The sequence below is a fragment of the Pyrus communis genome, chromosome 15, assembly GCF_041283825.1.
Source record: "Pyrus communis isolate YQ-2024b chromosome 15, ASM4128382v1, whole genome shotgun sequence".
NCBI lineage: Eukaryota > Viridiplantae > Streptophyta > Magnoliopsida > Rosales > Rosaceae > Pyrus > Pyrus communis.
This window is the reverse complement of record NC_142579.1, coordinates 31,738,490-31,789,331: the sequence shown is the minus strand read 5'-3', so window position 1 is coordinate 31,789,331 and position 50,842 is coordinate 31,738,490. Positions and strand designations below refer to the sequence as shown.

Sequence of the window (50,842 nt, the reverse complement as noted above, 5' to 3'; positions counted from 1 at the left end):
CTGTTGTTTGTATAAAAAAAAAAGGGGGAAAAAAGGAAGGAAAAAAAAAAGAGAAACAATCATGAGCAGTTATGGAGAAAAAGAAAGAGGGAAGGTGGGATTAGGAGTAAAGTACATATGGGTTGCCAGATTGGTCTGGAGTCTGACCAATTCGTGGTCCCTTGTGGCTGGCTTTTTTTTGTTGAACACGTCTTAAAGCAGAAGAATATATACCGGGGCGGTCAGGTTCTTCGGTTGCGGCTGCTGATTGCTAATTTCTTAATTAATTTGGCTTCTTCTGTTTGGCCAAGCATATAAATAAGGAAAGCTGATGAAAAGAGTTTGAAAATTTTAAGTTTTAACGATAAGGATAAAATAAAGAGTAAAATGAATAATACCATAATTAACTTTTTAATGTAAAAATATAACTTTTCGTAAAAATGAACATTACGCTTTTCGTTAAAGTTATCTATAAATAATAGGTGAGACTATGATTAATCAGTTTTAATTATTATCCTTAAGCTTTTAAATATACTGGAATTAGGAAACTATGCTTGTTTTGGAGTGTATGGAAACAGAAACCCCGCAATTTTATATATATGAACATATGCAATTACGAGCCAACGATGAAGTCACGGAAGGTCTTTCCGGAAACGCATAATTTCCTTTTGATTCGGACTGCTAAACAAATCAAATACAATAATTAAAATTCGAGGAATGCTAACAATTTTTTAAATTCGATTTCTTATTATATCTTTTCTGTCTCTTCGTTTTATCTTGCAATATTCAGTGATAATTAAATCGTTTATTTTATAGGTTGCCTTAAACCCTTGATCTTATTGTAATCAGTTGTAACTACCTTACTGATATTTGATATGACTATTTAGAGGCAGATTTAAGGGCGAGTGGTGGAGTTTGTTACTCTTGCTTGCCCCTTTTGCTACACATAATGTAGAACTTTCATGGAAGTTAAGCTCCAGCATGGTTGTTTTGGAACAAGGAGAATTTTCTATCCTCCTATTTCCACCCTCTTCCATCCATTCCTCTCACATATTGTTTTTTGTCTTGTTATCTCTATAAAAAAAATCAATATAAGATGTTAACGTGGTTTAACCGTAACCGTTCAAATAGGAGGGGATGAAAGGGTAGAAAGATTAGGAGGATAGAGAATCCCCTCCTTGAAACAAACTGTTTGACAGAAGTCATTTTCCACTAAAAAATTCTGAACCCGCCACTAACAATTTCATTTTTTTTTAAACAAAAAAGATAAAGAGAGTCATTTTTGTTTATGTACTCTACAATCTTCAGAAGAAAAAAATTCATACGCTCACATGGTGTGGATCCTTAACAAGTCAACAATGAAGAAAATCGTGAATAAATAGTATTTAAAAGGTCAAAAATGATTGTTGTGAGGAAGTTAAGTGCAGGAAAATGTTATTGTCAAAGAGAAAGGATTCTCACCGAATCCTCCTTGTAAGGATTTCAAGAATCCTCCAATCATATACGTTCATCGTATATTGTGATGTCAGTTTTTATCAGGTACTGTTTATATTCAATTTTAAATAAAAAAATTACAATAATTTATTACCGTTTGATGTACGACAAACGGATATGATTGGAGGATCTTTAGGATTCTCACAGAGAATCCGGCGAGCATCCTCCTGGATTGTCAAAATCCAATAGCAGTGACCTAACCCTAACCCTAGTTGATTATTATTATTATTATTTTTCGTCAAAAAACCTAATTAAAGCAAGCCAAATTGTCAATAGAAAATTGGATTAGAAGATGAATTAGCTGATAGTTTATTAGCTGTCAACTTTGCCACACAATTTTGTTTTAATTAATTATTGTTATTGGGTTCAAACTCCATCACTGGCTAATCTAACATTTAATCTAATAAAATTCAACGTTTGAGAAAAAAAATAATTGTTATTGGGACCTACCAAAATAAATTGTAACTTCTTCACAACTAGTCCTATTTATTTGAATATTCTCACATTATTTTTTGGCGATTTAGTCAAAATGGTCATTGAGATTGGTATAACTCCTCACTATGGTTCATATGATTTAAAATCGATAGGATTTAGTCCAATCTCAACGATTATTTTGGCTAAAATGCCTTATCATTTTTATTTTCTGGTTGTTATAACAAAAATGTTCCCTTATACCGTTGGGCAAAAATTGCTGAGCTCTAATTGGTACTAGAACTGACTTTTGGTCTTCCTTGTTTGAAGTATTTTTGTTTTAATATCTCGTCACATCCTGACCCAGGCTCCACCACATCCCGAGCTCGATTTTGCCGTAGCACAATATTGTCTTCTTTGGGCTCCGACCACGCTTTCACGATTTTGTTTCTAGAAACTCACACGAGAACTTCCCAATGGGTCATCCATCATGGGATTGCTCTCGCACGAACTCGCCACTTCGGCGTTCCGATGAAATCAAAAGTCAGTGAGTTCCCAAAATGTCTCGTGCTATATGGAGGTGTGCATGTACATTTAAGACATAGAGGATTCTCTCCCCTCCTGGGCGATGTGGGATTTAACATCTCTCATTTTAAAAGTGTAAAAGAAAAAAAAACGATGCAATCCATACGAGCTCACATACACTGAATATTTATAAAAACGTAAAACTAACCGAGTTTATGTAAGAGTAATACTAAGAGACTGAAAACTCTCGAGTATTAAAAGGAAAAAAAAATCATTAGATGATGAACAATTAATTTTGAACTATTGCGTATCTTAATGAACTAGCATTTATATATACAGATGTACAAATGTTTGTTTGAAAAGTAAGTAACGAATAAGCTTGTTCGACATCTCTTCATTTACAACATGTTTTTCAATTAAAAAAAACAGTGAATCCGCCTGAAATGTCCTCATGTTACATCCATTTCTTGTTCTCTTGCACTTGGCAAATATAATAACGTTGGAAACTTGGGGGAGTGCACGTTAGTGTCAAGGATTACTTTCATTGTGGTATATTCTTAAACAAAATTAAAATAGAACTCTTAAAGGAAATTGTTATTAGTACTCCAAAAATCTCATTTGACACTTCAAATTTTCTACAATTAGAAAGAAAAATACAATTGTGAGGAGTGTAAAATAAAATTTTTGGAGTGCTAATAACAATTCTTCTTTCAAAAGTAAAGACAACAAATAGTAGAATGATATAATGACCGACGCTTAATTTTCAAAAGACAATAATTATTAGAAAATGATTAGAATTTAACAAAAGTTGCTAATTGCTACTTACCAAACACCAACTAAACGGAATTGGATCCATTCAAGACCTTAATAATCAACTAATCTGGGCTGCACAAATTAAATTTAACGGTCTCCTTTAACTTATTTTCTTAGCCCACCATACAAACTAACATTTCTGATTTTTTTAACACACTAATCAACGGTTTAGATAAATTAATCCTTAAGCTCCAAACAATAAAGTCCGGAGCAGATTCAGTTCTCAACTAAACACAACAATTTTCAGACATTATATTATATTAATATAAAAAAGTAGTTAATTTGATATGCTTGCTAGCTGCTACCGCGTGGCTGCATTATGCAATGCGCTGTCCTCCAAGAGGGCAATATTGTAAAAAGATCCTACAATTTTATTTCTTATTTCTTATCTCACATCGAAAACACCAAAAACTTTTATGAAAAAGGATTTGGATTCTCTCCAAGCTAATGGAGAGGATCTTCCTGATCAATTATCGTGAGTCGTTTGATTTTTATCCAACGGCTACAATTCTTATAATTTTAAAGGAATCTTCTGTTTGTAGCCGTTGGATAAAAATCCAACGGTCCACAATAATTGGTTAGGAGGATCCTCTCCATTAGCTCAAGAGATGATCCAAATCGTATGAAAAAGGGATTAATGTTAAATAGATTAAGTTTGTAGACGAATTTTGTAACTAACTAATGTGACACTAATAAGAAACTAATAAAAAATAAATACGTTAATCAATATTTAAATAATAATCTAATTATCAGCTTCTATATCATTTAATTTATAAAATTTAGTTATAAATTTGATGTTCCCTTCATTAACCATGAAAAAAATGCCCGTAGTTGAATAGATCAAATTTCCGGCTCCCACTTTCTTTGAATCTGCTGAGGTGATTAGTTAGCGGATTCAGGTTTTATCGAAACGCCATTTTATCTAGTTGCTCTTTGGTCACATGGTGTTCCGTATCTAATAATATATTGTTAAATGCAGTATTTTTTTTCACATGACAATGTATATGAAATTAGGAATACGGCGGTACATCTATTTCATTTAAAATGTTCTGAAATATCTTTTTTGAGACATTTTTATCAAGCATTTTGCCTATATCGTGCTTAAAAATATCAAAGAAATATTCGTATAATTTCACGTATAACAATTGTATACGCCAGCTCCTATGCGAACCCGTCAACTATATTCTCTGATCATGAATACGAATGGTAATATTTGAATTATAGAGTAAGCGGATTATAGCATTTGAATTATAATTCCAATTGGCAACCATTTTATTTTGTCTATCAAATTATCAATACGTGACAAAAATTCGAACTCAGAACATCTTCAAACAATAAAAAATTAAGAGCATTCGAACTTGGAACATCTTCAAATCCTAAGAAACAAAGAGCTTGTTGGTAATTAAGATTGGTAAACAAGAACACAACATGCAAATTATCAGGTGAGAGAATCACACAAACAACGCTAAGCTTAATTAGTAATTAACTTCAGAATATGCATAATTTCGGAAAACCTAGTGACACTCCAAAAGTGAACACAAAAACTTCCCCAGGAACTAAAAACCAATTAAGAAAAATTAGAACATAATTAAGAATTCTAAGTGGATATTATTGTAGCTCGCCAGACACACCAAAAGTATTTAATTATAATTTTTAACAAGATTACATTACAAATCACACCTTCATCCCCACAATTCTCTAATAAGATCAGAAAATTAAAAAAGAAAAACTGGGCATGCAGTTTTTTGTTCCAATTAAACCAAAAACAGCTAACAAATTTTAAGTACAAATTTGAATAATTAATTACTTCTACGACCTTCGCTTGTTCGATCTCGGCCGACGCGCCGACGCCGGCTTCGGTTTTCCAAAGGCGCCGCAGATCCCGCAGCCGGAGACTTTCGGGGAAGGCGGGTCCATCGCTTGCGGCGAAACCTTGACCGTCCGATACCCCTTTCCTCCGTTGGATCGGCTCCGCTCCATGGTAGGTCCTGCCGCGCCGCCGCCGCCGCCCTCAGCCTGCTGAGCTGCCTCCGCCTGCTTCTCCGCCTCCACTTGGTTCAGCGCCTGCTGTAGAAACTTGTCGTCCCAAATCAAGCCCGACGAGCCCTGCCTCCTAAACGTGCTCTCAGACCTCTGAAGCCCCTCAGCCATCGGATTGATCTCTGAAATTTTATGATAAATCTCTGAATCTACGATCTGGGTTTTGTTTCTGGAGTCTGGAGGGTTCGATTTATGTGGATTTGAAGGATGGGATTTGGAATTTGGGATTGAAAATTTGCAAGTCCAAGTTGCTATAATGGTATGAGTTTGTTTATTTATACGGTGTTGGACTTTTCTCGCTGCTATGGGGATGAGAGAGAGAGAGAGAGAGAGAGAGAGAGTGACAAATGAATGTTAGGAGGAAAGAGATTAGGAGGTGAAATCTAATCGCTAATTTGCGATTAATTCTTATTTTAGTGTTCATTTCTTCTCCCTAAATATTTTTGATAGTTTTGGTTTATCAGAAAATGTGAATAAGGATGAATGCAACAAATTTGAGCTAGGCAATTATATAGGCATCGAATCTAATTTGTATTAAATTCCAAGTCTTATTAGGAATTGGAAGATCTTATAAGGAAAGAATTAATGAAATCATAGTCAACTAGGAAAAACCAATAAATCTCTTGAGAGAAAGAAATATAAACTCACCCAATATCCTAATCTTTCTAAAAAGAATAAAGTTGAAAAGATTTTTTCAGAGCTCCTTTACTTTTAAATGACATGTTAAAATGTCTGAACTAGTATTAGCTGTTAAAAAAATGCAGTAACAATGTTTTTCAACTGAAAATTTTAATATGATATAACATGACATGAATTGACAGTCCTTACTCTTGTTGCCAAAATTGACAACAACTTAAAAAAAAAAAAAAAGATTAATTATTAAATGCATTTTATTAGTGATATTATTGTTTTTTGTTTTAAAATATTTATTGTAATAGTTTAATGTAATAAAATAATATTTTATTTAGACATAACGAATGCATAAAGAACCTTTAAAAGATATCAAGGTGTCACATAGATAATCAAATTTGAATTTTATATTTAAAATTAATATCTCCTTTAAATATACTATTCCGTCATTTTAATTATTGAATGAGCAAAATCATGTAAAAGTAAAATGTACTTAACAACTTGGAGCTACAATTTAAGAAGAAGGAAAATCAATTATAGCAAAAATTATAGATACAAAATTAATCGATATTATTCATTCTAACTTAAATAATTAATTTCTCACTCTCTCTCTCTTTTTCTAAATAGAAGACAAAAAAACGTTCCTAAACGAAGTTGAGATCGTCAAAGCTAGCAAGAAAATCTTCCAATGGCATGGCGACTTCTGTGTTCACAATGCTCCAATTCCACACCGGTTGTTGGACATTTGTTGCTCCCCCATTCTGCATACAAGTTCGGGACATCAACCGAAAGGAAATTAAATCATTTGGTAACATTTTTTTCCATATTTTCCGATGTCGGCCAACTTCCGTGTTAGCTCTGGTCTAAATATATAATTCTTTTATTTTTGGTCTGAAAAGTATATAAATTGGATCAACGGTCAATCACTGCTGTGTACAAGCCGTGTGGACCTTCAGATGAATGCGGGTCGGGTCCCAAAACAATCCAACATGGGTCACCACTTGGTCAATATTGTTGTTCGAACTCGTAATTTCCTAAACCACTGTGTTTGACTCAGCCAAAAGGAATTCTAATATCTACAACGAGACATCGGGCAACAATAAACGCCCGTGACCGCTTGAGCTACGTAAGTATGTACTGTACAAATTGAAGCGAAAATAGAAACCAAATATCAACGAGAAACGACAATGACTAAGATGAGAGGATATGTGGCTGTGTTCAAAAATCATAACAAAAGCAAATGAAGTTGCCAAAAAAAGATGCCAAGGCCTTGCAACCAACTCTGTCAAGCTTCCGAATCAGTTACTATCATATTCGAGAGTAAATGCAGACTCTAAAACGGGTCTTTGAACAAGGCCTGTAAGCTTCTGCACCACCAGCCATGCAAGCTTCATCTAGTAACATGAAGGAAAATGTGTTTCTATGATTCTATTTCTATCTAGCAACGGTAAACAACACACAACTTTTTGTCGTCATCACCTGAAAATCGCTCTTCATCAAGTACTTCAGTTGCTACCAGCAGCACTTCCTTCCCTCTAGTCAGGTATCTTCCCTTTCTCTTTTAGAATTTCGTTCAAGGGTTTTGGACCCTGGAAATCCACTGTAGTTCTTCTCGCACGTTTTGGTATCCCAATGCTACCCCCATTTTCTTCTGCTTTCCTCTTCTCTTCTCTGATCTGGGCAAGGCTCTTGGGTCCTGTAAAGCTAGTTGGCTGCCCCGCACATCTCTTCTCCCTTGGAAATGGTTTCTTCGAGATTTCGGACCAAGGAAACTGCTGCTTAGCCGGCCTTCTCTCCTTGTGATGCTTCCTGGATCTATATTCCTGTGCATGCCTAAGCGAACCACGTTGAATTCCACCATTGGAGAAAGCTCCATTCCCCCTAAGTGATTCATAAGTGTTATTTCCCATTACTGATGCCAATCTTCTATGCAACCGCCTACCTAGTCCATGTCTTTGAGGCCTGCCAAACAATCCAAGTGATTCGTGCCTTCTTGATAAGCCATTAATTGAACGACCATCAGTCACTCTTCGCCTTCTCAGGCGGTCTCGGAGATCCAAAAAATCCTCGTCACCATCGAACAGTTCCCTTGGCATATGTTTCCTCTTGCTGGAGAACATCAAATCCGACATTCTCTCCTTCGTGTAGACAGGATTTGGTCCATGATTACCAAAAATAATCCTGGTATCCAGACAATCATTGTACATATCTCTGTCATGTAGAAGTTTAGCATCAGGATATTTGGGAACATACTCGTCTGGATTTTCAAAATCATGGCCCAAGAAGCGGCTATTCAGCTCCCTGTGCTCCCCGTGAAGTGTTGGAAAGTACTCCTGATCATCGTCACAACCCAAATTGTCTGATTTTCCATCAACAAGAACATCAAATCCTGGTGAGGATTCCCAGCGTTCCTCTAGCACAAGGTCATCATCTTCATCCTCAGAACTCTGATCTGTCCATGAATGAGATTTGGTACGAATAGAGCTATCTTCTGGAGGCGAGTCTGACCTAATTTCACCAGCCTCTTCACCTCCAGACATAGAAATCTGAGTGTAGACACTTTTCTGTGTAACATCTCTTTGTACCCGCTGCTCAAAATAACTAAGATTCTCTTTGTGCTGGAATCTTGTACCAACTGTTGCCTTCGAGGCAGTTTCAGAAGGGTTGAGATGTGTGATTCTTGGCGCTGACATTGTGTCATTTCCTACAGATGCCTTGGTTTCTGAATTAAGTGCAAGTGCTTCGTTTCCTGCAGGTGCCTTGCTTTCTGAGATGCGTGCAAGTGCTCCATTCCCTGCAGCTGCCTCGTTTTCTGAAGTAAGTGCAAGTGCTTCATTACATGCAGAGGCTGTCTTTGAAGATTTCCCATTTGATGCGTTACCATCAGTATCATGCAAGAAAGAACATTTATCACCTTTGTTGCAGAAGCCATTGGAGTAAAAGTAACAAGGAACACTGGTCTTGTTTGAAGTTACAGAAGGCGGGGAAGACTCTGATGGTGTTCCGCCATGCCCATCCAACGGCTATCAAAACAGAAAAGTGTCAATTGGCATTGTCAAATGACCAGGGGATGGCAAAGATCATTAAAACAGTCATGAATCGATAAACGTTACATAAAACCATCTGAAAAGAAAAAGGTGGGTGTAAGCAAATCCTCAAGATATGATAGGGTATCAAATTTAGAATACAAATTAAATGTCAATTACTAGCACTAACTTAAATGTGCGTAAGTCGTCAACACATCAAGAGTTTCTGTCGCCCTAATGACATGTGATATGGAACTTAAAAAGGACAAACAATCAATGAAAAGATAACACACATGGAACCAGAAACATATATAAATTATTAAGAATATCGTTTTGACGAAAACATGTATTTTATTGTGAAACTGTAAGATCATCTTAAACATATCATGTTCTAGGTCCCAACCTACACATAACCTAGAAAGGAGAATCTGTAAACCGAGGATAAAGAAATCAAGCACAGCACAATGATGTCGAGCACAGCACAATGATGCAGTTGAAAAAAAGAGAACAAGAGCGTACAGGGTGTCGAAAAGCACAGGTCGGATTGAGACAATTCCCAGCCAACCAGTACCAGCATTCCTTCGGGTTGAGCCTCGCAATCTTGCTGTGTCGAAACTCGCAATCAATTCCCTGAAAAAGAACACCACCACCAATGTCACTACTCAAACAAATATCACACTAAAATGTAGTAAAATTCAAAATAAATTCACTGCATACAGAACCCAGTTAAGAATGAACACTCGAAATCGATACATCAAACAATTGTAACCCTAGATCCTGCTCTTCTTTCAGAAACACTAAAACCCAAAAATCCTTCAAATGTAGGGCAAATCGTAACAATTGGAAACAAAGAAAGAACCCCAACTCGCAGCACTGGACAAAATCAAACACAAAAGTAAAATCAAATTCAAATAAAAAAGCGAAACGGGTTATTGTTTTTGTCGACGAACCTTCTTGCATGTGAGAGGAGAAGCCAAGAAATAGACGCAATCGGTGTTTCTCTTCACCAACTCTTCCTCCATTTTTCGAAGCGGAAATCAGAAGAAAATGGTGAGAGGAAAAAAAAAACTTGAAGAGAAATGTCAGAGTCGGAGGGTGCTAACAAATGTGCATGGCCGATACTGCGGCGATGGCGGATGAGAGTGAGGGAACGAAGAGAGTGAGGGAGGTTTGTGCTGTGCTTTCTGTGTGTCGTTCGGGTTTTGCTGTTTGTGGCGTTTCGGATCCTTTGGCGCGGCGACTCCTCGTTTCGGTTTATATAGGCCCTGCTCTTTTACTCGCTCTTTTTTAATAATTTTTTCAGGTAACCGTACACATATTAGATTTTCCTTTATAGTAAAAAATTAAGAGTGTCACGGTTTGCCGGTGGGGCAACCGTCCAGTCCGACGGTCAACTTCCTTACGCCTAATGAGTTTAATGACTTGTTTACTTGCAAGGTATATAAGTAATGTAATTTTCAACACATGGTTGCCCATGCAGAATCAAACGATATGTAAGTTTCGTTTTACAATCTGTGATTCAATACTCGAACATAATAGATCGCGTTGCATCAAGTTTGATACTCGTTTTCAAAATGGGAAATCATTTCCGCACACTTTCTTTTTCTCCCTGCACACCTTATTTATTTCTGGCATTCCGTAAATGAATTCAATGAGAATCAATTTTGAAAATCAACGGCCAACTCAAATGGGCAATGCAAAAAATTTCATAACACTATATCCTATTCAGTATTCTTCCCAAATTTATTGAATAAAAGATTTCGAATTTGAGTTCGAGTTAGGTATGCTTCCTAAGAACGCATTTTATTGTACAAAACTTGAATCAAAGCCTAGTGATTGCTTCTTCAAAGCTAAATCGTCGTCGATGAATCAAAATTTGTAAACCATTTCTTCAGTGTATCCAAGTTCTTTTAGTATGCCAGTGAGCTGCAACAAAACAGACAGAAACTTATGAGCAAACACAGAAGAAAAATAAGAGAAATGGTATTGGTTTTACACCAAAATTAAAAACCAGGACAGCGCATTTTTTTACCTCTCCTTGAGACCAGTCTTTAGCCTTGTCACCAGATATATGTTTCATCATCCCAGGAGGACCACACACCTGCACAAGCAAATGAAGGTCGATCGATGAGTTAATTGAAGTAAAAGTGACATCGACTAGTACATGGCGCCTCTCCAGTATGTGGTCCTCTGATATCAACAAGTACACTTACCAGGACGAGAGTATCTTCACCAGGAGCAGGTAAGCCTTTAACTGCAATGTCCTTTGATATGTAACCTTTTCCCCCTTTCCAACTCTTTGTTGGATTATCTACCGTGTAAAATACCTGCATTTTTATTTTCAGAAAATAAAGCCTCATTTCATGAGATAAATACCCGAATTTGGAGTGATGCAGAGATAGTATCTTCCAATGAGACAAATTGTACCTTTAGATTTGGGTGGCTAGCTGCAAGTATGTCAAGTTTCTGTTTAAGCAGTATGTCATCTGGGGAGACGTTTGCATAAAGAAGTGACACCTAGGCATCATAAACCGTCAATTTTACACATATATATTTAAGGACAGTGTCATACAGTGATTAATCACATGGAATTGACTTTGTTGAATATCACAAATATATTTACACTGTTAGTATCATGTATATAGGTACACATATATTGATGAAACTGCAGTTATGATCTTGTGATGTGACTGAAGACTAATGATATAGGCTATTGCTTACCTGAGTCGTGTCATCAGGATTTTTCAGTATGGCCTCAATAACCTGAAGCATTGGAGTAATACCCGAACCACCAGCAATCTGTAATACGGAATGAAATCGCACTTCAGACAAAGTGACTACACAGATTTATCATACACCGATGGTCTTAACTTTTGTAACTATTCACGTGATTAAACAGACAATGCAAAAAAGAACTGAACACCGCTACTGTAAATGCTAAAGTTAAAACAATGCAAATGCATGGAACCCACGAGAAATTTGTATAAAAGGTGGAGCAAATTTGTAAGTCTTAAACATAGAATTCTATACAAGTCGCTCATACCATGCCTATATGTTTCTTCATGTTGGGAGTATATCTAAGTTTTTCAATAGGCCTGCAAGGAACAGATACACCTGATTAGAAGATGATTTAGAGCATATCCACTACTATTACTTGTGAATGTGGACAAATTACCCCTTCACTTCAACTACATCGCCTGGTTTTAAGCTTGCAAAATGTTGACTCATTTTTCCTTCTGGATACACCTGCGTAGAGTTTCAACAAAATGAAAGAAGCTTGAATTACATGATTTACATCTAAGGATCCATAAATCCTCAAAAACTTAACCAAAGCAGGAGAATAGGTGTATATAATTGACAGCATACCTTAATTAACAAGTCAAAGTATCCCTTGGAATCTGGATCTGAAATAGGAGTATACCTGAGCATAAAGGTAAGCCAAAATAAAATCAATCACTCGTACAAATGGATGCAAGTAGAGAAATATTGAATTCAAGGACTTATATTCAAGTCCCGAAATCGGGAGAAAATAAGATCAGCATTTGACATGCGGACAGAAAGAGACTTACGGGCGTATGACATATTTTGGTTTCCCTTCAGCATCTTGTCCTAATGGAGCCCTAGAGTACATGATCACAGGGACAAAAAAGTCAATCAATGTAGTGACAGACTCCTATCAGTAGGGAATCTCAAGACAAAGCAGAGTAGCTATAAACAGAATACCTCGTAATGAGACATGAAGCAACATCTAAACCCAACTTAGCAGTTGGATCAAATGTAAACCTGCCAATTTTGGAGAAAACTAAGAAAAATCAGTCACATTGATGTTTAAACATTCTACGAGAACATAAATCAGGACACCTTACAAACTTTTGTTTATAGTGCTTCTGATCAATATAGAATTTCTTTCAAATAATAGTTCCAAGGCTTCTGGAGAGAGCCTAGAGGACAATACCTGAATAATTGCGTATTGTGGCTAACCCTTGCAGTATCTTGCAACTTAAATTCAATCCACTTGTCTGGATTAAGTGCTGAAAACACAGTAAACACATCTATTGAGCATGTTTCCATAAATTAAGCTTCAAACCATAAGTATTAGATACTTAAAAACAAAACTATGTTCATGATGTAAACAAAAGCCTTTCATTTAACTATTAGTCTTATCGAAAATTCCAACCAACTTTCTTTTCGTAATGGTCATGTTCTCCGAGTGTTGCATGGGATGTGGAGTGAGAGAGACTCACCAACTTTTGGGCCAGCTTGTTCTTTGACTTCGTCTAGATAAGCCTGTGAAAAATACGAGTGTTAGTTTTTAATAAAGAAAAATGACTTCGAGACCTAAACTCTTAATGACAAATGAGTTGCTAGTATGGGCAGATCATCTCATATAACCTATACCAAAATGAGCAGGAAAACAACGAACAACCTTTCATCTCATTAGTAAGCTCAAATCCCAAAATGTTACGAAAATTGTAGTTATCAAATGTATCACATGCAGTTTCACTTAGAAAGGAACATACATGCCTAAAATGAAACACCATCAACTCCGATATTCACATCCCATAACCTTTAGCCTTAAAAAACCACATGATCAAATTTCAACGATAAGAAAGAAAGATAATCCAACGATAAGGTATACGATCACAGGGATAGATTATCCTGGGGTTTTTTACGTTTACAAAGCTATAAGATGCAGGCATGTACTTTGTCTCAAAACACGAACCACCTTAAGCTTGAACAATCCCCTTGCTTTTCTTTCGTGAAAGTAGGAAAGACAAGAGAAAGCTGAATACCAACCCATTGGCCAACAAATATATAACTAATAAACCAACATAAAAAATCCAAATTAGATATACAGAAGCACACAGACAACCACAAACCCAGCCCTCTAATTTATAAATTATGAATAAATAAGTCAAATGTTGAAAACATGAATAAAATCATCACAAATAAACCCATTTCTTCAAATGCTTAATACCATCAAAAGAAATGAAATATTCGAGAAACCCAATTGGGAGCACCACTAAAATAACATCAGTATCACCGTAATTCAGAAAAATAATTACTGAGATAAACCACATTGCTTCACAGATAAATGCACGATCTGATCAAAACCCAGATGAAATGAGCAGGAGAAATTACCAAATCCGGCGAGGAATAGTAGCAGAGGTAGGAGATTCCGCCGGAGACGGCTGCGACAGCTCCGAAGGGAATACGAAAGCTGGACTTCGATTGGCCTCGGAACGAGCTGCTGAAGGCGATCGGGGCCGCCTTGGAGAGCCTCTGGAAGAAGGTAGCCATTTTTCAGCGAGGAAGAGAAGAAAATAGCTGCTTTCTTTCTACTCTGGCTCCTCTTTCGTCGGTAAATTCTACGTCTATGGCGTGGAAGTCAGTGGTTGGCGGGGCGGAACATCCCAACGGCCCAAGTTATGGATCGGATACTTATCACTGGGTGGGCCGTGAATTCAAATATGGGCCTGGTCTATTGAAGTGGAATCCAAATGGCTCATTAGTCGAACCTTAAGGCCAGACGTACTAAACCCATGTGGTTTATGGGTCCATGAGATGATATGAAAATATAGTACAAGAACATAGTATGAATAGCATTACTGCACTTGAAATACCACATTTGTTGGGTCCTCAGGGCCACTTGAGTTGTGTAGTAAAGTAAACGCTTTGATCTGTTGAAGAATATCGGTGTAGAGTAGTAGTGAATCATTTGACCGACTCTGAAATTTTGACGCTAAGCAGTTTGACGGATCTTCTCATGTGTTATTTGATGTTCATACAGTTCGCTGTGCAGTTCGCTGTGCTTCCTTCACGTCGATGAGTGTGTGGCCCGGGAGCTCAGGGAAGCAAAGTTGAAGCCACTGGAAAAAGGACGTGTAAGGATTGGAGTGCTTGCTGCAGATGCAACTTATGGCTGGTTTTCACCAAGAAAAGTTACAAAGTCAATTTCGTTAATTTATTGTTACTTTCTTGTTTACATATTTATCAAAAATATGTGAAAGCCTGGAAGATACCAATTCCGATTTTCTTCGAAAACTTCTCTTGCGTTTTAAGTCACCGGCGAAAACGTTTTTCTAGTCCCATGGCAATGAACGGGGGTTTGAGGTTGTGGTACCCTGACACACAAAACATGGAGCATGTGTTGATTCCGGCAATTGAAAGAGATAAAAATACGGGACATGGAGGGGGCACGAAACCCCGTCAAGAATTGCAGTCCAGGTCCTGCTGGTGAGGGCGGTGAACGCCGCGATCATTGTTTCAGAGGAGTTGCAGGGCGGTCTGCCTCCGGACAATCTTCTTCTTAAGAAATGTATCGATCCCATGGTTCGCTTTGGCTAGGTCAACGATAAAATGGGCAACGGTCACCGGCAACGGTGGATAAGAGATCGGAGCAAACATGGCTAAATAAAATGTACATAATCTGGGTGGCTTTGTGCCATATTTCTCTTCTTTTCTGAAGATATTAGCAATCTTTAAATCAACTCAGATGAAACCTCTTGTAAAATCAACTTCTGGTTTGAAATATATATACTCAGATTTATGAGTTACAAGTGGACAGCCAAAATGTCATCAAATAAAAATTGAACAATAAACTTTTACAATGATCGAATGATGTGAATCTTGAAGAAGAAGAAAATTCAAACATCCATAACCCTGCAGCATCCAAATCAACATATATCTGAGCTTATTTGATTATCGAAAGACTATTTGGAGTACGGATGAAAAGAATTGAACCATGCTACAAATTCGAAGTAGAACCACTAGATTGTTTTAGAGCTGCGGCACCATCGGTTCCATCCTGATAGGCCCATGAAGAGATAAGGTGATGGGCAATTGCAAATGGCCCGGGTATAAACATGGAGGCGAGTTCGCCACTTTCAACATTGAAGTCGGCAGACAAGCTCTGCTCTTTCTCTACTCCTTTGCACATCTGTTCTACCCTTGATGCCGCCGTTCTCTGTGCCTTCTTGTACTCGGCAAATGTCAAGGCTCTCTTCACATCTTCTCTGCTGTGCCACTGAGCATCTAGTTAAACAAAAATTTTCAGGAGAAAAAAATATTAGAAATTCATCTGATCGTATCAGATGCAATGCCTCGCATAAGTACTATATTCTTACAGTTTTTTCACGGGAAACGTAAATTTCAGGACAGAGCAAAGGGGAAACATGATCGAAGGTCCAATAAAATTGTAAATATAGGCTAATTTAGTGGGTACCTTCCAACTCTTCCTTGTCCACATTTATTTCAAGTGACTTTGCATATGCAAAAAACCCAACCATCAACTGGCACGGCATGCTACTTGGTCCAACTGGAAACAAACCAAAACAGGAACTCAATCAATCAACATAAAACAAAGAAAGAAATCCATATGGGATGTACAATAATCTGTAGACAACACACATACACAAAGTTAATACCAGGCCATGGCTGAGAGCTATGATAGACAACTTCTCCTACTTCAATTCCGGTCTCCTCCCACGTTTCTCTCCTCACTGCTTCTTCTAAGCTTTCTCCTGGCTAAGGACAACAAAAGGATCGAAACTAGTTAAACTGTTACGGAACTCCCGAAAGTGAGCATTGATACTGATATTAAAACTATTAAGTGTTAACAAAGAGTGATATATCCCATAAAGCTTACCTCTATAAAACCAGCTAAGCAGCTCCACATTCGAGGTACAAATCGAAACTGTCTACTTAATAGAGCACGGTCATTCTCTCTATCAATGACTAACATTATGACAACCTGTTCAAAAGGTAAAGGTATGGGAAAACTAAACAAGAGGTTGAACCAATGCTTGAAATGGAAACTCACTAGTACAACCATACCGGGTCAACACGAGGGTAGACCCGCTTTCTGCACTGCTCACTAGAACATTGCTTCCGCCTCCCAGCTTCCTTGGGGACTGTTTTTTCTCCACAATGTCCACAAAACTGTGATATACTATGCCATTCTAGCAAAGCCCTGGCCTGATCACACCAAAATCATTCAACATATCTTAAACCATTTCCAAAACCGATTGAGACCATCATACAACTGGTGCACGGCAATAAAAAACTTCAATAGGTTCATTCACTAAACATACCAAAGACATTCGCATTGCAATTCAAAGAACTTGATCTCACTAACATGTCAATTTTAAAATATTAGGCATTCTTAAGCACTTTTGAGCAGAAGCACTTACATGTCCAGCAATTGCCAACTCCCCCATAGCTCGAGCATCAGCCCAATCAGTAGCCACCATAAGCGTCCTCAGCTCAACAAAACACAATTGCTTGCTACCCAATTCAGTAACCAAGTTACTCTCAGCAGAAACATCAATTGCCCAATAAACGACATCGTCTTCGGGCCGAGAACCCAGATAAACCAGCGACTCTCCACTCAGCTGAACCCCACAATTGGCCAGGAAACCTTTACACTCAGACAAACTGATCCAACCCAGATGCCAATTTGGCGCGGAATCGCCGGCCCCAACGCTTGAGGAGGCTAAAGGCCTGCCCTTTCTGAAGGGCAGAACCTTGAAGCCGAGGGAAGAGGGCAATTGGGCCCCTTCCAAAAGTTGGGTCTTAAGGGTCTCGAGGGCTTGGGATGGTGAAAACGGGTCGCTGGGATTTGGGGTCTTGGATAGCAGAGGATTGCCAGCGAAGGCGTGGGACTGGAGGCTTATGGACATGGTGGCGGCGGCGGTGGAGGTGGAAGAAAGAGCTCGTCTGGTCAGGGTGTGGAGAGTGGATTTTCTACAGAAAGAAAGGAGGTGAGTGGAAGAAGAGAGGAGATAGAGCCTGACCATGCTTCCATTGCGTGGTGGCGGTTTTAGAGGAGAGAGAAGGAAAGCGAACGGAGGTAGGTGGTGACTAAGGAGGCTGGAGTGATGACAACTGTCACCGATTGAGACGCACAGCTGCCGGTGCCCGGTGCCGTGAGGCCACACACAAGTGCAATTTACAGACAGCCCAAGTGGTAAACAGAAGCCTTCAATATTTGGACCGGACCCCTTCTTCGGGCCCTCCCAGTAATTTGAAGAGAATGAGCTTATTTTTCGTAAATATGAGTTAAGTCGGTTACATTTTTCAGAAAGGTATTCGAATTTAAGTTGTCATTAAATTATTTTTTTAAATTAAATATCAAACCCGTCATTAAAACAAGTTAAATATGAGAGTTCACTGATAGGTGAATATAACAACACTAGATTGAATGCTAATAGTTGAGTCATCCTATTTAAAGTGGTATAAAATATTTACATTATCATAATAATATTTCATTTGCCTTTAGCAACTTATGGCACGTGATATGCTATTTTTGGTCACATGAGAACTTGATAACTCCTTTTCTTCATAAGTGAGATTGGGAGAAGGGAAATTGAACATAAGAGTTATAAATTTATAGTTTTCTTTCGGGGGTCGAGGCCTTCAGGCTTGTTGTCCATTGGGAGTTCACTTCTGGGTGCACAAACTTAGAGTTTTCTTTATAACATGTCATTATAATCTAGTGGTATTCATCTTCACTTGTAAGTAAAAGGTTTTAAGTTCAATTCTCGCCAAAGGCGAATTTGAGCCATATTATTGTTAGCCCATTATGAGTTTGAGCCCACCCATCTCCTCTCAGTGTAGATAATATCGATTGTTAAAAAAAAAAAAAAAAAAAAAAAAAAAAACTAGGAAAATGGAAATTGAACATAAAAGCTTTATTCACGGTCATTAATGTCTTTTTATAATTAAATAAAAACAATAGTGTCGTAGGCCTATTTAATTGAGCTATCTAAGGAATAGAGAGAAAGGAGGCCGGTGGCAACAAGAGAGAATGAGAGAGTTTAATTCTGAGGTGTGTGTTGTATCACCCCCTTATGCCTTTATTTATAGTAGTAGGATGGGTAGAATCCTTACCTTTTAGGATTACATCTCTTAATAGATAATCAACTCCTAATAGGAATAAACTAGATACTCCTAGATATACCAGGATTTACACAATCACATTCATTATCCGATAGGACTGTAACATTCCCCCTTGAGTGTGTAAATACTCAAACAAAACATTGCATTAGATCTTCAGCAGATGAGGTAGAACAATTGATGAAGTCTTCAGCATAATGGGTGAACACGAGTCTCAAAGACAAGTAAGTACGTATGCATTGGTAGTAAAACTCACAAAACCTCGCTATGGTAAAACCCAAGGCATGTGGAAAACCCATAGACTAAGGAGAAAAGTGAGAAGTATGCATAATGTCTAAAACAAACGTTAAACAGGACGAAAGTAGTGAACTCAATGGAGTATGATCATCCTAAGATGGGTGCCTCGTTAAAACCTCGTTAGGTAACAAAAACTCAGTGGAAAAAATGCTCATAATCGTAGGAAAAAGAGTACATTAAGTTTAAATGAGTATGCTTCAGGATACTCCTCATGAGTTAGACATAACTTATGAATAAGAGAACTATAAGCAATTCAATTCAGATAATGTACGCATACCAATTCCTTGGACGAGCTTTTGAAAAATAGACTTCGGTAATGACTTCGTGAGGAGGTCGGCTAGGTTGTCCTGTGAACGGATTTGCTTGACTTAGATGTTCTGATGCTGGTGTTGCTGGTAAAAATAAAAGAATTTCGGTGCTATGTGCTTGGTGTTGCCTCCTTTGATGTATCCCTTCTTTAACAGCTCGATACATGTTGCATTGTCTTCAAAGATCGTCGTAAGAAGGTCAACAATGGAAAAAAGACCATTAGTGCTTCGAATATGTTCCATAACTGCTCTCAACCAAAAGCACTTTCGTGAGCCTTCATGCAGGGCGAGAATCTCAATATGGTTCGAAGAAGTCGCAACTAGTGTTTGCTTGGTAGACCTCTAAGATATAGCAGTGTCTCCAACGATAAAGACATAACCCGTTTGAGAACGTGCCCTATATGGATTAGATAGATAACCAACATATGCGTAACTAACAAGGCGTGAATCAACTCGATGATTGAGGGGGGCAGCGGCTCCTCTCGAGGATTTGTGGGTTGTAGAACAAGCCCAAATCCATTGTACCCTTAAGGTAGCGGAAAATGTCTTTAACACCATTCCAGTGTCTGTATGTAGGCGCATTGCTGTATCTATCCAAAAGATTAACAGCGAAGGAGATATCGGGTCTAGTGCATTGAGCCAAGTACAATAAAGCACCAATTGCACTTAGTTATGGAACTTTAGGCTCCAAAATCTCTTCATCATCATCATTCAGACGGAAGGGATCTCGTTTAGCATCTAGAGTCCGAACGACCATAGGAGTACTCGAAGGCTTCTTTTTATCCTCATTAAAACGTCGCAACACATTCTAGGTATAGTTCGATTAATGTACTAGTATTTCATCCGAACAATGCTCGATTTCCAGGCAAAGACAATATCAATTTTTCCCACGATCTTTCATCTCAAATTCCGATTTCAAGTACTTGGCAATTTCATCAAGCTTTGCAAGAGTTCCGATGAGGTTCATATCGTCGACATAAACTGTAATGATTGCAAATCCAGAATGTGACTTCTTAATGAATACGCATGGGCATAGTTCATTGTTCACATAACCTTGACTTGTCAAATGCTCACTCAGATAGTTATACCCATCCGCCCGGATTGTTTCAATCGGTAGAGTGACATTCTCAATCTAATTGAGAGAGTGTTCCGTGGTCTAGAACTATTTGAACCAATCAATGGAAGTCATTCTAGAACTTTCATATACATTTCTGTATCTAGATCCCCATAAAGATACGCGATTATCACGTCCATAAGCTGCATATTCAACTTTTCGGAAACTACCAAACTGATAAGGAAATGGAACGTTATGTCGTCCATTATAGGGGAATACATCTCCTTGTAATAAATCCCAGGGCGTTGAGAGAAACCTTGCGCTACGAGGCGTTCTTTGTATCACACTATTTCATTCTTCTCATTACACTTCATCTCGAAAACCCATTTGTAACCCACATGTTTCACATGTGATGGAGTAGGAGCTATAGGCCCAAACACCTTTCGTTTCACGAATGAATCAAGTTCGACCTACATTGTTTGTTTCCAATTTGATCAATCTGTTCTACGTCGACATTCATCAACGGAGCGTGGTTCAATGTCATCACTAAACATAATGTCAGAAGCAACGGTATACGCGAATGCATCATCGACTTTCATCTCATTTCGATTCCAAACCTCATCCAATATGGCACAATAGACTGAAATCTCACGATTCTCGGGAGGCCGGTATGTTTCATCTAAAACATCACCTTAATCTAGAATAACCTCATGCGTTGGAATGGATGAGTAAGCAATGATCAGATTCAGACTAGGGTCACTAATTTGTGTCGTTTTCCTCTTTCGGGGTTGTGAATCCTTTGAACGGTGAAGCCTGCCACGCTTCAGCGTAGGAGCAGGTGATTGGCTAGCCGCCATTATACATTCCCATGTAAGAGGTGTGGCCACCCCACCCTCGGGAACCATTCAGCCTTCCATGGTGGTGTTACGGCATACGATCAGTACATCCATCATTGCAAGTGCATTTGCAGCGGGTATATGTGATCTCATCACCTTCGCAAGATCAGTAAAAACATTTGGCATGCTTTGAGCAATGCTCTGAAGATCTAAAATGCGTCGTACTTCAGTTTCAGACTAAGGTGTGCGATGATCTAAATGAAACATAGTGGGAGTAATCAACAACAATTCACGGTGTTCTACAGAAACATTAGTAATTTTATCTCCCTCTAAGGATGGGAAAACTGTCTCATCGAAGTGACAATCTGCAAAGCGTGTGGTAAAGAGATCTCCTGTCATGGGCTCTAAGTAGCGTATAATTGATGGCGAATCATAACCGACATAGATTCCCATTTTTTTATAAGGACCTTTTTTGGTATGTAGTGGCGGCACTATTGGCACACAGACTACGCACCCAAACACATGTAAATGTGAGACGTCAGGCTCATATCCAGTAACCAACTATAACGGTGAATGAGGTTGGGTAGCGGTGGGCCTCAGGCGGATCAACATAGCTGCGTGCAATATTGTATAGCCTTAGGCAGATACCGACAAATTGGTTCTCATAACCAAACTCCGAGCTATCATTTGAAGGCGTTTTATGAAAGCTTTTGCCAGGCTATTTTGGGTGTGAACATGGGGTACATGATGTTCAACTTCAATCCTAATAGACATGCAATAATCGTCAAATGTTTGTGATATAAACTTTCTAGTATTATCAATCGAATTGACTTGATTGGATAATCAAGGTGGTGAGCCATAAGCTTAATAATTTGTGCTAGGAGTTTCGCAAATGCAGCATTGCGTGTGGACAATAAGCAAACATATAACCATCGTGTCGATGCATCAACCAACATCATATAAAGTATCTAAATGGTCTGTACGTTGGTTGGATAGGTCCACAAATATCCTCTTGAATCTCTGAAGAAATTTAGGGGGGTCGTGAATAATCTTTGCAATTGAAGGTTGAATGTTCAACTTTCCCAAGGAGCATACTTTGCAAAGCAGATAATCGAGATAAGATTTCAAGTGATGCCCATGAAATGCTTTAAGGATATGACACATCATATCTCGTCCTGGGTGTCTCATTCGATCATGCCAAAGCAATAAAGTGTCCTGGAACCTAGCCTTAGGGCCGACCACGTGGTTGTCTCTACGGCTCAAATGGTTGTTATGTACAACCTATTCGGGAGACATTCCAGCTTCTTGTGAATATGGTTCCGGCCATATTCGTAGGAAGTGATACAAAGAAATTCAGAACCATTTTCTTCAGTGGTTTCAACATGATATTGATTATCTCAAATATCTCTAAAATTCAGCAATGTTCTTCCGGAACAGGGATAATAAAGTGCATTTTTAATGGTTAATTTAGTACATTTGAACAACATTATACGGGCCTTTCCATATCATTCTATCAGGTTGGATATGCCTGAGAGGGTTGTTAAAGGTGCATTCTCACGCAGTATGGTGTAAAGTAGTAGTGAATCATTTGACAGACTCTGAAATTTTGACGTTAATCAGTTTGATAGATATTCTCATGTGTTATTTATAGGGAGTATGATTCTCTCCTTTTTTTTTTTTTTTTTTTTTTTTTTCCCCTTCCCTTTCCCTCCCCTCCTATTTGAACGGTCTGGTAATCTCCTGCACATCCCGAACCATCTTCGTTTACGTCCAATCACCATATCCTGTGACACTATTCGTGTTTGGTTGAAAAGAGCATTCAGCACTTTCGTGTCCGATTCTCCCACATTTGTAACAAAAGTTCTGCAGTATTTCATAGCGGAATTCCACCCATGAGTCTCGATCCTCCTGCTTGGCCAACCAACATCCAGCTGGTAATGGGTTTGTGGTATCAACCATCACCCTTGCCCTAAGGAAAACCCCTAGCATGTGCCAAGTCCTCCACCACCAAGACTTCCTCGATTTTTCCCGCAATTTGCTATGCATTCTCATAAGAGCTAAGATACATAGGGACCTCTTTCATCTGGACCCAAAATGGGACCATTTGCATCTTAATTTCTTCCAATGCTATATCACTCGCCATCTCTTTAAGGAGAAGTTTTGCTTCATCACAGCCCATGAAACCTAATTGAGAACCTTTGATGCAATGTCCTTGTCTCTAGCTATCAGGCCGGCCTAGGCCCAGTGCGGGTAGGACGACCGTTCGGGGCCCAAAAAAATTGGGGGCACTAAAATTATTAGGGTGATATATTTATGTTTTTATAAGAGTATAAATTATAAAATTTGGTTTAGTGACAAAGAAATTTAACTAGAATTGGTGGTTTTGTTGTTTAAAATGAATGAAGTGGTCTTAGATTCAAAACACCATGTGTGCTTATTTACATTCCAATTTTTACAAATTTCTTTTCATAACAATATAAATTTATAAAATTTGGCTAAATGATCAAGAAGTTTAATTAGAAACAATGGTTATTGTTGGTTAAAATTAACGAGAGGTCCTAAGTTCAAAATGCTATGTACATGTTTATTTTTTTCAATTTTTACAAATTTTTGTTTGGTTGTTAATTTATTTACTAGCTAGTAGCTATGTGGATTGCTATTTTTAAATATATGTTCCAATTCAAGTCTAATCTTCAACAAAAAATAATGTGTAGACTAAATTTTTAGACCAAATTTGCAAATAATATTACATGTCATCAAAAGGTTTTATTTAGTGTTCATTCATTACTTATACATATCCTTAAAAACTCAAAAACATTAATATTTTTTTAGTCTTATATTGACGAGGTTAGTAAATAAGAAAAAACAACTCACGATTTATACAAAAACGCTTTAAAAGTTCAGATGGAAAACAAAACCCATATTCTATCTACTTGAAAGCCTGAAGTTTTTTAGTTCCCTTCTCTTGATACAAAATAAATTAATTATTCGGTATTTATAAATTATTGAGTTTGAAATGTTTTTCTAAATATAATTTTATCGATGTTTTACATATGAAAACAAATATTTTTTTTATATGACATGAGAGCACATTTTTTTACGTCGTTCCGAACCTCAAAAATCTTTGTAGCAGCCCTGCTAGCTATGATGATAAAGGTATTCTCTTAGATGGCTGGTTTTTACCAAGAAAAGCTACAAAGTCAATTTTGTTAATTTATTGTTACTTTCTTGCTACAAAGTCAAGAAAATCTCTGGAAGATACCAATTCCGATTTTCATCGAAAACTTCACTTACGTTTTAAGTCAGCGGCGAAAACGTTTTTCTGGTCTCATGGCTATGAACAGGGCTTTGAGGTTGTGGTACCCTGACACACAAACCATGAAGCATGTGGTGATTCCTGACAATTGAAAGCGATAAAAATACGGGACACGGAGGGGGCACGAAACCCGTCAAGAATTGCAGTCCAGGTCCTGCTGGTGAGGGCGGTGAACACCGTAATCATTGTTTCAGACGAGTGGCAGGCCGTTCTGCCTCTAAACAATCTTCTTCTTAAGAAATGTATCGACCCCATGGATCGCTTTGGCTAGGTCGACGATAAAATGGGCAAGGGTCAACATATATCCGAGCTTATTTGATTATCGAAAGACTAGTAGTCCGGGAATTTGGAGTACGGATGAAAAGAATTGAACGATGCTACAAATTCCAAGTAGAGCCGCTAGATTGTTTTAGAGCTGCGGCACCATCGGTTGCATCCTGATAGGCCCATGAAGAGATAAGGTGATGGGCAATTGAAAATGGCCCGCGTATACACATGGAGGCGAGTTCACCACTTTCAACATTGAAGTCGGCAGACAAGCGCTGCTCCTTCTCTACTCCTTTGCACATCTGTTCTACCTTTGATGCCACCGTACTCTGTGCCTTCTTGTACTCAGCAAATGCCAAAGCTCTCTTTACATCTTCTCTACTGTGCCACTGAGCATCTAGTTAAACAAAAATTTTAAGGAGAAATAAACATTAGAAATTCATCTGATCGGCTGCGTACAACGTTGCTTTTATGACTATCAGATGCAATGCCTCGCATAAGTACTACATTCTTGCAGTTTTTCCACGGGAAACATAAAAGGGGAAACGTGATCGAAGGTCCAATAAAATCGTAAACATAGGCTAATTTAGTGGGTACCTTCCAACTCTTCCTTGTCCACACTTATTTCAAGTGACTTTGCATATGCCAAAAAGCCAACCATCAACTGGCACGGCATGCTACTTGGTCCAACTGGAAACAAACCAAAACAGAAACTCAATCAATCAACATAAAACAAAGAAAGAAACCCATATGGGGTGTACAATAATCTGTAAACAACACATACACAAAGTTTATACCAGGCCATGGCTGAGAGCTATGATAGACAACTTCTCCTACTTCAATTCTGGTCTCCTCCCACGTTTCTCTCCTCACTGCTTCTTCTAAGCTTTCTCCTGGCTAAGGACAACAAAAGGATCGAAACTAATTAAACTGTTACTGAACTCCCGAAAGTGAGTGGTAATACTAAAACTATTAAGAGTTAAGAATGAGTGATATATCCCATAGAGCTTACCTCTATAAAACCAGCTAAGCAGCTCCACATTCGAGGTACATATCGAGACTGTCTACTTAATAAAGCACGGTCATTCTCTCTATCAATGACTAACATTATGACAACCTGTTCAAAGGGCAAATGTATGAGACAACTATACAAGAGATTGAACCAATGCTTGAAATGGAAACTCACAAGCACAATTATACCGGATCAACACGAGGGTACACCCGCTTTCGGCACAGCTCACTCGAACATTGCTTCCGCCTACCGGCTTCCTTGGGGACTGTTTTTTCTCCACAATGTCCACAAAATTGTGTTATACTATGCCAATCTAGCAAAGCCCTGGCCTGATCAAACCAAAATCATTCAACATATCTTAAACTATTTCCAGAACTGATTGAGATCACCACACAAACGGTGCACAGAAATAAAAAACTTCAATTGGTTAATTCACTAGACATACCAAAGACATTCGCATTGCAAGTCAAAGAACTTGATCTCACTAACATGTCAGTTTTAAAATATTAGGCATTCTTAAGCACTTTTGAGCAGAAGCACTTACATGTCCAGCAATAGCCAGCTCCCCCATAGCTCGAGCATCAGCCCAATCAGTAGCCATCATAAGCGTCCTCAGCTCAACAAAACACAATTGCTTGCTACCCAATTCAGTAACCAAGTTACTCTCAGCAGAAACATCAATTGCCCAATAAACGACATCGTCTTCGGGCCGAGAACCCAGATAAACCAGCGACTCTCCACTCAGTTGAACCCCACAATTGGCCAGGAAACCTTTACACTCAGACAAACTGATCCAACCCAGATGACAATTTGGCGCGGAATCGCCGGCCCCACGGCTGGAGGAGGCTAAAGGACTGCCCCTTCTGAAGGGCAGAACCTTGAAGCTGAGGGAAGAGACCAATTGGGCCCCTTCCAAAAGTTGGGTCTTGAGGGTCTCGAGGGCTTGGGATGGTGAAAACGGGTCGCTGGGATTTGGGGTCTTGGATAGCAGAGGATTGCCAGCGAAGGCGTGGGACTGGATGTTTATGGACATGGTGGCGGTGGCTGCGGCCGCGGCGGGGGAAGAAAGAGCTCGTCTGGTCAGGGTGTGGAGAGCGGACTCTGTACAGAAAGAAAGGAGGTGAGTGGACGAAGAGAGGAGAGAGAAGGAAAGCGAACGTAGGTGGGTGGTGACAAACTACTAAGGGAGAAATTTTTAGGAGTGCCGGGTACACCAAGAAATTTTGGTGTACCCTCACTCATTAGAATTTGATTTTATTTATTTATTGAAAAATAAGTGAGGGTAGGGTCCACCATAATGAGTGAGGGTACACCAAAATTTTTTGATGTACCCAGCATTCCTAAAAATTTCTCCTACTAAGGAGGCTGGAGTGATGACAACTGTCACTGATTGAGACGCACAAGTGCCTTTAGCAACTTATGGCGCGTGATATGCTATTTTTGGTCACATGAGAACTTGGTAACTCCTTTTCTTCGTAAAGTGAGACTGAGAGAAGCAAAATTGAACATAAGAGTTATAAACTTATAGTTGTCCCCTGAGAATTCACATCTAGGCGTACAAACTTAAGAGTTTTCTTTATAAAAGAGATTAGGAGAATGGAAATTGAACATAAAAGCTTTATTTGATCTTTCAAAAAACAAGAGCTAGTTTTTGCAACATTATTAGAACAATCTCTATGGAGGATAGAGGAACCAATACTATAAATAACAAGAACCAGAAACCTATAGACCTGACCAACAGACAATGATCAAACGCCGTAATCAAATTATCCTCAACATCAAAACTTTCGAAACTTGGCACCAGCACTCTGGAATTCTTGAACCAACTCGAAAATGCCTCCGAGAAAAGAGCTTGAACTCAAATTTAGCTCTCGACTAAGTTGTGCTGGTGCACCAGCGGAACATCATCAAGCCAGTCAGCGTATATGCGATTGATCTTCTTGGACCCCTTCCATTTTAGCATGCCCTTCTTCCTCTGCCCCCCATCGTTGTTTAAAGCAGGAAGTGCTGCTATTGCAGTTGCGGATGAGTTGACAGCAGCAACAACTTGGGGTATCGGAAGGGGAGGGGTATTCAGAAATTCTGCCTCAACGGTACGTCCACCGGGCGCTTGCAACTCTGAAATCAAAAGTTCAATATTAGAAAACCAGTATTAGCATCAAAAGGGCAGTTCCCACATTTTTTTTAACCTTCTCTTTAATCACCTTCCTCAACATTTACAAACAAACTCGATACACAAACATCTTAAAAGAAATCCCTAATCATCTAATGACATGCCATTCGTATAAAACAAATAAACGCTACACAGCCATAGATTGCTTGTTAACATATATACCGAGTACACGACAAAATATACAATTTCCAGAGTAGGCATTAGGAATACCAAAGTTCAAAATCACACCAACAACCACACAATACACTCGTGCATAGGCCTTGAAATAAGAATCAAAGAAATGCACGCATGACCGAAACAGTTTCCTTTGAAATGAAATGGAATAATTACCCGAAACATCTATTTACAAAGGAACCTCCGTTACGCTGTATTCGGAATAATTTCACTGTATTCGGAATAATTTCAATCTATGAAACAACATTGCCAGTCAGCTTATGTGTCATTCAAAACGAAACCTACATGCTTTAAGTAATAGCACCATTGCTCCTCTAACCTCGTCTACAAATTGCAGTAAAATGCCAGGACTCCTATTGCAAAAGCTAACAATGATTCAGTTACAAATACGATTGTTAGCCTAAATTTAAAGTCTAACATAGATTTGATATTAAAATTGATCATACTAAGCAGAGAAGCAAGCATAATGATAACTGTTAATTTAAGATACCAAGCACAAGCACTGAGAACCTGTTAGCCCGTGAGCAAAGTGACATTTCTCGCTGAAGGGGCATTTACCCGTTGTCTCCCACTTATTGCATAACTTTGTCTTCCAATACACTGGCTTCACATTTCCCCGGGAAGCATCCATACCCGCGTTTACAAGCCTATTTTCCTCAGGAGGATTAGAGCCACTCCCATGAGCCACTGGTGCTCCTGTAATTCCAATGCTTATTGCTGTGTTCTCCCTAAACCTACCCGAATCATCCCTAAACTTTGATGGATCTTCATGAAGAAAGTTACACCTATCTCCATAAGGACACTCCTCACCATTATAAAACTTCTTGCACAGCTTCATCCTGTGGATTATTTTCTGATCATCATCCCAATTACCAGACAATGGCCGATCCTCATCACGTATGGAAACAAGTTCTTGCCAATTGGGCGGGGGATGGCGGATATCTTCAATGCCATGTGCATAGTTACAATTCTCACCATTCCTACACATTCCGGATTTAAAATTTACACACAAACGGGTCTTATAGAAAATGTTGCTTGCTCCCTTGTTAACTGGGGCACTCGGCTGCTGAACCCTATAGTTCATCGGCGGGTATGGCATCGGATTCGATTGGCGTTCGTCAGAATTCCTAGCCCTTTTAAAAGGTTGCTGCTCAACCTGTGAATGCTGGTCATCATTGTTCATTGAAAACGCAGGCGGCCAGCAATTAACCACGTCACTGCCACCGCCATTGTAAGGCGTTTGCGGTGGCCTAAATTGTGAGTGATCAGAAAAATTCATACCTCAGAAAACTACTCTAGAGCGGAAACTTTCCTCTGTAAACCGATCAAATAAAGATCAAAACATTCAATCCCCCAACAAATCCTATACAAATTCAATGTATGATAGCAAGCACGAATCAAAGAACTGCACCAGATAACACAATCAGATCAACAGGCAGATTCCAATTCAAGAAAACCCAAATCACAAAACCTGTGCAAAATCCCAAATTTATTCACAAACCCACCAACCCTGATGAGAGGGATGATCAAAGTTCACAACTTGGAGTGTCAAATTTGATCAAGACACCCAGAGGATAACTGGGGCTAAAAAACCAAATTGGAGTTGGAGAAATGAACTTTTATATCAAAGGACAGGGAACGCATAAAGCCTGGAAGCAATAGGATTTGCAGAGAAATCAAATTGTAATTGGGATTTAGTCAAAACCTAGCCGCCAAAAAACCCTAATTTGAGAAGGGGAGCACTACTGTCTCTCTGAGTCCCACCCACGACTACTGAGTGGGCGAAGAGTTGTGTAAGACGGCCTTAAACCCCTAAACGCGTCCCAAAACCCTGCGATTTCGGGGTGAAAAACTGACAGGGATTGACTTGGCTAAGTGGTAGTCACGGCTGCAGTAAATTTTTGTTTAACCTTTTATAAATGCACGTACGGAGGAGGGTTGGTTACGTCACCTGCGGGGACTACTAATTTTGTGGGCCATCCACCTTTGTCTTTCCACGTGTGTCTTCCTGGGTTTTCACTTTCTCTTTCCTTTTTCCATTTTTTGCTTTAGCTTTTTCTTTTGGTGAGGGAAATTAGCCAAAATAGATTTTTTTTTTTTTTTTTAAAAGAAAAAAAAGAAAAAGAGAAATAGAGAGAGAAAGATAAACAGAACGTGAAAATGAGGATGAGTTTGTGGTTTTATTTTTTAAAAATAACTATAAAGTTTTGTTTGTGCAAAATTAATTTATTGTTCACAACTTTATTTTGTGACACAAGATAAAATGTGACATGTCCGATTCTGATATTCCCCGAACACCAGAGTAAGCATGTGCTGGTCGACACCTGAAGGTGACGAAGCCATAATAGTGTGCATGAGAACCAATGAAAATAAATAAGACTTATAAATTTAAGTATAATTAATATGCAAATGAGGAACGTGTTCAAAGCATACAACTAATTCAGAACACTAAAAGGAAATAATATAAAATTAAATGAGCAAAGGAGTGGGTCCTACACCGAGAAGACTCGAAGATGCCGATGTAAAAATGCCTTGAAGCCGGGATTGTATGCCTCAATTCTAAGTCTTGAGGGGGCGCAAAACAAACATGAGTGGACCAAGTTGATATATATATATATATATATATAATACTGAAAAAGTTATCAACATACTAATCCCCAAAGTTTTATAAAAACTCAATAGTATAATATGTAATAAGTTTTCCGAAACCCTAGCATGCCATAAAACCTTCATAAAACATACATCATATATAGTATGCTAAGTAGTGGTATCAAATCGCCCATAGGCACTATATTTCTTGGCCCAAAGCCAATGCATATATCTCTCGGTTCAAAGCCATCTACATATATCTCCCTCAGCCCGAAGCCATCTACATATATCTTTCTCGGCTCGAAGCCCGACCAGTGACCACTAGATACGCACAAAACATTAAATATACTATTTCCAACATAAATCCATATATCTCAAAAACATCTTCATAGCATATAGTCATCCATCATATATACTACAAAGAAGTGTAAAAACATGTTCATAAATAGTATATAGTCATCCATCATATTACAAAGAACATAAGTTCGATAAAATATGGTATTCCAAAATATTCTCAGTAAAACATGATAATCACATATTGTAAATCCAATTTACATATAAAACGTTTCATAAAACGTAACCATTAAATCATGCTTTTCATGTATGCATTTCTATTATTAAAACATGCATTTTAGAAAGGGCCCACTCATAGAGACTTCGTTGTCAAAGAGCCACGCAAACTAGCAAAGAAGGAAACACCATAATAAATGCACATGAAACTCGCTATGAGGTGGCCGGGTTTTGTCTCGAAAGCCCCAGGGTTTGTCGAAGCTGGGTTTTCTTCTTTTTGCTCGTCGGGGATGCCGGGAGGGTCAAGGAGGTGGTCGAGGGTGGTGGTGCACGGTGTCGTCTCCTCGTCGTTTGTCTCCAAATGGGTGTGTGCAGGGGTTGTGAGCAAATCAGAGAGAGGGAGAGAGATTCAAGAGTGAGAAAGAAAATGTGAGCTCGGGATGAGGAGGAGAGAAGAAGGGGGCTAAGGAATTGCCACATGGCAGCTAAGGAGGGGGAGTCGAGGGAGTCAAAATCAGGGGTGGGCCTCTTGGGCACACCATTTAAGGTCAAAAATACCTTTTTGTTTTGTAAAATCCAGGACGGGTTGTCACAAAATGTCTTTTCATCATCTTTTGATTGACAATAAAACTTTCATTAATATAAAATTTAGACAAGGGATAGATCACCGCAAACCTAGATCAATAAATTATTATAAGGAGCTTGAGTCCTAGAGATTTCGATCATATCATCAAATAAATGAGTTCTAATCCATTTAGGTGGATTTTCAAAATAATGGCACCCATGATTCATATTATAACTTCAACCGGCAAGATCATCTGCCACAACGTTTTTCCCCTGCTAAACATGAACCAACTCTAAGTGCCAAAATAAAGTTTAATCGATGTGGCACCTTGATTTTTCTTGGTCGGATTGAAACACGAATAACCTAGAAGTCCGGTCATAAACTCAAGCTCCAATTAGATTAAACTGCTCAAACGGGCCAATTGTGTTCCGGAAAAGTAGGCGGAGTCTACCGTCTTCGCTGGATTGATCATTCTTGTTCTACAAGATACGAAACCTGATCTAATTGGGACTCAGATAAGTTTTCTATATTCTTAGAGATTCCTATAATCTAGGAATTGGCGTGCGACGCAAATAATCATTCCTAAGAGGACACTACATCTACTCCTAGATATTCTCTTGGATTCTCCTGGTTCAATACTGTTTTCACACTTTAAAAGATCCCTCTCGACTAGTATAAATATTAAATGCACCCATCTAGGAATCATCTATGGTAAAAGCAATTATGAGATACTCTGTTCTCTTGCCCACTACTTGAGTCTCATAAATTGCTTACTAACTTGATCGTCGGGGAACCTTTGGGCGGTACCCCATCAGTGCTAAATTTGTCTTACGTTCGTTTACTCTTATACATGTAGTTGAGTTTGTGCATCTTCTTTACGCATGGTGGTGCGTGAATTTGGTTTCAACAATCTCTATGTCATCAATATTCAACCGTTATAATATTAATTTTAAATCACAATATGGTTAATATTAATTTTGACAAGCACAACAATTAAATTTGAAGTTTGATCATTTAACAAATTTTCCAAGCTCGTTTGAGAAGTGTTTTTAAATGATTGAAAACACTTTTAGAATAAATATTTTTGGGTTCCAAAAGCAATTACTGCAAGAATCAATAAGCATCAGTTATGTGTTTCTTGCATAAAGCACTTCAAATACTTTTACAAGATTAATTTGTATTCTTACTAAAGATTGGTTTCAACAACATTTTTTTTTCTAAAATCGTTTTTTAAAAACATTGAAAATGAAAATCGTTGTTAGCTTTTATATCATCTTTACTTGTTTTCTTTTTTAATATTCTGATATTATAAAACTACACCCTAAGAAGATGGGGTTTTGAATTCAGGTGTAAAGTACACACAATCCATCATGACTTGTAATCTACATTTACAATTTTATGCACATTTTTTTGTAGAAAATTTCATTACCTTAGACCAAAATAACAAAGACTAATTACGTTGCATATTTTAGTTGTATTTTGCACGTAGTCATTCCGTTTATATTTTAGGAATTTTAAATTAGGGTCTAATTTTAGTTGTAATGAGGCCTTAAACTACAGAAAAATAAATCAAGAAAATAGCATGAAGTTTCAGACTTTTAAACTGAGTCAAAACCCCATATGAAATTAAAAGCATGGAATTGCAGTGCAGCAAGGGCATGAAAGTTAATGCAATATTTCTTTGGCTATCACATCATGGTTGATCAATATTATAACAATGTGGTGGCCAAAGGTGGCTGATAAAATAAGATGTCAATGCCATGATCGATTAAACGAATCAATTAAGTTTTAACAGCTGTCCCTGATGGCATGAATCACAGCAGTTTATTTTTGCTGTGCTTGATATCTTGTGGCATGAATCATAGCAGGTTCTCCCTATACTTTATTTGCACATGCAACTGTAATATGGCTCTAATTTTTTGGTGAAACAATGGCTGAAATCTTCATTCAAGCATGAATTGGATATGTTGTCTTTGTTTGTTGTCGTGTTTGTTCTGGCTAGTATACATTTACTAATTAGTAATTACTACATCATGTCTGCAGCAAGCACATGACTGATCACCCGTTTCATGCAATGTTACGAAAAGGGTTCTCTCAATTGTTCTCATCGGTCTTGGATGGTGAGACATGATAGCGATGGATTTCAATATTCTTCATTTGGATAACGCAAAGAAGGATTTCTGCAGTATTCTCCATTTGGACAAAGCATGAGGCTTTATTTATGTAAGTTTGACAGTAACAAATAACAATAATGTCGTTTCAAGAATACATGTAATTATTTGGGCTCATAATTTAATTTGGACTTGTATTTATGGAAAGGAAAAGATGGAGGAGGAAGCCAGACATAATGAGTTCAGAATCTTGGACTGTATAATTTTGATCATATGATCTTCAGCGCTTGGAACCCTTTTCCTGGGCTATGATACCAAAACAGGAAGGGGAAAAGAAAACTAAAAGTAAATTTAAAGTCTGTGTTATGTGCTGAGGAAACTAGTTCACCAAACACTGGACCCATTTGCTCTAACGGTAATATGTAAAGCATGTGAACATAAAGGTATAGATTAGATGGAGTAAACCCAGAATCTTTTATAAAAGCCAAATAATGGAGCATATAACCATAAAGCTGCGAGAGGAACTTCTTTGCAATGGGGATGTCATATCGTAGTATATCAAGACAGTCACGCGCTTCTATATGCATGTAAAAAATTAAACACATGACAATGCATGTCTGAAGGATATGGGATACCCCTAAACTTGAGCACTAATTTAAAGTCAATAACGAAAGGGAACCTATGCATGCTCATGAAGTTGGAAGTTGAAAACTTTTATCCAAATTTAGTAGCAAGGGGAGGGCAAGCATGCATAAGATGGAATCAAGTGTCTTTCTAGCTATTGCGCATGATGGTGAGGCCTTGAGAGATTATAAATTTGTGTGCTTTGCGTTGCTAGCTATCAAATGAAATGCAAAAGCTTTTAAATTTCCAAACGAAAAAAGTTGAATTTGACTCACTTTGAACTTGCCATATTGTATTGCGTCTATGCTTTATTGAATCAGAGCATCTGGTTCTTATCCGCATAAATATTTGTTTCTCTGGATATTTGATGCTTAAAGGGTTCATACATTATTGCAGTGAGAGAAGGCCTTTTGTCATTTAAAGTGATCAACTCAAAGAGATTCCTTGAATCTAATGTCTGTTGAATATATTTTTCCTTGGGTTGAAACCCTAATTAAGACTTCAACGTTTCCGTTGATCTTTGCAGCCTTGATACAGAAAACTTGGTAATTCCATTATAAGAAGGGATTTTCTGTGCTCCATAGAAGAGCAACTTTGCTACAGAAACCTAGAAAACCCTCCATCAATACAGTTGTCAGTTGAAAGGCTATCCCTTTGAAAGTATGCCTTCAACCAGGATCAACCTGACCTTATTTATCTCTAAAAACGAAAAGTTCGGAAAAAAAAAAAAAGACCCGACTTGAGGTGGGATCAGATGTGTGCAAATGCGAAAAGAGACGGGGTGCATAAGAGTCTAATTCTTTAAATGCTCCATTTCCTTAAACAGCACCACCTGATCAAGTAGATCATGTTACAGACCTGCAACCAAGTAATAAACATTTGTAAATTAGATGCTGAGCCACTTTTACTTGTGTACATAAATTAACATACAAACGATAATTTTGAAGACTAATGCAAACTTATTACCATAATCCCTTGGTGTTTTGCATTTGAAGCATTCCATTCGGCTCGCGTAATTGTGCACTCCACATCCAACTCTGATCCATTCAAGATACACTCAAATTAGCAAACTAATTAAATATAAATGACGGTCCTAAAAGAAGTTGAGATGTCACCATAAATTTGGTACACACTAGGGGACAGGTGAGGATGCAAAGAAATGTTCCACATCCTCAAAAGTACTAGCTAGTAGTACACATTTCTTAGTTAAATGTGATATTTATATAAACAATGCAGGCAATTTAGGGTTTTAGATAGTGTATGTTGGCTAATTAATTACCTACTGCACATCCAGTCGCCGGGTTTCCATCCAGGTGGGGCGCTGGCATCGGAACCATAGCCTCCTGAAGAAGATACCATGCTATAGGCAGCACCACCATAGTCAGTTTTCATTGAGCTGCACCTATAGCAATTGGGTCTGCTGGCATAGTTGTGAGCTCCACAGTTGCAATACCAGTCCCCGGCCAAGACCTCCGTCCGGTTGCATCCATATGTTGATGGATCAGGTCCGCCATACTTGGGGTACCCGCAACGTTGACACTCATCGCGCTTTTTAAAGTTCGTGTGCTGGCATGCACCGCACATCCAGTCTCCTGCCCAGCTCATTCTTAATTCCCTCCTGCATATTTAATAAATAGTATAAGAACTAATTAGCATGTATATAATACTAGTGACAAACCAACAGTTTAGCTAGATTCTTCATTTTGTTCTTCTAGAAATTTATTAGAGGCAGGCAGGCAGGCTTCCTTCCATGGAAATCTGTTAGAGAAAATGCATTGTACATTTGTAAAGAAATTAATAGTCTACTGGATCCTCCCCCTTGCAATGTTTTATAACAAATAAGAGCTTGAGGTTTCCCTTTCTTAAAGACGGGACGTCTTGCAAAAGATGGACTATATGTATCTCATAAATTACATATACGAGCTTGAGGTTCCTCCACCAATCCTATCTTTCCTAAAGACAGGATGTCATGCACAGAGGCGAACTGTGTGTACACACGTTTCAAACGAAAGGAATGATGTGAGTTGCATAACACAAATCCGGAGGAAGAGCAAGCTCACCTGAAGGTACGTAGAAGCTCGGAATAAATGAACTGAAAACTGTACTAGCTGTGCTTGGCTTGTGATAGCTTAGCGTAGAACACTAAAAGAAGAACTTAATTTGTCAAATGAGTTTGGTGATCTTGTTTTGAATGGGCAAGGAGGCTTATATAGTAGTTGTTCAAGCTAGGCTTCCTACGTGGACTGTGAGTCCGTGGAGCGGGGGCCATGGATGTTCCTATTTTATTCTCTACCAGCTTTCTTCAAATGGGTTTGCTTGCTTCTTTTTCCCTCAATAATATGCATGGGATTGGGATTCCTTAAGATTGTTTTTTCATATAAATGTTGGATGGTTACTTCTGCTGCTGGGAGTTAGAATTAAAGGGTGGCAAGTGGGTTTCTAAAGGTTGAGAAAAACCTGGCTAGTTGATGAGTGCAGGCACACATAGTTTTCCCAACAAAATTCTACTAGGGAAGTGACCCCCTTCCCTGCCCCATCTTTACATTATTCCATGCAACATTTATTCTCCATGTCCTCAGTATATCCACAACATCTAGATATGTAGGTGTTATGAGGGGAGGCTCCTACCTGAAGTTGAAAGTTTGAAGGAGGCCCCAGGAATATAATTTTCTTCTGATATCTAAAGGGTTTGACATTGTTTAGTCAGTCATGTATATTAATCACAATAAATTGTGAAATTGTGCCTAAATCATTTCTACTACGATTCATTTTCTGGGTACATGATCTTTGTGTGGAGGAAGATGAACGGTTTCTATCACAACATGTGTATGATGAATAGTCGTTAATTGTAATTGAATGCATGAATAATGCGGTGTATCTAAGCATTATTTTTTTCTTTCTATTACGTATATTACAATTGCTTATGTGGATTTATCATAAATTATTATGTGGCACAGATTAACTATTACAAACTTGATTTGGTGAATAAATTTAGTGTCCGTAACATTACTCTGGATTAAAAACATGCATGGTTTTGTAAATCTTCGTTTCCTATATATATGTTATAATATTCACATTGGTTTTCACATGTGACAAATTTTTAGTTGTGATGGGAACACGGATGGTACACCATGTGTTTTTATGCAAGAGGTGAAGAATTTTAATTTTTAAGTTATTAACCTTTTAACACACATAACCCATTATTTATATAGGAACACGTGGTGTACCATCTCGTGTGACGGTCACACTAAAAAATCTCTCTTCACATGGAAAGCTGAGATGGAAGTTTACATGCACACATACGTCACACGCCAAGAGGGCCAATTCTCATCCAATCTGGCAAATACACCTTCCCCAGATGGAAGTTTATAGGCACACAACTGTTTCCATGCTGCTAAAACATTTTCACTTGGAATCAATTCCTCCAAATACACATCTATTGCAAAATTCTTCTTACCTTCTCTCTCGATTCCCTTTCGCCTTTTGGCAATAATTGAAATGCCATTCGAAGATTACTTGATGTCCACATTTGTTTAAATAACTTTAACTATATATGTTAGTGTTAATCTTTATGCATGTGAATTGGATTTTTAATAGTAAAATCCAATTCATTTCAATTGTTTCATATTGGTCGGGACTGAAATGAATATTTAAAAACAAAATAAACTAGAAAAAAAAATTGAATTAGGCAACTATTAATTCTTCAGAGTAGAATGACGAGTGCACCTTGAGTCCTAAAAAATATTCTAAGACTCGTGTGAAACTTGTTCATATTGTTGAGATGAATCTCACATTGATGAGAGAAGGGATCTTGCATGAATTATAAATAAGTTGGGTTACTTCTCATACTGCCAATTATTTTATGGTGGAATCTCAACTTCCTTCATAGTATCAAAACAGGTTGTCCCATTTGTGAAGTCCAATAGTTACACGAGCTCTATGTCACACCGGTTGTGTTGTTCATGTATTTGGCTTGAAAATTCGCACACGTGAGGGAGTGAAGACAATTGAGGTTTTACCATAAAACCAATTGGCAATATGGGGGAGTAGCCCAACCTTTTATAAGCACTTCCATAGCTTAGTCCCTCACCAATGTGGGACTTTGTCCTCACATTCTCCTACTCCTCCTCACATGTGGCGAATTTTCAAGCCTAACATGTGGACAACATAACGGGGTGACATGGAGTATGTGTAGCTGTTGGGCTTCACACATGGGTCAACTTGCTCTATACCATGAAGAAAGTGGAGGTTCCACCATTGGTATTAGAACAGGTTGTCCAGCATGTGAAGTTCAATTGCTACATGTGCTCCACATCACCTTGTTTGTGTTGTTCATGTGTTAAACTTGAAAATTCATCACGCTTGAGGCAGGGTGTTAAGAATGAATCTCACATTAATGGAATGAGTGAGCTGGCATGGGGCTTATAAGTAAATTGGGCTGTTTCATATATCGCCAATTGGTTATTCAGTGAAACCCCAATTTTCTATCGGGAGCGTGTTGAGATGATACACTGATGAGAAGAGACCTTGCATGAGCTTATATCAATTAGTTTTATAGTGAAACCTAAACTTTCTTCACACATTATAAGAAATATAAATATATAATGTATAGTCAAATTCTTCAAATTTCTACATGCATTATATATAGGGGTGTGATATCCACACATCTCATTTTATTTCTCACACACCTTTTTAATTTTCGACCTTTGGATAAGATGAATTGAAGAAGATCAACGGACAAAAATTATCACAGAGTGTGAGAAGTGAAATGGGATGTATGGATATATATACACACACGCATGTGAAATTAAGTTAAATTATTGATTTGCTTGGGAATATCTAAACTCAATTATGAGGTGACTTTGGATCCTCTAACAGTTGAATGTCGGCCACGTGTTTGAAAATCAATCTCCAAGAAAGCAGAGAGGGGTGTGACAAGAAAATCTTACAGGTCGGCTACCACCAAATTCCGCGTTTCTTTTTGTTAAAAAAGGAATTCTTTCAGAAATTGGAATAAGCATCGCGGCGGACGACACCGTTTATGCAGAATGAGCTGGAGAACCAAACCTGCTATATCACAAAAGTGGCTTCAACACAAGGCTTTTCTTGTCTGGGGAGACTGTAGCTCAACTGCACCATAACATTTTAGGGTTTCAGGCATGCATGCTGCTGCAAATCCAATGAACAAAGTTTAAGGGGTTTTCTTTTTAAAACTCCAAATCTCCAACAGTATCCTTTTACAAGTGGGAACACCAATTTGGGAAATTTGGGGTATGGCATAAAATATTTACGAAAATTTGAGAATGCAACGACCTGATTTTTCATTTTTTCTAAATCCAATCAATAGTGCATTTTTTATGTTATATTAGTTTAAGTTTACATGTCTATTAGCTTGGTATTATAATATTTTATGGATTATTATAATATTTTCTTTTCAAAGTTCATGCATGGGAAGAATGCATGAATAGAATCAAACTGATTACTCAAGGCATGCACTCTAGTTCCATTTTTATACACCTTAATATATAGTTGATTTTGGATCATATTCTCAAGCAGCCAATATTTGATTAGACTCTCTGATCAGCCAACCCATTTTTCCAAAGGTCAACTTGGGTCAGCGACCCACCTCCCACGTGGGTTTAGCATGATCAAAAAGGAAGAAATAGTATATCTAGGGTTTTAGCAACTGCATCATAAACCTCATCCAGAACAAGAATATTTCTAAAGTAAATGATTCATGCACATGAAAACTTACGCATCAGATAATTTGCATGTCCTCTCTGACCAATCCAAGTGATTCATAGTTGGGACATGGGAGCAATTTTTTGGCCTACTCAAAATATGGTGAATTGGTTTCATATTGATTATTACCTCATTCAAAATTTAACACAGGAATTTATTTTTGGCTTTTTAGCCAAAATAGTCATTGAGATTATCATAACTCTTCAGTTTGATTCCTGAGATTTTAAATGGATAAAAGTGATCCCTAAGATTGTCCAACACCAATCATTTTGGTCATCTGTGGAAAATTTTCGTTAAATTGAAGAAATCATCAGTTCAAGGAGAGAGGTTGATTTGAAAAAAATACCCTTAATTTAACGAAGACTTCGATCTCATAGAATGACCAAAATGATTGTCGGTGGACAATCTCATAAACCACTTTTATCGATTTTAAATATCAGAAACTGAATTGAGAAATTATGCCAATCACAAGAACTACTTTGGACAAAAAACCTTTATTCTTTATTAATATATTTTTGACGTAGGACGTACCAATAATACCGATAAAAAACTTTTATTATAACATGTGGGATCCAAATACCACAAAATTTTCTCATAGCAGCACAGGGCCGGTGTCCGCATTTGCTGACATGTCAACGTAATACACGTCCCATGCAATCCGAGGTGGCAAAAAGATGCTTGCGTGTTGACCTATGATTGGATAAGGGAGAATCCTAATCGATAACCACATTTTCGGTCACCAGACATGATGAAATTCCACGTGAATTAAAATAAAAAAACCTTGGACAGTGGCCTTTCAATCTTTATTCCCTCAAATATGTGCGACTATTTTTAAAAGGAAGGGGAAAGGAAGGATGAGGCCATCTTTCCCCTCAATTATACACACTTTTGGAGAATCTACAACTGCATATCGGATCCCCAATTCCCATCGACATGCATCACCAGCAAAAAAATAGCCGTGCCTTTGGAATATTTGAATATTCTCACCTGTATGGATTGATATTTTTCAGATCTAGACAGCACTCAATAACCCTAATCACCATAACTGATCGCGTAAAAACGTCTTAATTAGATTGAAAAAGTTTGAACACTACTAATCACTAATGAGTAATGACTAATGAGGAATGACTAGCTGTGTGAAATAGAGAACACATCAATTCTTAAAAGCTAGCTCTATCCTTGCTATCCTATCCTTTAGCCTTTGGTGGATTTTATTCAGATTTTAGAAACCTAATTAAATTGCTCGTAATTCATATGAATCCTATCTTTTGCAAGGTCAATTATGGAAACAAAACGTGTGAGTAACGAATTGGATTTTTTTTTTTAGTACATTGATATTTTTACATTAAGGAGAAAGGGAGTTTGGTAAAACCACACAATGGGCTGCCTAATTTGGTATCGAATTCACCATCCACGATATTCGAACCTAAGACCTTTCACTTCCAAGTGAAGAAGAATATCATCAGACCTTATTATTGAGTGACACGAATAGGGTTATTTGATGGTTTTTCTTTCGTAGATTTCTAGGTTAAGTTCATGAAACCTAAGAATATATAAGAACCACTAATCCCATATTTGAGCATGTGAATATACTAAACTGGATCTCCATATTCCTGGCAATGTTAGGAAAATGCTTGAAGATAATATACTGCATGAATTGGAGTTCGCATTGCCATGCCTACCAAGTTGGATGTGACCCTAGGGGTGGCGCACTATCTCGAAGATACTTATTTCCTGCCTTCGTCACAATAATAAAACAATGACTCTCATGCTGTCGTCAGTCACATGAGACTTATTTCTCATTATATATTTAAATGTGAAATTGATGTTGAGCTCAACCTCCGTCAACAATCCAGAATAAATTACGTGCACACGCACATAACTTACCCTTGTATATTTTTGTACAGAAGTAGCTTGAACCATAACCTAAATCAAAACCAAAAAACAAAAAAAACCAAAAAAAAAAAATCTAAGAACCGGCTGATCTTATCCTTCTTTTGTTTGGTCACAAAAATGGGCAAGATGCATAATCTATAAATTTAATAAGAAAGCAACTACTCTCGTAAGTTGTAACTGTAAAAACAGTCCATAATTTTGACACCACTAAACATCTAAATCATCTTAAATAGAATAATCAAATTTAATCGAAAATATGCGAAAAGAATTTTTTTTACATAAAATATTGGGAAGGAAAAAAAAAAAAAAAAAAAAAAACCAAGATCAGTCAATATTATTAAAAAGGGTCAATGTAATTAATTTTGGCGGGTAATCCTAACTAACCCACTAAACTGTATTTCAAATTGTACCTACCATACTCCCTTATCCCTACGTTTTCCACAGTGTACCAAAATTCAAGTTACTCAATCATGGTGTTTTCCTCTTCATCGTTACCCATTCTACCCTGCAATTTTCATGTCCTCCCCGCCGCTGACCCACCGTACAAACTCCTCCAAACCCATCCATCTCTCACCCTTCTCTCCAAATGCAAAAGCATCCAAAATCTCAAACAAGTCCACACCCACATCATCAAAACCGGCCTCCACAACACCCACTTTGCCCTCAGCAAGGTCGTCGAGTTTTGCGCCGTTTCGCCCTTCGGGGATCTCTCTTACGCTCTCTCGGTATTCGAATCCATCGAGAACCCTAATCCGATTGTTTGGAACACGATCATTCGAGGTCATTCCTTGAGCTCTAGGCCCATAGAGGCCGTGGAATTCTATGTCCGGATGATCCTTTCGGGAGTGGAGCCGAATTCTTATACTTTCCCTTTTCTTTTGAAGTCTTGTGCAAAAACCGCGGCGACCCACGAAGGGAAACAGGTTCATGGACATGTTGTGAAGCTTGGACTGGAGTCTGATGCCTTTGTGCACACTTCTCTTATCAATATGTATGCACAAAATGGTGAATTGGATAGTGCACGTCTGGTGTTTGATAAAAGTCTTCTGAGAGATGCTGTTTCGTTTACGGCGTTGATCAGCGGTTATGTTTCGAGGGGTTGTATGGATGATGCTCGTGTTCTGTTCGATGAAATACCTGTGAGAGATGTGGTGTCTTGGAATGCCATGATTTCGGGTTATGCTCAAGAGGAGCGATTTGAAGAGGCATTGGCTTTGTTTGGGGAGATGCGGAAAGCAAATGTCTCTCCCAATGAGAGTACTATGGTTACGGTGCTTTCTGCTTGTGCTCAGTCAGGGTCTCTCGAATTGGGCAAATGGGTTGCGTCTTGGATTGAGGATCATGGACTTGGTTCAAATCTTCGCCTCATCAGTGCACTTATTGATATGTACTCCAAGTGTGGTGCATTGGACATAGCTCGGGGTTTATTTGATGGTTTGCAGCAAAGGGATGTAATTTCGTGGAATGTAATGATTGGTGGTTATACACATAAGAGCCACTACAAAGAAGCCTTGATGCTGTTTCGGTTGATGCTACGATCAAATACAGAGCCTAATGATGTCACATTCTTAGGCATTCTTCCAGCTTGTGCTCATTTAGGAGCTCTTGATCTTGGCAAGTGGATTCATGCCTACATAGATAAGAACTTCCAGAAGTTTACCAATACTTGCCTCTGGACGAGCCTGATTGACATGTATGCAAAATGCGGAAACATCGAGGCAGCAAAACAGGTCTTTAATGGCATGGAAACCAAAAGCTTGGCTTCTTGGAATGCAATGATATCCGGCTTAGCAATGCACGGGGATGCACATGCAGCCCTTGAGCTTTTCTCAAAAATGGAGGATGAAGGATTCAACCCAGATGCTATCACATTTGTGGGAGTTTTATCTGCTTGTAACCATGGTGGTCTTGTGGACCTTGGACGCCAATACTTCAGCTCCATGACGACGGATTACCATATTTCACCAGATCTGCATCACTATGGATGCATGATAGATATTCTAGGGCGAGCCGGGTTATTTGATGAAGCTGGGGCCCTAATGAAGAGCATGGAAATGAAGCCAGATGGTGCTGTGTGGGGTTCTCTGCTTGGAGCTTGTAGACTCCACAGGCGCGTGGAGCTGGGTGAATCCATTGCCAAACATCTGTTCGAATTGGAGCCTGAAAATGCCGGGGCTTATGTTCTGCTATCAAATATCTATGCAGGAGCTGGCAGGTGGGATGATATGGCAAGAATAAGAACGAGGCTGAACGACCTGGGAATCAAGAAAGTTCCTGGCTCTACGTCTATTGAGGTCAATAGTGTTGTTCATGAGTTTCTCGTCAGTGACAAATCTCACCCATTAAGTAAAGAAATCTACGAGATGTTGGAAGAAATCGATAGGCTTTTGGATAAGGCGGGTTTTGTGCCGGATACATCGGAGGTGCTGTACGACATGGGTGAGGAGTGGAAGGAAGTGGCTTTGAGTCATCACAGTGAGAAATTAGCCATTGCTTTCGGTTTGATCAGCACGAAGCCAGGCACAACGATTCGAATAGTAAAGAATCTTCGTGTTTGCGGGAATTGCCATTCAGCAACAAAGCTGATATCCAAGATCTTTAATAGGGAGATTATTGCAAGAGATGGGAACCGTTTCCACCATTTTAGAGATGGTTCTTGTTCATGTAATGACAATTGGTGAAAACCACTTGTACGTATTGTATATGCTTTTAGGCCAAGGCCCATTTTAAATCCTCTATGCAGTTGAGAGTCTTAGTGACTAAATTAAGAAAAAATTGCACAAATGACACCTAAATTTTTTCTATAACTTATATTCGTTTACCACCCTGACTAAAAAAGTTGCAGTCAACCATCCAAACTTCAAACATTTTAACAATATTCCATCTAAATTCTGTTTCAATCCACAATTTTGTTAAGTTTGATCATCTGATTTATTTTGATCATAACCCACAATTCATCTCACAAAATTTCTTGTTTTGATCACAACTTACCTCATATTTTGTAACTTTTGTTCAGGATTTTATAATTGGCCAAGGCCAAACCTCATAAATGGTTCACACACCCTGCAACAACAAGAACTTAAACCCTAGTTAATCAGTGATGAACTCAAGCTTCATGGTAAGCCACTTGATTGAATGAGTTCCTTCTTGCAGTTGCCAAAACAGTCTTCTCCGCCACGATGAAGTATGCCATTCCAGCCACTGCCATCAAGTTAAAAATATTTGCATTCAATACACACACACACACACACACACACACACACACATAAACTAATTAATGATAAGTAAGGCAGAAATTAATAGCTTTTGAAGGAGATTATGGTGGGGAATTAGGGCAAGGATTAAAGAAAACCTGTGGAGATTATGAGGGCCTGAGCAGTGGGATTGAGATTGGCTCTTGCCCAAGGCAGCATCCTCACACTAACCAGCGACATATATATAATTATAGAAAATTAGATGTAAATCCCATATAAGTAGTTTCTACGAGCGGTTGTAATATGCTTGGGCACTCGGTGCCCTTAGATTCAGTTCAACGATTGTCCAATTTTCTTGATAATTATTAATTTTTTGTATAAATGATATCCAAAAACTTACAGTTGGAATGGCATAGGCGATGGTAGCAACAATGGCTGTCAATTAAGAAAATAAAAGAATTACACTCCTAGAAGAATTTCTTAAGACAAATTACTTGAAAATAAAAAACAAAATAATTACAAATACATAAAAATATTGGAATATATTACTATCTCTGTGGTCCCCCAGTAAAACAGTGCTTGGTGTGCAATATATGGCAGCAAGAGCAAGATGGCAATAAAAAAGAAATCTTAATCACATAATTAGCATAGCAGATTCAGTCTCCAACAAATGCTTTTTTCAGAGGCTCATGGTAAGAGTTTAACTAACAATTCATAGGAATCCCAAATCTCATGATGCTTAACTATATATATAATATAACTTATAACCAATTATTAATTAAGAAAATGCATATAAATCAAGTTGGTCAAAAGGGAAAGTATCTTAGCTAATACTAGTTGTATTATATTGTGTCAACCTCTTTTGTAACGTAACTTAGTCACGTAATGAGAAAAATAAACAAAATGAGATATATACACTATTACATTTAATGTTTAACGCGACGAACACAAATTGGTCGCACAAAGCTTATCCCCGTTGCACAAACGTCAAAGCAATGAAAACTTCGTCGTGATGAAATCCGTCAGTGGCAAGTCCCAATCCAACATTCTAGGGATCCCTTATAGCTTATCCCCGTTGCATAAACCCTATTTATTCTCGTTCGTTCCAAATCAAGACGAACTTTGATCGTCTCCTTTGTCTTGCCCTCGATATCTAGAATGGTGTCCGCCAATGTGTCAAATACATTTTTCTCAACATGCATAACGTCGAGGTTGTGTCTCAATTTTAGTTTCGACCAATACGGAAGCTCAAAAAACGTAGACTTGTGCGTCTAGTTCATATGTGTAGAAGGTCTGGTCCTACTCATTGTTTTCCTAAATGAAGCAAAATCCAAACGGTTAAGCGATGTTTTCACACTTATCCACTTAATTATCGTCAATATATCAATATTATCGGAGACGATATTTTCAGCATTTTAATGCATATATTTGGGCAATATATCGCGATCGCGAGATGAAACCCAAAAATACTTGAAAAATGCTGAAAAGTCTCAATCTTGCGCATAGAGGGATTTGAACCCCTCCCTTTGTCAACCACGCACCTGGGCCTTATCCAACTCGCTACATATGTGTTTATAATTACATATTCAGCCTATGATATTTATATGGTCGTTAAGATGTCTACAAGACTTGCAAGCTAAAGGGGATTTGAACCCTTCCCATTTTACTCCTTCAACACCTTGACCACCATATCACTTATGTTTGCCAGCTCGAATAAATTTCTTTCATTAATTACTTGGATAAATTTCTTATCTAGTATAAATTTCTTTCATTAAACACTACATATTTTCTATACTCACAATGTTTGCCAACTTGCTATATAATCAACTTAAATCAGTTAAATCCATCATGCAATGCATTTCCTTCCAATTTTTTGTGATAAACTAATAGATAATTGACTAAATAAACATCCTGCAAAGTTTCAATAAAAATTTCCAAGTTTTTCTTACAATTTCCGTGGTTTTTATTCAATTTTTATCGATATTGATAATATCCCAATATTTTCATCAAAATTTCCGTGTTTTTGGACTACCGATATTTCCGATATCATCGATATTTTAGACCTTGCCGATAACCAAGGTAACAAACTTTTCCAGCGTGTAAACCAGATGTTACATCATCCTTGCATACAGGGCATGCCATATAACCCTAGTGCTCCACCGAAAAACCATTGCATATGTGGAAAAATTGTTCACAATCCACATAATTGCTACCCGCAAAGTGACCATATTCCCAGTACACTTATCGTATGTGCGCACACTGTTTATCCATAAATCCTTTAGCTCATCAACCAACGACTTTAAGTAAACATTGATTGACTTACCAGGGTCCTTAATTATCAAAAAAGTCATCATCATATATTCTTTTTTCATGCATATCTAAAGCGGCAAATTTTATGGAAATACGAAAAGCAGCCAAGTGACGTGGTGTTGGTTTAGAACCCTGAACGGATTGAATCCGTCATTGGCAGGTCCCAATCTAACATTCTGGGGATTAGCAGCAAACTCGGGGAACGTTCGATCGAATTTTTCCATGCCTCCCCATCTGCAAGATGCCTTATCACATCGTCATCTACTCGTTTTTCCTTATGTCATCTCATGTCGGTGGCAATATACGTCGACATATACAATCGCTGCAACCCAGGTTTCAAAGGCAGATAACATATGACTTTTTGTGGGATCTTAGTAGTTCTATACTAAGGTGTCATTTTGAACCTTGACTCATTACATACAGGGCATTTATCCAATGCTTTATTATCTTTATAGAATAAAATACAATAATTTTTGCAAGCGTGAATTTTTTCATAACCCAATATGAGACCATTCAACACCTTTTGCGCGTTTCTATGGTCTTTCGGCAAACAATTGTCCTTTGGTAACATTCTCTTGAAAAGTCCCAGAAAGTAATCGAAACACTGGTTTGACATATGATACTTCATTTTTCCGTGCATTAGTTCCATAATGGCTGTGAAAACCGAAAAGTCCTATCATCCCGGGTATAACTCTTGGTTGGCATTTTTCAATAGTTTTTCATATTGTTCAAATTTTGCACTGTCTATTGGTGTAGGCACGTCATCTTCCCCTTCCTGATTGGTGTTTGTTGATGCAAATGGAAAAGAATCATTTAAAATATCCATGACTTGTTCATTGGGATCCATATTAGGTTCAACATTGCCCACTTTTGTGGCGTTTGAAGATGAAACATTGTCTAATTGTTCCCTATGATGGTTCCAAGTATTATGGGTCTCTACCATTTCATTCATTACCAAATGAAATCGAACATTTTCAATTATGTCCCTTAACGTGTAGTTACACCTCCTATAAGGACTCCGAATTCTAGTTGCACCCGAGTTGTATGTACGTGCAAAGTCAATAAAATTCTCAATTCCATCCAAGTATTCGTTCGCGTATCTGTTCGGGTTCTGTATCCAAGTTATGTCCAAAATTCCTGCAACCACAATAACAGCACAACAATCACAACAACTTCATCATAATACTGTCACCTTATGCCTCCGTTAAGGGCCTTATCCCATTTGGGAATGCAAAGTTATGTCACGTAATTTACGGTTACATCAGATTATATTTCGACGTGGAAAAATTTTAACCGCATCTCTGTACAGTTCTTCAGATGGATGACGTAGATATGAAATATCTATGTGCCACCTGAATAATGTGCAGAGATGACACCGAAATTCTCATGACCGAAACCTAATCCTTGAACCATAAACTACGCGTCATAACTGTGCATTCCCAAACTGTCCCAATAATGGGACAATTCAAGAATCAATTGGACTGCAATCATGCTTTCGCATCCATACGCGAAATCCAACTAATCCTCGAATGGGAAACTAAGTTTTACTATAAAAAAAAAAAGTATGAACCTAATTACAATTAACTCCGTACACCACAACACGTATTTCTAAGTCACATACAAATTTAACAACATAATATAAATATAATTTCACAACATAATATAAACATAAAAACATAATTTCAACATAATTTAATTAATTTATATGTTTTAAAAAATAAAATGAAGAAAATACCTTCCAAATCGTTCTCCACCAATCGCTAATCACACACAATATCCCTATAGATAACGAATTTCATGGCGTTAGTATGAATCGACATTAATACTTTTACCCTAAAAAAAAGGCTTACTAGACATACCGAGATAGCTTGATCAACCTAGAGAAGAAAATGGAGTGAGTATTAGATGATGAAATTGAGAGAAAATGGAAGTGACAGATGCCATATTGAAGAAAAATGAAGGGCGAGGAGGTGCAGAGGGGGACTTTGTAGTTTTACTGCAGTTTTTTCCTCTGCAGCTGAAGTCACATTATAAAGATTTCTTTTGCACAAATCATTTTGCGCGACGAATATAGTGTTCGTCGCACAAAGTACATTTGCGCGACGAACATATATATTCGTTGCACAAGTCTAAATTAATTTTTTTATTTTTTTTCGTTTTCTTTATAACTAGTTAATGTAAACAAGTTGTGTGATGAATACTCTGTTGGTTGCGCAACATGCATATTTAAAAAAAAATTCATTTTTTTCCGTTTTCTTTTTAACTAAGGTAAAATTTTATTTTAATCTAAATAAACAACTCAAACCTAATTAAACATTACCACAATAATTAATAAAACTAATTTATTAACCCAAATACATTTTATAACTAATGTAAATATTAATAGTCATCCATATAACATAAATTTATTAAATAAAGTCAAACATAACGTCCAAATATATCTTATTTCATAAAAATAAAAATAAAAACAAATAAACTTCAATCCTCCTCCTCCGGGGCATCAGCAATGGCATCGGGAACTCCCCCACGCTCCGTAGCCCGCTGCACATTGAACTTCCACTGCCAAAAATGCATCTTGAAAAGGTCATCCAGATACTTCCATTGCTTCTCATCGGTTTCATTAACATCCTAAAGAACTTGTATTAATGCCAATAAAAATAAATTAGTAATTGAAAAAATACTGCTTTTAAACAAAAAATAATTATACATTCTTTAATACAAACTTACCGATAACTCCTCCCACCATGGACTTCTTCAACTCCTTAGGCACCATTTTCCAAGACTTAAACTTGGTAGAACATTGGTTCCGCACCAAACCCCCAATATCAAACCTAAGTTCGGTGTACGCATCAGCCCTACTTTTGTCTTCAAAGGAGGGCAATCGCTTACGATGGTACCTCTCTATTCGCAACATTGCTTTCCTCATTTTTTTTCTACCACAAAATTTTAAAAGTAATAAACTATTAAAAAAAAAAAAATTCTACCATATCAAATATAAGACAACTAATTCAACAATAATTTTCTTTTTTACCTTTCCCTTTGCGAAAGC

At 37.9% G+C, this 50,842-nt stretch overlaps 8 protein-coding genes across 8 annotated transcripts; 1 reads left to right on the top strand and 7 right to left on the bottom strand.

The window, feature by feature from the left end:
- Nucleotides 1-4,830: 4,830 nt before the first annotated feature.
- Nucleotides 4,831-5,742, bottom strand: LOC137747139 (uncharacterized protein At1g15400-like). The gene has a single exon (XM_068487170.2). The coding sequence runs from the start codon at nucleotides 5,371-5,373 to the stop codon at nucleotides 5,032-5,034; it is 342 nt and encodes a 113-aa protein (XP_068343271.1). The 5' UTR covers nucleotides 5,374-5,742; the 3' UTR covers nucleotides 4,831-5,031.
- A 1,321-nt stretch (nucleotides 5,743-7,063) lies between these two features.
- Nucleotides 7,064-10,219, bottom strand: LOC137716796 (zinc finger CCCH domain-containing protein 32). Its single transcript, XM_068456175.2, has 3 exons — nucleotides 9,869-10,219; nucleotides 9,438-9,548; nucleotides 7,064-8,915 (listed from the first exon to the last, which is right to left on the bottom strand). Exons 1-3 carry the CDS (start codon nucleotides 9,938-9,940, stop codon nucleotides 7,428-7,430), a joined length of 1,671 nt encoding a protein of 556 aa, XP_068312276.1. The 5' UTR covers nucleotides 9,941-10,219; the 3' UTR covers nucleotides 7,064-7,427.
- Nucleotides 10,220-10,622: 403 nt separating this feature from the next.
- Nucleotides 10,623-14,314, bottom strand: LOC137735005 (NADH-cytochrome b5 reductase-like protein). The gene is made up of 13 exons (XM_068474361.2): nucleotides 14,061-14,314; nucleotides 13,163-13,205; nucleotides 12,874-12,949; nucleotides 12,642-12,701; nucleotides 12,488-12,538; nucleotides 12,285-12,339; nucleotides 12,094-12,164; nucleotides 11,962-12,013; nucleotides 11,640-11,717; nucleotides 11,346-11,435; nucleotides 11,132-11,245; nucleotides 10,951-11,019; nucleotides 10,623-10,844 (listed from the first exon to the last, which is right to left on the bottom strand). Exons 1-13 carry the CDS (start codon nucleotides 14,217-14,219, stop codon nucleotides 10,788-10,790), a joined length of 975 nt encoding a protein of 324 aa, XP_068330462.1. The 5' UTR covers nucleotides 14,220-14,314; the 3' UTR covers nucleotides 10,623-10,787.
- A 1,110-nt stretch (nucleotides 14,315-15,424) lies between these two features.
- LOC137742642 (nudix hydrolase 19, chloroplastic) lies at nucleotides 15,425-17,876 on the bottom strand. The gene is made up of 6 exons (XM_068482567.2): nucleotides 17,111-17,876; nucleotides 16,755-16,895; nucleotides 16,567-16,671; nucleotides 16,346-16,445; nucleotides 16,144-16,236; nucleotides 15,425-15,953 (listed from the first exon to the last, which is right to left on the bottom strand). Exons 1-6 carry the CDS (start codon nucleotides 17,714-17,716, stop codon nucleotides 15,667-15,669), a joined length of 1,332 nt encoding a protein of 443 aa, XP_068338668.1. The 5' UTR covers nucleotides 17,717-17,876; the 3' UTR covers nucleotides 15,425-15,666.
- A 7,029-nt stretch (nucleotides 17,877-24,905) lies between these two features.
- Nucleotides 24,906-27,436, bottom strand: LOC137709345 (nudix hydrolase 19, chloroplastic). Its single transcript, XM_068448433.2, has 7 exons — nucleotides 27,263-27,436; nucleotides 26,450-27,085; nucleotides 26,094-26,234; nucleotides 25,906-26,010; nucleotides 25,691-25,790; nucleotides 25,491-25,583; nucleotides 24,906-25,290 (listed from the first exon to the last, which is right to left on the bottom strand). Exons 2-7 carry the CDS (start codon nucleotides 26,936-26,938, stop codon nucleotides 25,004-25,006), a joined length of 1,215 nt encoding a protein of 404 aa, XP_068304534.1. The 5' UTR covers nucleotides 26,939-27,085; nucleotides 27,263-27,436; the 3' UTR covers nucleotides 24,906-25,003.
- Nucleotides 27,437-27,502: 66 nt separating this feature from the next.
- On the bottom strand, nucleotides 27,503-30,128 carry LOC137717245 (zinc finger CCCH domain-containing protein 39-like). Its single transcript, XM_068456549.2, has 2 exons — nucleotides 28,763-30,128; nucleotides 27,503-28,023 (listed from the first exon to the last, which is right to left on the bottom strand). The coding sequence occupies exons 1-2, from the start codon at nucleotides 29,529-29,531 to the stop codon at nucleotides 27,770-27,772; spliced, it is 1,023 nt and encodes a 340-aa protein (XP_068312650.1). The 5' UTR covers nucleotides 29,532-30,128; the 3' UTR covers nucleotides 27,503-27,769.
- Nucleotides 30,129-35,183: 5,055 nt separating this feature from the next.
- Nucleotides 35,184-36,829, bottom strand: LOC137730470 (RNA-binding protein csdA-like). The gene is made up of 4 exons (XM_068469464.2): nucleotides 36,712-36,829; nucleotides 35,931-36,269; nucleotides 35,618-35,688; nucleotides 35,184-35,509 (listed from the first exon to the last, which is right to left on the bottom strand). Exons 2-4 carry the CDS (start codon nucleotides 36,254-36,256, stop codon nucleotides 35,502-35,504), a joined length of 405 nt encoding a protein of 134 aa, XP_068325565.1. The 5' UTR covers nucleotides 36,257-36,269; nucleotides 36,712-36,829; the 3' UTR covers nucleotides 35,184-35,501.
- Nucleotides 36,830-42,700: 5,871 nt separating this feature from the next.
- OTP82 (Tetratricopeptide repeat (TPR)-like superfamily protein) lies at nucleotides 42,701-45,020 on the top strand. The gene has a single exon (XM_068453777.2). It carries the CDS (start codon nucleotides 42,760-42,762, stop codon nucleotides 44,968-44,970), a length of 2,211 nt encoding a protein of 736 aa, XP_068309878.1. The 5' UTR covers nucleotides 42,701-42,759; the 3' UTR covers nucleotides 44,971-45,020.
- The last annotated feature ends 5,822 nt before the right edge of the window (nucleotides 45,021-50,842 follow it).

Bases quoted from the DNA above. Each gene is read 5' to 3' on its own strand.
- LOC137716796 (XM_068456175.2), bottom strand. From the start codon at position 9,940: ATGGAGGAAGAGTTGGTGAAGAGAAACACCGATTGCGTCTATTTCTTG. The intron at 9,549-9,868 runs GTTCGTCGACAA...GTTCTTTTTCAG, and splicing joins CTCCTCTCACATGCAAGAAG to GGAATTGATTGCGAGTTTCG. The intron at 8,916-9,437 runs GTACGCTCTTGT...CTGTTTTGATAG, and splicing joins CCTGTGCTTTTCGACACCCT to CCGTTGGATGGGCATGGCGG.
- LOC137730470 (XM_068469464.2), bottom strand. From the start codon at position 36,256: ATGAGCTGGGCAGGAGACTGGATGTGCGGTGCATGCCAGCACACGAAC. The intron at 35,689-35,930 runs GTAATTAATTAG...TGAATGGATCAG, and splicing joins GGCGACTGGATGTGCAGTAG to AGTTGGATGTGGAGTGCACA.
- OTP82 (XM_068453777.2), top strand. From the start codon at position 42,760: ATGGTGTTTTCCTCTTCATCGTTACCCATTCTACCCTGCAATTTTCAT.
- LOC137709345 (XM_068448433.2), bottom strand. From the start codon at position 26,938: ATGTCCATAAACATCCAGTCCCACGCCTTCGCTGGCAATCCTCTGCTA. The intron at 26,235-26,449 runs GTAAGTGCTTCT...TGGTTTGATCAG, and splicing joins AGCTGGCTATTGCTGGACAT to GCCAGGGCTTTGCTAGATTG. The intron at 25,584-25,690 runs GTATAAACTTTG...GTTTGTTTCCAG, and splicing joins TAGCTCTCAGCCATGGCCTG to TTGGACCAAGTAGCATGCCG.
- LOC137747139 (XM_068487170.2), bottom strand. From the start codon at position 5,373: ATGGCTGAGGGGCTTCAGAGGTCTGAGAGCACGTTTAGGAGGCAGGGC.
- LOC137717245 (XM_068456549.2), bottom strand. From the start codon at position 29,531: ATGAATTTTTCTGATCACTCACAATTTAGGCCACCGCAAACGCCTTAC. The intron at 28,024-28,762 runs GTTCTCAGTGCT...TTTTGATTTCAG, and splicing joins CTTTGCTCACGGGCTAACAG to AGTTGCAAGCGCCCGGTGGA.
- LOC137742642 (XM_068482567.2), bottom strand. From the start codon at position 17,716: ATGGTCAGGCTCTATCTCCTCTCTTCTTCCACTCACCTCCTTTCTTTC. The intron at 16,672-16,754 runs GTATGGTTGTAC...CCTTTTGAACAG, and splicing joins TCTACCCTCGTGTTGACCCG to GTTGTCATAATGTTAGTCAT. The intron at 16,237-16,345 runs GTATTAACTTTG...GTTTGTTTCCAG, and splicing joins TAGCTCTCAGCCATGGCCTG to TTGGACCAAGTAGCATGCCG.
- LOC137735005 (XM_068474361.2), bottom strand. From the start codon at position 14,219: ATGGCTACCTTCTTCCAGAGGCTCTCCAAGGCGGCCCCGATCGCCTTC. The intron at 12,539-12,641 runs GTATTCTGTTTA...CATGTACTCTAG, and splicing joins GCTTCATGTCTCATTACGAG to GGCTCCATTAGGACAAGATG. The intron at 12,014-12,093 runs GTAATTTGTCCA...TGTTCCTTGCAG, and splicing joins GATGTAGTTGAAGTGAAGGG to GCCTATTGAAAAACTTAGAT.